Genomic DNA, 68,651 nt, shown 5'->3' with positions numbered 1-68,651 from the left:
TTTTAAGAATCCCTCAGAATGGGCGACAGCCCCGCCTGAACAATACCCAACTATTCTCTATTATTAAAACAATCTTTGTTCCTGTACTTGCAGAGATGGCTTTCATTTCATCATGCTCAATCAGAGCTTCGGGTATTAGTCAAAACTTTCCTAGTAATAAACTTTTAGTGACCCACTTATTAAACTATTGAAATTAAAGAAGAGACAGAAAATAAGTCTGATCCACCATCATGGAGAAGATTAACGTTAGAGAACGAACTTTTGCTTGGATTTAGAGAATGTCCATAACTCCAAATGTAGGACTTGCTAAATCCTGTTAATTGGTACACACCTACATTTTACTTCTAGCTTGGGGAAAAAAGAAAGAAGTTGGCCGGACTCATCATCTTCATTTTTTGGGAGTTGATACTGGCTCCTGCAATTTAAAACCCCTCAAGCCGCCCTGAAATGAGACTATGGAGTAATTTAGATTAAATAATCTTGTTTCCAAATTAAAGCCATGCCTCTCATGATAGAGCTCTACCAGGCTGAAATGTGGTTTCTTACAGCAGGAATATAAAAAAGGCTACTGGAATAAACCTCTAAACTTCAAGTGTTGGCAGCACAGTGAAGGCACCTCCAGGAGCAGCTTTTTACAAGAATAAGGGAAAAAATTCATGGAATAGAAGTCAGGGCACTATTACCAGCTCAAGGATGAAATCAACACTGCATCTTTGTAGCTGGGAGAAGGCTCTTTTCCCAGAAGAGGAGCCCATTCATTTAGGATGAGGTTTACAGGTAAGTTCCCAGGTGCCTCCAGCGACCACCTTCCCTAGCACTTAACAAGCTTCGGTCTGTTTTACTTTAATCATCCTTTAGGCGACAAGCCCCCCACCCCCCTTCTAGCTCCTTGAGAACACCGTCCGATTTTGTTCCTCTTCAAGTCAGCAGAGACAGACTTACGGTTGACAACAATGTTTCTGAAGTGACTAGGACGGACGATTGTATCCTGTGGTTTTGCTACTAAAAAACAAAAAACCCTCTTCCCAACAACACAAAAGGTTACAAGATAGCCTGCATCCTGGAAAACAGAAACAATGTAAAGTGTCTGACGGGTGCACAGTCCCGGAGCTGCGTGCGCCCACTCCTGATCGCAGGGTTGGCGAGTTCGAGCCCCACGCTGGATGCACAGGTTACTTAAAAATAAAATCTTTAAAGAATAATAATTAAAACCCCCACCGTGTTGGAAAAAGGGGTACTGAAACCTTATCTGGGCAAACCCAGGGACTTAACATCAACGTAAGCCCTGAACAGCCCGAAGAACCCGACGTGGTACCTACGGACCCAAAATCAGTTCCACCAGAGCTCAGTTTTTCGGTTTTCCAAGCAGGAATTACGCTCCTAAACAAGACCTCCCCTGCGGGCTGAGCTCCCGTCACGGAACCAAAACGTCCCAAAGCGACAGTCAAATCGGAACTGCATTTTCGGCTCGTCATGGAGCAGCCGGGCAGGGGGGCGTGCGGCCGCAGCGGCGAGCGGGGGAGGGCCCGGGCGCTCCGCCGCGCCGGACCGCGTCCCCGAGCCCGCGAGCCCGGGCTCCGTGTCGAGCCGGCACCAAGTTCGTCGCGCTCGTTCGCGTCCGTGTCCTCGGGCCCGGCGCGCGCGGGGCTTCCACCGCCGGAGGCTCGCCCAGCGGCCTCGCGCCCCGAGGGACCGGGCGACGACCACGGCGGGCCCGAGGCCGCGCGCCCGACCGACGCCCGCGGCGGCAGCAGGCGCGGGCCGCGCTGACAACTTCGGCCCCAACTCGAGACGGTTCGGAGCCGGGGGCGGGGGCTCGGGTCGCCGGCACAGCGGGCCGCCCGCGGAGCAGCCTCCGGCCGGAGAGGCCGCGCCGCCCGAGCGGAAGCCCGCCGCCCGCCCGCCCGCCCAGGCGCCCACGAGGCGGCGGCGCGCGGCTCCCGAGGCCGGAAGGGCCGCCGCGCCCCTCCCCCCGCCCGCCCGCCCGGGCCTCCCGCGGCCGCCCGACCCCGCCGCCGCGCCCGCGCGCGCCCCGCCCGCCTCCCCGGCCCGGGGCCCCGGCCGGCGGCCCTCACTCACTTGTCTTTCTCGGTGCCGAAAATGGAGGCCAAGTACTCCGCCATTTCCCACCCGCCGCCGCCGCCACTGCTGCCGACGCCGCCGACCCTGCCCGACGCCCGCGGGAGACGTCACCCGGACGCGACGACGCTCGCCCCGCCCCGACGGCGTGGCGGCGCTGGCCAATCGGACGAGGCGTTGCCTGCGCGCGGGCGGGGCTTGCCGCGCGCGGGAGGCACCGCCCCCTCGGCCGAGAGCCCGCGCGCCGCCCGCCGGCGCCCCCTGCCGGCGCCCGCGCTCCCCGCGCGGCCAGCACTGCGCCCCTCGGCCCGGGAGCCCGCGCTCTCCGCCGCCGCCGCCCTTCGCGGCCCGGACCCCGCGCCCCTCGCCCCTCGCGCAGAGGCGGTCTCGGAGAAGCAGCCGGGGCCCGGCGCCCGTCCGCGCGGAGCCCCTCCCCTCGCCGGAGACCCGCCCCCCCGCCGCCCCGGGCCTCCTGGACGCCGCGCGGGCTCGGGCTGGGGGTCTCTCCGGGGCGCCGGCTGCGGGCGGGGGGGGCGGCGCTGGCTCGCGCGGAGCTGGGGGCCGCGGCGGAGGCGGCCGGGAGCGCGGGAAGGCCGCCCGGGGCCCGACGTGCCGCGGTTTCCCGCTCCGGGGCCGCGGTGTGGGGGCCGCGGCGGCCGGCGGGCTCCGGGGAGGGACGCGGCCTGTGCCCCCGCCGGGCGGCCTCGGGGCCTCGGAGTCCCACCGACGCAGCAGCCCCGGGCGCGTCTGCGGCGAGGACCGCCCGAGGGAGTCGTCCCGGCCGCGGTGTTCGGCGTCTGGGGCTGCGCTGGGCTCGTGCGGCTCCGAGCGCGTCGACCTCGGGCGCGGGGGGCGGACGCTTCACCGCAGGCGCAGCCGCGAGGAGCCCCGGGCGGGTTCGCAGGCCCGGTTCGCGGCCCGGTTCGCGGCCCGGTTCGCAGGCCCGGTTCGCAGGCCCGGTTCGCAGGCCCGGTTGGCAGGCTTGGTTCGTGGCCCGGTGCGCAGGCCCGGTTCGCGGCCCGGTTCGCGGCCCGGTTCGCAGGCACGGTTGGCAGGCTTGGTTCGTGGCCCGGTGCGCAGGCCCGGTTCGCAGGCCGACTGAGAGCCGCTGCGCCTGCCGCCCAGGACTCCCGCGGGGGCAGTGAGCCTCCCTGCTCTCCAGATGACCGTGCGTCCGCCACCGGCGTCGCGCTGCGGCAGACTCTGGCTCCAGACGCGGTGGTCATCCCGCAGCTGTGTAGCCACCAAGCCTGCTGGCCTGGGCAGGGCTGGAGCGGTGGTCGGTCAGGTGGACTTTGTGGGCACAGCAGCGAAGCAAGGTTCAGGCACATTCCGGTGTGGGTGGGATTCAGGTCCTGCGGGCTCAGGGTGGGTTTCCTGCTTCCCGGCTGGCCGTAGGTCCGGTTCTGGGCGGTACTGGCTCTCTCTGCCTCACAGAGCTTTCTGGGACCACTGGGTTCAGTCCCGTGCTTTGGTCTCTCTGTCTCTAGCCAGAGACGGCTCCGCATGTAAGGGCTCCGGTTACTGCACCGGGCCCCGGTTCCTGGTTGAGCCAGGACACTCTCCCTGTGTTAAGGTCTTAATGACGTTGGCAGTTTCTTCACAGCCGTGCCTACCATAGTCCTTAGGGGAGGAGACTCCTGGGAGTGACCTTAGAGTCCTGCCTGCATTAGAGGGTGCTCAGACCAGGCAGGACAAGTGGCTAGAGGGCCAGTTCGGTCGGTGAGAAGCGAGGAGCCTGAATTGGGGCTGGGGTGGCAGACGTGGTCCGTGTCCTGGGCTGAGAGCTGCCCCGGCTGAAGGCCGGCTGCTGGGATAGGCGGTACCTTGTCCCTTGTCTCTTGGAAACTCTATGTTGAAGCTTTGACGTATGGATTTCCCTCAGAATGGGACTGTGCTTGCTGATGGGGCCTTTCCGGAGGTGATTAGGGTGAAGTGAAGCCGGCGGGCGGGCCCTGAGCAATCCGACTGGGGTCCTTACAAGAAGTTGGGACACACAGGCACCCAGAGGGGCAACTGCACGAGAACACGGGGCGAGGACTGTCTGTGATCCCGGGAGAGAGGCATCGGGGGAACCTTGGACCTCTAGGCTCCAGCACTGTGATAGAATAAATGTCATTTAAGCCCCATGGTCCTGTTGTCTAAAAGGGATTTTAAAAGGAAGTTGGGTAATTCATCAAATTACTGGGAGATGTGGGGAGTCCCAGTCTGCGATCTCCCCGCTGCGCTGGGCTGGGGAGGCGCCCGCTGCCTTGCTTTGGCCGTGCTACGGTCCCCTACATCCTCCCCTCGCCCCCCATTAACACGTGACACCGGAGCTCTGCGTTGCGGCACGCGTCTGCTGCCCAAGCTGGGGCCTGACGTCTTGCCTCGGTGTGTCCCTGGCCGGGTGGTTCGTCATCCACAGGCTCCTCGAGCGGTCAGAGGGAGAGTCGTGTCTACTGAGGCACAGAGTGGCTGAGGAGAAAAAGATCTGGGGGCAGTTCTGGCCTCTGGGAGGTTGGGTTATTAGTTTGCAGCTTTTCCTGCTTTTCCTGCCTGCCCACGGTGCCCCACAGGCGATCCACACTGTGACTCATCCCCTGCTAGGGGGGCCTGGTCCTGTACCTCGCTTTTGCCAGTAGAATGTGACCTGATGTAAGGAAGTTGCATCCAGAAGAGCTGGTCCCACGTGGCTGCTCCCTGCCGTTGGGGGCCTGCGTGAAAAGCACACAGAGCAGGGCTAACCAACCTGCAGCCCAGTCAGTGCCCTGGTGGCCCCACGGGCAAGGGAGCTGGGACACAGCCATTTCTGTAAGCCACTGAGATTTTAGGGTGCCGACACGGTGTATGGTTACCCATAGTACCACCGACTAGTCCAGCAGGAGAGGAGATGGCCTAGGGGGCATTCAGTTAGAAATGACCGGGCACTTCTCGACTACATCAGGAGACAGGTCTGTTAGAATGTCCTGTGATGAAGGAGATGCCGTCAGTGCTGCCCCGTGATGGGACTGCCACTGGCCGCCTGCGCCTATGAGCACGTGACATGTAGCTGGCAGGATGAGGTGCTGAATTTTACATTTTATTTAACTTTAATTAATTTAAATTTAAACTGAAGTAGCGATGTAGGCTGACCGGTTGCTGTATTGGGCGGTGCAGGTATGTCTATGTCTAAAGCTCAGGAGAGAGGGCGCCTGGGGGGTCCAGTCGGTAAAGCATCGGACTCTTGGTTGCAGCTCAGTTCTTGATCCCAGGGTCGTGAGTTCAGGCCCTGCATCGGGCTCCACGCTGGGCGTGGAACCTACTTTAAAAAGAAGGAAAGAAAAAAAGTAAGTTCTGCAGAGAGGCCCAGGTGGAGTAACATATTTGGGATTTATTCTTATATAGAAAATTAACGTATATAAATATACATGGAACCCTGGAACATATATACAGAATCCCAGTATTTGTGTGTGCTCTGGGGGCAAATAGTTGTGATTTTCTCAGATTCCTAAAGGGGTCTTTAGCCTCCAAAGTTAAGAGAAACTCTAGGCCCTGGGGGATGTTGTCTGGAGGTTAAGAACCCCAAGAATTGAGTAGATCAAGGGCCAGGGCTCCGAGGGACAGCAGCGCCTGGGTGGGGTTAGCAGCAGGACCCTTCAGAGGAGCAGTAACATTGGGAAGAAGAGAGCTAGAGTTGGGACACCAGTAGACCAGATGGTCTCAGAGGCAGCTGTCACTGCAGAGGGCAACATGATGTACTCCAGAAGTGGGCTGTACAGCAGGACCATGGGTGCTCTTGGCTGCAAGGGGGCTGCATGCTAATCACTAGTGTTCAGATGAATTCGCTTGTTCACTTGGCAACAGAACAAACATTCTGTACCTGGAGAAGAGCTGGATCAGCAAATCAGGAACCTCATAGGAAGAACAGGTGCTTAGAGGTAAGGCCAGATAAGCGACAAGATAGATGCCTGTTGAGCAGGCAGATCTGATCCAGAGGGTGCAGCTGTGGGGCGTGGTCCAGGAAGGATGACTCCTGAAGAGGTGGAAACTGGAAATGAGGTGTCCCTGTAGAGCCCCCAGGAGAAATGAAGAAGGCAGGATAAAGTCTGCTTATGGGAACTGAACTGAAATACAAGGCTCCATCACAAGGAGTTAATACGGCTACTGGAACCAGGGCCACCAACATCATTCCTCCATCTGTCCTTCATCTGTCCAACCATCCATTCATCCACCTATCCAATCCATCCAACTATCACTCATTGATCATCAAATCATCCACCCATTCATCCAGCACTCACCCATCTAATCATTAAACCATGCATCCACTCACTCGTCTATCTGTATCCCTGGTATTTGCAGGGCGTAGCTGGCACACCTGTACTGAGGCAGGAAACAAACACAGAGAGGGAGATTGCTACTCAGGAGTCGGCCAAGCCCTTGAGCTCAATGTGTTTCCATCTGATCTCATGTTCTCCTCCCAACTCCAGATTTGAGCCTGCTCTCGCCTTTAGTGGCTGTTAGTCCTCCATACCATAAGTCTGCGTGGGTGGTCCTTGGTTTTCTGTCTTCCTTACCCTCCCATCCAGTCTAATTCCTTGGTTTCTCTCAACTGTCCCTGCTGCTCTTGGCCAGGCCAAGGTACCACAACAGTACCTATACTAGTGTTTTTATCCACTCGGTCTGCCATAGCTGAAGACCAAAGAGGGGTGTCTGGATGACAGACAGGTATGTCTTCCACTTCTGGAAGCTGGATGTCCAAGATCTAGGCACCAGCAGATTTCACGTGTGGTGGTCAGGGGCGTGCTATGGAGGCGTGCACAACGGGAGTGTGTTTCCCAACACGGGCTTTATTTGGTCCTTAAGGTCAACGTGCTGATGAGGCAGGGTCAGGATTCCAAACTCAGCGACATCTCCCCACGTGTTGACCTTGGCTTCCTACAGGTCACACACAGCACAGCACGAGACGGGCCACATGGCACTTTAGGCAGGACAGGACGTAGAAGCGAACCACTCCCACGCGACGTCAGTCTGTGAGTGCGCCGTGAGACAAGGTCTCCGTCGGTCCGGGTCACCTCCTGGCGCTTACTGCTCTTATGTCCCAGCAGGGAGGGATCTCCGTTCCTCTCGGAGATCAGTCTGGCAGTGCCCCGGACTGCCCCGGGCAGCAGCTGCCGTTTGAAGAGGTCAGACACGCCGGGGTCAGGGTCTGAGAAGTCTGACGGTTTGCCGTGAAATCCTCCCTTTGTAAAGGGCTGGCATCAGTCCCGGGCCCTGCGGACCTCCTCTGCTTCTGCTGGTTGTCGGTTCTGGGGTATGGTCGGCCGGGGCTGGTCTGGGTGACCCCTCGTCTTCACTTGATGTGGTGGGCTGCTGTCACTGCCTGACATGAGTAACTCTGTCTTGCTCCCTACAGTGCTGAAAGCCCTCCTCATTCACCGATGTCATCTCCCTGTGTTCGCACAGCAGGAAAGGGGCAAGAGGGCTCCTGGGGGTCTCCTTCCTAAGGGCACTGACCCCAGTCATGAGGGCTTCCCCCACCTCCCAGAGGCCCCGCTGCCTACGGCCATCACCTTTGTGGGGGGCAGTTTCAGCCTACGAATGTCAGGGGAGCACCTTCAGACCCCAGCCTTCTCCTCCTGGCCCCTAGATGTCATGTCCTCGCAGGAGAAATACATTCGCTCTGTCCCAACAGCCCAAGTTTGAACTTGTTCTGGCATCAACTCCCAAGTCCGAGTCCAAAGTCTGATCTAAATCTCCTCTAAGTTGGGGGTTGGGGAGACCCTAGGGACGGTCATGCTGAGGCAGCACCTCTCCAGCTATGAAGCTGTCCTGAATGCAAGGGTGAGCAGAGGACAGACATGCCCATTGCGAAGGGGAGCACTGGAAGGAAGGATGGGGTGACCAGACCAAGCAAGTCCAAACTACTACAAGAAAAACTGCAAGAGTTTGAGGCTTCAGATGAATCCTCCCTGGATTCTCTGCCTTCCAGGACTACTGGGGCAGGATCCTGACCCAAGCTCTGCTAGGCAGGATGCTCTCACCCTGGTGCAACTCTTTCAGGGCCCTGCCCTCAGGTTGACTCTCTGCAGCTGGGGTCACGGAGTTACAGCTCTGGAGGCCCCATCCTTTGAAATCGAGGCGGAGGCAGCCATGCCTCCAGCACTCTGTGGAGGGGGTGGGGGCGTGGGGTAGGGGTTGAGAAAGCACCTGGAGCCACAGTGGGAGAATCCTCCCTCCAATGGTCTCCAAAGGTCTCAGGGTCCTTCCCTCTTGTCTTGGAGAATAATGTCCAATCTTTTTATCTATGGTCACTCAAACATCCTTCGTGTTGTCCATTTTTGCAATGTGGATAGGCGGGGAGTTTTCCAAATCTTAGAATTCTACCTCCTTTCTGATGAACAATTCCATCTTTAAGATATTTCCATTTCGGGATGCCTAGGTGGCTCAGTGAGTTAAGCCTCTGCCTTCAGCTCAGGTCATGATCTCAGGGTCCTGGGATTGAGCCCCTCATTGGGCTCTCTGTTCAGCGGGGAGCCTGCTTCCCCCCTCCTCTGCCTACTTGTGAGCTCTCTCTGTCAAAGAAATAAATAAAATATTTTTTTTAAAAAAGATATCTCCACTTCAAGACAAGCCGTCAGGAGAAGCCGTTTGCTTAGAGCTTCAGCCGAAGATCCAGTTCCATCGCTCAGGTCCCACCTTCCATGGAACACTAGAACACAGTCCAGCCCAGCGCTGCCACAGGATAGCATGGGTCACCTTTCCTCCAGTTTCTGGTAACGTGGTCCCCATTTCCATCTGGGACAGCACGCACGCTTCCAGCAGCATTGCATTCCAGATCACCTGGGCACTCTCCAGGAACACGGGGGCTCTCCCGCCGGCTCGCCTCCCCTCCTGAGTTCTCATCAGAATCGCCTGCAGTGGTCTTCATGGTGGTGGAGGCTTTTTCCAGCATCGACCTCAAAACTCGCCCAGCCTCGGGGCACCTGGCTGGTTCAGTCAGTGAAGCGGCTGCCTTTGGCTTGGGTGGCAGGATTCAGTCCTCCATCGGGCTCCCTGCTTAGCGGGGAGCCTGCTTCTCCCTCTCCCTCTGCCTGTAGCACCCCATTCCTGGAACCGATGTCCAGTCTTAGGCTGCTGAAACAAAAGGACCATGGCCTGAGTGGTTTATAAACAGTAGAAATCTATTTCCCACAGTCCTGGAGCCGGAAGTCTAAGCTCAAGGTGCCGGCAGATCGGTGTCTGGGGAGAGCCCTGTAGTAGCTCAAGGATGGCTGCCTTCTCCCTGTGTCCTCACTGCAGAAGGGCCAAGGGAGCCAAGCCCAACAGGGGGGCTCCACCTTCAAGACCTAATCACCTCCCAAAGACCTCATCTCCACATACCACCATCGCATCAGGGGTTAGAATGGAACAGATGAGTCTGTGGGAAGGTAACCGTTCAGATGTGAAGTTCTCTGACTCTGTCTCCACGTGAGAATGAAGACAGGCACACCCACGCGGAGAGTGGCGCAGAGCTGGGCCCTTACCCAGCAGAGCTTCCGCCGGGAGCTGCTCACAGCCCTGGACGGTGCTCTCTGGGCTACTGTGGGCGCTGGGAAGACCCTGTTCTACCTCCCCCTTGATTCCATTGTGTAAGAGACCACAGTCTTGGTTGTGATTTTGAAATACTAAAAGCTCTGAAGACAGAAAGTTGTGGGGTTGATTTTTGTTGTTGTTGTTTGTTTTTTCCTTGTTTTTGTTTTTGAGAAGTTTGGTGCCAAAATTCAACTTGCTGCAAAACCTGACCTCATCTGCGTGGGCTGACGCCCCCTCCCCCCTTTTGTGAGCTGGGTTTCAATTGCGCTATGAGTGAGTTAAAAAGAGTGAAAGAAACTGTGTCGCGTGTGCTGGGAGGGACGTGTCAAACGCTGTCCTTGTCAACAGCAGGAGTTGTTAGAGGCCGCTTTTGGGCGACACGCTTGAGCGATGGAAATCGGGGGAAGGTAGGAGGGCCTGATGTAGTTTTTGTTTTGTTTTTTTAAAGATTTTATTTATTTACTGGACAGACAGAGATCACAAGTAGGCAGAGAGGCAGGCAGAGAGAGAGGAGGAAGCAGGCTCCCTGCTGAGCAGAGCCTGATGCGGGACCCTGGGATCCTGGGACCCTGGGATCATGACCTGAGTTGAAGGCAGCGGCTTAACCCACTGAGCCACCCAGGCACCCCTGATGTAGTTTTTGAATATAGTTGAGGTTTGGTGAGGTCCAGAGCCGACGGCCAAGGAAGAATTCTTGAGACGTCTTTGGTGCAAAAAGATGGTTTTGCTGAAGGACGGGGACAGGACCCGCAGGCTGGAAGAGCGGCTGCCCTGCGATCCCGAGGAGGGACCCGTCGTGTACTTCGGGGTTCGGGGAAAGACAAAGAAGGGAAGTTCCAAAAGGACTTTCATACGCCAAAGAAGATGCAGGGGAGGGCGCCTGGGGGGCTCAGTGTGGTAAGCCGCTGCCTTCGGCTCAGGTCATGATCTCAGGGTCCTGGGATCGAGCCCCGCATCCGGCTCTCTGCTCGGCGGGGAGCCTCCTTCCCCCTCTCTCTCTGCCTGCCTCTCTGCCTACTTGTGATCTCTGTCTGTCAAATAAATAAATAAAATCTTAAAAAAAAAAAAAAGACAGTTGGGAGTTTCCGGGAGGAGGGTTCCACTCTGCCTGCCTCAAGTATGTGTCAGTGGGCTGCTGGCTATAAGGACGTTTAATTTTATCTCCATTCCTTCAACCTTTGATTCAAGAGGACTTAGGAAATCAAAGGATGAGCAGCTGAAGTTTCACAGCACCTGTGACGACCCAGTATACCAGTACCCGTGACGACCCAGTACCACAGCACCCATGACGACCCAGTACACCAGTACCCGTGACGACCAAGTACCACAGCACCCCTGACGACCCAGTACCACAGCACCTGTGATGATCCAGTACCACAGCACCCCTGACAACCCAGTACCACAGCACCCCTGATGACCCAGTACCACAGCACCCATGATGACCCAGTACCACAGCACCTGTGACGACCCAGTACCATAGAAATGTGGAAAACACCGCCTGGTGGGAGAGAGAAGGCGCTGCTCAGGGGGAGCATGAGTGTGGTTGGCAAGGACAAAGCCCTTGGACAAAGAGGGCTGTTTGCTGGCCATGGAGGTGGCTGGGATCTCACAGGAAGACCTGATCTTTACAGGAGAGCGTGATATTGAGAAGCCTGGCTGTGGGAACTGAAGAAGTGTTGTGACAGAAAACAGCCTGCATATCAGTTGGAGGGAAAACTTCTGGTCAGGAAGCATCTGAAAATCACTGATGGGCTTGCTCTGATCGTGGGAGATGAAAACCTTTATCCAAATGAGTCTTGGTGCAGACAAGGCAGCTGGCATTTCCAGAAAGGCATTAGAATGGCTGAGGGAGGGGCTGGCTAGGGTTTCAGAACGCAGGGCACAGGCTGGCTCGGGATAAAGCCGGGCATGATTGGGAAAAGCCACAGGTTCTCGGTGGCGTGTGCTGTGTCCCTCAGTCCTACTGTGCAGACAAACACACCCAAGACATGTTTTTTGCCTGGTCTGATAACCCCTTTCTATCAGCAGCACGATTCGCTCGCTCCCCACACTCCCTTCCTGAATGTCTTTGGAAAAGTAACGTATCTAACTTCTGCTTTTCCCCAGTTTGTGAGTTTCTGTCCCATGAAGAGTAAATGGGAGTGATTTCTGCAGGCGGGGTAAGTGCACGCTCCCGCGGTTGTCCGGGCAGAGCCTCCTGAGACCGTCGGTCGATCAAGCTAGCAACAGGTGGCAGGATCCGGACGGGCACTTATGACGTCGCTGGTGCCTGGCCGGTCTGGGGAGCTCCCATAACATGTGCTCGGCACAGCTTTGATCTGAAACGAAGCTGGAGCCCGAACCTAGAGAAGAAGTCAGCCCACCAGAGGATATGATGAGAGCAAACCTCATTGTTTTACCAAAACTCCAAAACTCCAAAAACTCCAAAGTTTTAGCAAGCAGTTTAAGTGGAAAAGTGACACGCTGAACACATCGTGCGCCTTCCTTGGGTGATGGGGAAACTGCCTCATGGGTTAGATGCACACAAGACTAAGGAGGGATGAGGGAGACGAGGAACTGTGGGCCCTGGGGCCATCGCCATGGACTGTGTGGAGATTAGCGTGGGACCTGCTAAGTGCTGGCTTCAAGGACACTGATCATTGAGCAGGCCATCACCGAGCTCGAGGGAATGCTTTGCTTTGAGCCTGGTGACTTGGGAAGATGTGCAGAGAAACGCTGTCCTCGAGGGGTTGCCTGGTGACCGAGACGCCGGTCCTCCCATATGTCCACCTCCGACCCCAGGACCCCAGCCATGCAGCATGGCCGTGCCCTCTTCCTGAGCCCCAGCTTCCCAGGCAGCAGCTCCAGGGACGGGTCCCTCTGTGTGAGGATGAACCTTTGCTTCTCTCGAGCCGCCGTGTGTTTGAAACTGCACTGAACATTGTCCTTGGGAAGAAGTACTGGGAACTTAGTGCTGGTAGCCAGCGCGCTAGGTCACGCACCGCTTCGTGACTGTAAACCAGCCGGAAGCGCCCGCAGTCGTGTCTGTGGGATGTTAATTCCTCTTAGCGGGAGAATCTGACTGCGGCGATGTTAGCGTGTCTGCTCTGGGGCTCCTGCGCGGACCCCCGAGGGAGGCCACGCAATATAGGGTGCATGTTCGTGCTGCTCTCTGTTTGTTTGGGATGCTTTCAGGGCCAAAGTGTAGCCGGCCCCGCAGGACTCAGACCTGGTGCTCAGGAGGAGGACCCCAGGACGGGTTCAGGACTGAAGGATGGGCAGTGACGGGGACCACAGCACGGCGTGGCTGACACTGTGCAGAAGAAGTCGGGGCCCCGGCCGCTCCTTAGGGCCAGGAGTGCCGGGAGCAGGGAGTAAGCCCGGAATCGACCAGTCCTGGCCCTGATGGTTGCTCTTGCGGACAGAGGAGAGAGATGCGGACTCTGGACTCGCTGTGTCTGTCAAACTCTGTCCCCAAGAGCCATGCTGGGCTCAGGGTACCCAGGAAAATACAGGATGCTCGACTAAATTTGGATTTCAGGTAAACAGTCCGAGTATGTTCCAAATGCCACAAGGATTCATATGAAAAAGGCGTCCGCCGTTTATCTGAGATTTTGGCCTTTGCTTTTATGTCCTAAGTCCGGCAGCTCTCGCTGGGGTCTCAGACACCTTTGTCCCTGGTGCCCTAGTTCCGGCCCTGCACCTGGAGACGCTCACGGTGTCCGAGGGACGGCGGGACCTAGGGAGGGACTTGGGCTGGGTGGGGCTTGTGTCCGCTCTCAGCTTCTTGCCTCTGAGCTTCGAATCCACCCTTTGGCTGCTCCGGCTAATGGAAGTGGCTCTGCCCAGGGCTCTCCTCTGCCAGCTGGGGTGCTGGTGAGCCCCATCAGTACTTGGCACAGTGGAGGGGAAGCTTTTCTCTTCCCAGTTCTGGTGCAGTGCACAACACCAGCAACATGCTGTGGCCAGCATCTCCCCTTGGCATCTCTTCCAGCATCCAGAGTGGAGTGATGGGATACGGTGCCTCCTGTGCACTGCTTCTCCTGGCATCCTTTTGGGGGTCTTGGCAGAGGACCCTGACAGACAGCACGTCCTGTGGCACCTGCCCAGCACCCCAGAGGCCAGACCTCTGGCTGTGCCATTGGTGATGCCGTCAGTGAGTCCAGCATGCAGCCAGCCACCCTGGGGCCACTCTGGGCCTGCTCCTATGAGGCCTGGGTGGGGAGGGGGTCTTTCCTGGCAGCCCGAGGGCTGCTCCCCACATCTGATTGTTTTGTACCCCAGTGATCTCTGAAACTATTGCTCCCAACTGTCACTCCAGGGCCCTGTGGATAATTCTTCCAAACGAACTTTCCCTTTTCATACGACTGTGTGTTTTCTGTCTCCTGCTGTGGGACCCTGATGGCTCAGGCACGAAGCGTCTCTGTGGTTCTGTTTTCATTCTGAAGCAAGCCTGGTTTTCTCCCTCAGACCAGCGCCTGATAGTTGCTGGGTTCATTCAGTATGACCGCAGACACGGAGGGCGGCCCAGAGACTCTGCCCGCACCGGCCTCCCAGGGGTCCCTGAGACCACTATCTGCCACCTTGGAAGAGGCAGTCACCGGGGAGCTTTGCTCCCACCGACTGGCCCCTGGCTGGAGGCCACGGGGGACCCAGGCAGGTCTGGGTTCTGGAGGGGAAGCTGGCTCAGCCTGGGGGTGGGCGTGGGAGGTAAAGCGACGTAGAGAAATTGACACAAGGCTTTTCCTGAGCAGGAGGATTGGGAGCCTCGAGTGAGCTGAGGCTGGTCCCGCGAGAGCACGGTGTCCCTCCCCGGGGCCCCAGGGGGACACTCTTATCAGAGACCGCAGAAGTTCCGTTTGAGGCAGGAGACCAACGCTGAGTGCTGTGACTAGACCAGGGGGTGGGATCCTCTGAGCGACCTTCATCTTCTAAGAACTTCGCAACCTGTCGCCAGTCAGTGTCACCCCACAGATCTCCAACAGGAGACCGGGGCCCGATGTCTCCTGCATGCGTGCCCCGTCAGCCAGAAGGTCCTGGAACGAGGCCTGGTCTGGTCAGTAAAGCAATCCTGGGCCCTCTCGGGGCTTCTGAGGCCCAGGGCTCCAGGCTTATCTCAGTGAGGGAGGTGGGGGGATTTGGGGGCCCGCGGCAACCCTGGGGGGGCTCCCACCATCCTTCAGTGCCGGTCCTGTCCGCGCTGGGGACTCTGGATCTGTATTTTCAGTCGGGCTCTCCTTGGGGCTGTAGCCCCCGCAGCCGGGCCTGGACTTACGGGGGCCGTCACCTCATGCCCGGCTCGAAGCTTCTTCGGGTGGTTTGTTCTCTGGTTTTACTAGGGTCGTCCTCGTCAAGCGACAGGATCGTAATTTGGTCTTACTGCGTTTCATTTTAGAGACTCTGACACCGCCCCCCACCCTGTTCCTAAGGTGGCTGCCGAAGTCACATGATTCTGACCCCCCAAGTAGATAAAAGGCCGCCACTTTGTAGGGACTCCCGTGGATGGCGACTGTGTCAGGCCCACAAAGGAAAGCCCTGTGCCACCCACCCAGGGAGGCGGGCCTGGCTCCCTGCGGAGGCCTGTGCACCCCCACGCCCTGAAAAGCCTCCTTTCCCCTCAGCACCCAGAGGCACTTGGGTATAAAAGCCTGCATGTGGAAACAGGCCAACAATTCCTTTCTCTTTCTTTCTTTTTTTTTTTTTAAGATTTTATTTATTTATTTGACAGAGAGCTATCACAAGTAGGCAGAGAGGCAGGCAGAGAGAGGGGGGAAGCAGGCTCCCCGCTGATCAGAGAGCCCGATGCAGGGCTCGATCCCAGGACCCTGAGACCATGACCTGAGCCGAAGGCAGAGGCTTAACCCACTGAGCCACCCAGGCGCCCCTAATTCCTTTTTCTTTTAAAGATTTTATTTTTTTATTTGACAGAGAGAGATCACAAGCAGGGGAGCGGCAGGCAGAGGGGGAAGGAGGACCCCGCTGAGCAGAGAGCCCGATACGGAGCTCGATCCCAGGACCCCGGGATCATGACCTGAGCTGGAGGCAGCTGCTTTACCAACAGCCACCTGGGCGTCCCAGGAAAACAATTCTTACATTTAGGAAAAAGTTAGCCTAACCAGAGTGAGATACATTTCTCAAGCAGATTTCGGAGCCGGAGAAGGTGGGCTCATGGCGGGGGGGGGGGGCGGGTCTCACCACTGGTGGGGGGGCAGGGGGAGAAAATCATGGTGAATGTAAAGTGCTTATGGTTATTGGAATCCAAAAACATTTTTTAATTTTAATTTAAAAAAATTTTTTAAAAAAGATTTTACTTACTTATTTGACAGATCACAAGCAGGCAGAGAGGCAGGCAGAGAGAGAGGAGGAAGCAGGCTCCCAGCTGAGCAGAGAGCCCGATGCGGGTCTCGATCCCAGGACCCTGAGGTCATGACCTGAGCTGAAGGCAGAGGCTTACCCCACCGAGCCACCCAGGTGCTCCTGGTTATTGGTGAATTAAAAAAAAAAAAAAAAATATATATATATAATATATATAAATATATTAAAAATATATATAAAATATATTTATAAATAAATAAATAAATAGATTTTATTTCAGAGAAGGAGCACAGCGTTGGGGGCACAGAGAGGGAGTTAAACTGACCCCCCACTCAGCAGGGAGCCTGATGTGGGGTTCGATCCCACAACCCTGAGCTGAAGGCAGACACTTAAACCAGGCATCCTGCTTATTGGCGAATTTCAACCTCGTTTGGGTCATGAGGCCCTTTCCAGGTCTAAGTAAAGGTTTTTGTGTGAACACACCATTCTGTGCAGCGTTGCTGAGGGTTCACGACCACGCGGCCCGTCTGGGGGCTGTGGGTTTGGGTTAAGAACCCTCGGCCAGGTCCATGGCCTTCTGTATGCGATCGGGGACCCCTCCCATCAGATCGGGCTCGCCCCTGCTCAGGACACAGCTGCCCGGGCTCACCCCCCTGAGCCAGAAGCAGGGGAGAGGGATTCGCAGGGTGGAGGCTCTGGGCTGCTCCAGAGGCACCGACACACGAGTCCTGCGGGAGGTTGTTCGCAGACTTGCCTATTGTGTGGCCCTTGGACACGACACGCGGCGGCAACTCTCTCTGAGTTAGGGACGTCCAGGGCAGCGGGCAGAATGGTGGTGCTGCTGGGAGCCGAGGGCCCGGGGGCCCTGCACTGTTGCTGCCTGGGACGCGGTCACCCTGCGGCGGCCACCCTGCGGTGGCCACCTGCTGCACCCTGGAGCCTGCGGCGCCACGCCGGCCCGTGCAGAGTGCAGACCCCCCCAGGATCCGGGTTCTATTACTAACGTTGGCTTTGCCTCGGCTGCTTCTGCGGCTCAGAGTGGCTGTTCCTCCCCAAACCAGCACGGCGTGTCTCTTCACTGTCACTTACTTAGTTTCGAGGAGAAGAGAGATGCGGGTGAGCGCGCGTCGCAGCACGCTCGCCCTACAGCGTCTGGTCTCCCAGACCTGAGGAAGGACTGACCTCCCTCCAGGACGGATGGACAGATGTGCTCCGACGATGCAGGAGAAAACCCCCCAGAAGTCAGAATCACCAGCCCCCGCACCAGCAAACGCCCACCGGGACGCACCACACAGGGCGCCACCTCGACAGCCAGGCCCACACTCTAGGGAAAGCCGCTCTGCGGGGCGGGATGCTGGGCGCTTCCAGCACCCCATTCTCCGTTCCTTCACTCATGGCGTGCTTACCGAGCACCTCCGAAGGAGCAGGCTTTGGGGGAGGCACCCGGGGTCCCAGGGTGAGTGAGAGCCGGTCCCTGTCCTCAGGGAGCTCACATCCTGGGCAAGAGAAAAGAACAAGAAAAAGTGCGAGGTAATGTCAGACCCGGCTCAGTGCTGCCCAGAGGAGGAACAGGCACTTGGGGGCGTGGTGGGCACAGGAGGGGGACCCTGGCAGCCAAGACAGGTGGGCGGGGGAGGCCACCCAAGGTCATGATACGGGAGCTGAGGTTCCCAGACCTGAAGAGCTGGGCAGGGACAGGGCAGGGACAGGGCAGCGGGCAGGCCCGGAGCCGGGGGCAGGGGGAGGCTGGCGGCCGCAGAGGCTGCCCCCCGTGTGTCAGGAGGTCTGGGACACCCAGGTTGGACACTGTCCAAAAATCAGTAGCTGCCCCAGAAAGTGTGCATGAGAAGAGAGTTGAGACCCCGTCTCCGCGGTTAAGTCTCAGAAGTGGAGTGTGTTACCGGGACCTGCTGATGTCACAACGGCCTCCGATCTCACACAAGCTTGTGCACGGACTCTCGCGTCCGTCCCAATGGCCAGAAAGCAACCCACAGAGGCAGAAGCTTGGATCAGTGGTTGTTGGGGGCTGGGCGGGGGCGGGAGTGTCACGGGTGTGGGGTTTCTTTTTGGGGTGACAACAATGTACTGGGTTTGACTGGTCATTTGTGCCATCTGGGAGTTGTCTGAAAGTTACCTAAGTGTACACTCTAGAAGGATGTACTCTATGGTATGTGCATTATGTCTCAATAAAGCTGATTTTTAAAAAAGATTTTTATTTATTTAAACATAAATAGGGAGAGGGAAAGACAGCGCAAACTCGGGCAGAGAGGCAGGCAGAGGCAGAGGGAGAAGCAGGCTCCTCACTGGGCAGAGAGCCCGATGCGGGACTCGATCTCAGGACCCTGGGATCATGACCTGAGCCGAAGGCAGCAGCTTACCCGACTGAGCCACCCAGGTGCCCCTAAAGCTGATTAAAAAAAAAAAAAAAAAAAGCAGAGGTTGTTGTGTTGAGGACGAGGCAGCCGTGGGGAGATGGCTGGGGAGCAGGTCCCGGGAGGGTGAGCGTCGGCTAGACTGGGGGTTCAGGAGGGGTTGGACAGGAGGAGGAGCGGGCCCTGGCCCTCGGCTGGGCCATGGAGGCGAGGGTTTGGCAGGAAGAGGTTTGGCGGGAGAAGCAGGTTGAAGGGTTGGGGGCCCTGGGGTGACCGTCCCTCACTCAGTATCCGGCCGGGAGTCAGCATGGCCTTGTCTGCACACCCCCTCCTGCCCCACACTCCAGGGCTTCGTGCCGGCTCCAACCTACGAGAACCGGGAGGCCTTGGCCAGACGCGTGATTCTCAAGGGAGTGTCCCCATTGGTGAAATGGGAACCCGACGTGTACCCGCCCGGGCACCGTTGGGATTCGCTGCGATGCGTCGGGGCCGTGCTGGGCGCGGGCCGGTCCACGTGTGAGCGCCGCGCGGGGGGCCGTCCCGGCCGCAAAGCTCCGTAAAGTTCCTTCCTCCGTGTGGGCCTCGGTTTGCTGATCTGTAAAATGGAGCTGGACGCGTTGGTTCCCGACATCCCTTCTCAAACCCTCATTCTGTGGCTCCGTGCGGTGGAACACACAACCGTGCCAGGGTCCGCGGAGACCGGGGGCGCCTCACGCCCCAGGGACGTTCAAGGGGAAGGCAGAGTCCGTGCCCCAGGCGGCCCCGACACGCAGCCTCAGAGGGCGGGAAGGGGAGGGAGGGACAGGAAGGTCCTGCCCGCGCTCGTCCCGGCCACGCTGCCCTGCCGGGGCGACCTCCCTGTGCGCTCGCAAGGGGGTCTGCTCACCTTGTCGCCACCAAAGAGACCGCATGTGTGTGTGTTCTTTCAAGCCTGTGTGATCCGTCAGACCGCGTAGTTAAACCTCAGCTTCAGGTTTGCGTGCGGGCCCCTGGGACCCCTTATTTCTGGCAGAGTCAAGGTGGTCCACACCCACACTCACACACACACATGACCTTCCCTAGCAGGCTCCACATCTTTTTTTTAAATTTAATTTTTTATCTGAATTCAATCAATTAACACATAATTTATTGGTTGCAGAGGTAGAGGTCAGGGATTCATCAGTCTTATGTAACGCCAGTGCTGCTCACACCACGAGCCCTCTTGAATGCCCGTCCCCCGGGGCCCCCGTCCCCCACCCCCTCCCTGCCGGCAGCCCTCGGTTTGTCTCCTCGCGTTACGAGTCTCTCATGGTTTGTCTCCCTCTCTGGTTTCTTCTTATCTTATTTTTCCTCCCTTCCCCTATGGTCATCTGTTTTGTTTCTTAAATTCCACATATAAGTGACATCATGTGATAATTGTCTTTCTCTGATTGACTTACTTCGCTCAGCATGATACCCTCTAGTTCCAGCCACATCGTCGCAAATGGCAAGATTTCGTTTCTTTTGACGGCTGCATAGTATTCCAGAGTGTGCATACACCACATCTTCTTCATCCACTGATCTGTGGACGGACACCAGGCTCTCTCCACAGTCTGGCTATCGTGGACGTTGCTGCTGTTAACATTCGGGTGCACGTGCCCCTTTGGATCACGACATTTGTATCTTTAGGGTAAATACCCAGTAGTGTGATTGCTGGGTCTCAACTTTCTGTGGACCTTCCACGCTGTTCTCCAGAGTGGCTGGGCTCCACGTCTTTGTTCTTTGCATTTTGGTTTCAGTTCATGACTTCACATGTGGGTAAACTCATTCCCATGGTCCAGAATTCACCGTGAGGAGCCCTGCTGGCTCTCGCCTGCCCCCGCGGCCTCGCTCCTGGGGCTTATCTGTGTGGTTATGAGCCACCGCATGTGTGTCTGCTCTGTTTTGATGTTAAAGTGCACAATACGGGGGCGCCTGGGTGGCTCAGTGGGTTAAGCCTCTGCCTTCGGCTCCGGTTATGATCTCAGGGTCCTGGGATCGAGCCCCGCATCAGGGTCTCTGCTCGCCAGGGAGCCTGCTTCCCCCCCCTCTCTGCCTGTCTCTCTGCGTGCTGGTGATCTCCGTCTGTCAAATAAATAAAATCTTAAAATAAAAAGAATGCCCTTCGCCCTTTGTCTTGAAGGCTGAGTACTATTCCATTGTGTAGGTGATTCTTGTCTCTGACCCGTTCACCTGCTGGCGGGTTTGGGTCGCCCACCCTTCGGCTTTGGGAACGGTGCTGCCGTGAACACGGGTGTGCTTCTGTGTTTAGAACACGGTAGAACATTCCAGCAGCCAAGCCCGGCGTGCCGGCCCTCTACTGACGCACCGTTCTCTGACGTCTGTCCCGTGCTGTCACAGGCACAGCCACACCAGGAACGCAGTGCAGAGCCCCAGGTATCCGTGGGGTATGTCTGGGCGGATGGATCCCACCCAAGGTGCTTTTGAGACTTGTGACTTTAAGTCACTTTTGTCTGGCCGCTGTTGGAAGCTGGTTTGGACGCGTCAACCTTGCGGGTGACGGTGTGAGGACTGCGGGTCCAGGCGAAAGTCAGAGACAGGGTTTGCAGATTCCCACTTCTGCCACTTTAGGGGCTGCGCTCCCACAGAGGACGCTGCGAGGCCCGCGGGCTGCGGCGGCGGACACTAGGGGGCGCGGTGCCCCCGCTCGCAGCCCCGAGAAGGCCGGGCTGGGGAGGACCCTCTCCGGGGATGTGGGGACGGTCGGGGACGATTGGTGTTTCCTAAAGAGAGGCCGCGCGGAATTTGTTTATTAGGTTTTGGGTGGACAGCGACGTGGGGGCTCGGGCTCCGGTCTGGCCCCCAGCGTGCTGGTCGGCCTCCCGCTCTCTGTGCCCGCGGGCTCGCACGTTCTTTCACACCGACCGGGGCGTGTCTCTTCATCTGTCGAAGTTCAGGGCTCGCGGCTCGGCTCCTTGCACGCCACCCTGCCATCCCCCTGCCCACCCGTGGACTGGGACTGACACTCCGCCCGCCTTGCCGTGGTGGTGGTGGCTTCCAGCCGGCGTCGAGTGGGGACGTGCCTCCTGGTGGGGATGTCGTCTGGGGGCCGCAGCCCTGCAGGGAGGCTGCGGTGGGGACGGGGTGGAGGTGGGGGTGGGGGTGGGAGGCTCTGGTTCTTCCTCCCCAGCTGGCTCTGGGGGTCGGTGCAGGCTCTCTCCCCGCCACCTGCCAACACAAGGGCCGCGGCCACATCCCAACCCAGGGGTCCAGGGCTCATAGATTTGGGGGTGTTTGGAGGAGCCCAGAGGGGGCCGAGGGCCTGACGCACAGCTGTGCCGCCTCCTGGGGCAGGCTGGATGGCGGTGGAAGGGCAAGGAGGCAGGGGTGGGACGGGGGTCCGCAGTGAGGACCACAGGACTCCCTCCTGGCAGCGTCCTGGGTACCCGGCGGCTGTGTGCACGCACCCCTCACCAGCCCCCTGCAGCCCCCCCTGCGCCATTCTGGGGGAGCCTCCCCAGGTGCTCCGGGGCCGGGGTCTGTGCTGTGTTGCCAGGGCAGGGCCGTGAAACACAGGTCCTTCTGCCTGACCTGTGTTGTGACATGGGGGGGTCCCTGGGAAGGACGCGCCCCTGTGTCCCACCAGGGAGGGAGGAAGAGCACTGCTGTGCTCAGAGCTGCGGGACCCCTCCGAACCGGGACCCCGGGATGAAGGGCCTTCAGCTCACCGTCTAACCCTGTTTCATGGAGAGAACGCAGAGACCCAGAGATGGAGACGGAGACAGAGCTGTGCTCTCACGCGCAGTGGCTCCCGGAGGCAGAGCTGTGTTCCCACGCGCAGTGGCTCCCGGAGGCAGAGCTGTGCTCCCACGCGCAGTGGCTCCCGGAGGCAGAGCTGTGCTCCCACGCGCAGTGGCTCCCGGAGGCAGAGCTGTGCTCTCACGCGCTTGACCCACCTCTCGGGGCAGTGGCTCCCGGAGCAGAGGTGCTCGGGTGAGCGTCGGGGAGCCCAGTGGAGCGCCCCAGACGAGGGACTTCAAACTACAGACATGGACGGTCTCACAAGCTTCTTCCCTGCGTCCAGACCTCTCTGCACGGACACCAGTGTCCGGTCCACGGGCCACCCTCACCCAGCACGACGTCGTCTTAACACATCACCTGTTTCCAAATGAGCTCACATCGCGAGTTCTGGAGGTGAGCACGCCTTTTTGGGGACCCAATTCAACTCCACACAGGGCCTCTGTGAACCGCCAGCTGTGAGTGAGCAGGCAGTGTAGACGGTGGCTCCCGGGAGCCGTCACACCCGCGGACCCAGGAATGGTAGCCTTCCGGAAGCTTCAGGGAGACCAGTGCTCTGGGGTGTCTGTGTGGGTTGGAGAGGCTGGAGCGGCTGGGGAGCCTGTGGGCGTCTGTGCAGTTGCGCGTGGGGAGGGGGTAGCGTGCCTTCGCCGCTAACACACCGGGCCCGGGTTACCATGGGAACTGGTGGGCTTCGAAGTTAGGAAGAAGGTTCCTCGCCCAGAAGGTACTGGTGGCTCTGGCCAGACCCCCCGAGGCGGAGCCTCCAGAAGACGTGGGGCACGAGGGTGAACACGGGAGTGACATTCCCAAACTGCTGACCAAGGAGGGACCGGCTGCTGGTGCGTCCGACAGAACGTGCTCTCCCTCACTGTCCGGGCTCTGTGGGAAGGCAGTGGTGAGCGTAGACCCCGGAGGGAACGAAAATCCTTCATTCATCCACCACAAGTGGATTGCAGAACACCTAGCGGGCATGGGGCCTTGGGGGTGGGAATGGGAGCAAGCCAGGCTTCAACGAGCTTCTCTGCCCAAACTCCCTGGTGCGGGAGCCCCTGCTCTCTGGGGCGCCGGGAGCCCAGAAGACCTGGGTCACATCTTGGTTCTGAGAGGGAGAAAGTGACTTTCTTCTTCACAAAGCCCCAAAACCATGTCCTAGGGAGGGCCAAAGACGAGGGCCGGTCACCCCCTACCAGCCCGGATCTGGGTGCGGGTAGTGCTGGAGCAGAAGGCAGGGGCCGGCTTGGCGGGGCCGCCCACCCAGGGCTTCTCCTGGAGTTCCTGCTAACAGGGGGAGCGTCTTGGAAAACCCCACGAAAGCCATTATGGAACATCTCTATTTCACCACAGGACGGACTCTCGGTGCCGAGCTAACCGGATTTAGGGAGAGCCACACTTGTGCAGTTTCCTCTAGGGGAACACGAGGCGACAAACACGATACCCGCTCTCTTTGCATCTGCTTTTCTGAATTTATAGAGAGGGTTGGGAAGGAGCTGGAGCGCTCGTCTTGGCTGAAGTGTGGTTATTTGACCCAGCGACGTCCCATCCGGGAATTTCCTTACAGAAAAGCTCTCACAGGGAGGTGTGTGCGCGGGCCGTTCCGGGGACGTTATTTATAATGAGCCCCATGGGAAGCACCCTGAGTGTGGCTCCCGAGGCCGGGCGTGGTCCTGTCCCTGGGCGCGCACTAAGTGGGGTCTCAGGCGGCTCTTGGAAGCACAGGGCACCCCCAGGAAAGAAGCAAGGTGTGGGCAGGGCCAGGTTCCTCCTCCGTGAGACCAGAGGTCGCTCCCACGGAGGCAAACGTGCGCGGGGCCCCGGCAGCCTCACGCCACTCCGTGCTCAGCAAGAGGTCCCTGGTCCCTTCATCTGGCCCATTTCCCGGCTCCCCTCACCCCTGTGCTGGAGCCCAAATCCGGGCATCGAGTCTTCTCACTCCGCACACGTTGTGGTCTTCTTCTTCTTTAAGATTTTATTTACTTGACAGACAGAGATCACAAGCAGGCAGAGAGGCAGGCAGAGAGAGAGAGGAGGAAGCAGGCTCCCCGCTGAGCAGAGAGCCGGATGCGGGGCTCGATCCCAGGACCCTGAGATCATGACCTGAGCCGAAGGCAGAAGCTTAACCCACTGAGCCCCCCAGATGCCCCTGCACATGTCTTCTTAATGACATAATGGTCCGTGTTCAAATTTCCCCAGTTGTCTCAAAAATGTCTTATTACAGGGAATTTAATTAAGTCAGGATCCTCACCAAGGACCTGGTTGTCCCCGACCCCAGGCAACGTCACGGCTGTGTCGCTCTCCGGCGGCTGCCGTGACCAGTTACCGGGGGCGTCATGGCTTACGTTGTCATAAACTGATGGTCTCTTAGGGGAGGTCACAGGCCTAGAATGGGTGTCCCTGGGCCCAGGTCACAGTGTGTAGGGACATGTGGGGGAGCTCGAGGGGACCAGCCTCACCTCCCGCTTCCAGAGGGGCCCCCGGTCCTAACTCACGGTGCTCATCACACTGACCTCTGTTCTCGGACCCTCCCGCCTCCCGCTTTCCCGTGACAACACCGGGTACCTCTGGGCCATTTCCCCACTCGAGTTGTTTAACTTAATCCCCTGCACCTCACTCTGCTCCCCACAGCACCTAATTAAAACACCAGAGGGGGAGCCCCAAATGGTCCTGGGGCGGTTCTTCTAGCTTTGCGGCTGGAGGGGCAGCTGCGGGCAGGTCCGGGCTGGGGAGCCGGGGTGCTGCCCCCGTCACCCTGAGCTCAGAGCTGCGGGTCTGCCCCAACACAGCTCCCCAGGGCTGTGAACCCCATGTTGCTAAGGCACCCTCCTCTGGCCACTGCCCTCCCTGTCAGCGGGGTGATGTCTGGGCCCCCGGGTGACATTGGTTACACTTCCTGGGTGGTCTCCCAGCAGGGGCACTCAGGTGGATGGGCGCCTGTGATGGTTAGGGCTCTGCGTGCGTGCGTGAGTCCGTGTGCGCGCGTGGGTTTGCGTGTGCGAGTGGGTGTGCCTGTGCAAGTGGGTGTGTGTGCTCTTAAATACGCATCCGTTGACTTCGAAGGAGATGGATCTAGATCGTACGAATGGGGCTTGTTCGTCGAAAGGCCTCAGAACAAAACTGGAGGTTTTCAGGGGAGGAGGAAGTTCCGCCCAAAGCTCACAGCCGCCCCTCGGCCCCAGCGCCTAGTGACTCTCCAACCCGGCCCCCTCCCCCGCTCTGCTGTTGGCTCCCACCCAGAAGGTGGAGCAAAGGCCGGTGCACGTGGGGGCAAAGCTCTCTTTCTCCGTCAGAAGGCCCTCTCCCCTCCCGGGAGTCCTAGCCCCTGTGACCACAGCAGATGCCCCGACTGGCGTCCCAGCCGCTGCCTCCAGTCGGTGTGGGCTCAGGGCAATGATACACACCCACAGGAACGTCCTGTGGAGCCTCGGGGTCCAACCACAGGCTCGTCCGTGCAGCTCCGATCCGTGCTCTTGTGCGCCGTGTGGCGAGCCAGGCCTGGGGGAGGCTCCCACCGCGGGCTCCCTCCGTCCACAGCCTGCTCCCACCGAACCCCGCGAGCTCCCACAGCCCAGCACTCTCCATGCTTACGCGAGATCGCACAGCTTAGAAACCACATAAGATAACAAAGTAAAACAAAAGTTAAATAAATAAGATAAAATAAAATAAAGTAAAATGATGAGTAGTAGAATTAATCCAGAGAACACGGAAGGGAGAACGTAGTAGGACGAGCAGAAATGAACGGAACAGAAAACAATACCCCTTAGAGAGGCCCCACTGAGCGGCGCAGAGGGCTGAGCGCTCCGACAAGGCCGACGGCCCGCGGCCCGCGTGAGGCAAACATCGACGGCCGGAGGGGAACAGCAGGTGCACGGCCCCGGGGCTGCGCAGAGACCTGAGCCGGCAGGTGCCGTGGCCGCAGGGTGTCTCCACACCGGGCTCGGGCCACGGTGTGCTCAAGGACAGGGAGGACCGAAGCCTGCGGTCGGCTCAGGCACAGCGCGGAGACCGGGGGTCCTGGCACCACTACGAAAACGGAATCAGTGGGAAAAACGTCCCCAAATAGAAAACATCAGACCTCGATGTTCGCTGGTGTTTCCCTAACACTTCGGCCACGGCTCCTGTTTCGTAGAAACTCTTCCAGAGGAGAGAAAAGTGGAAAACACGCCTCCGCCGTCCCATTGTGCGAGGCAGCCACAGCTCCGACATCAACCCCGGGTGCAGAAGCTGCAGAAGGAGACGCTATGGGCGGGCCTGCTGTATCTGGGACATAGACCCGGGGTCCTAAATGACTCGGAGACATCAGCTCACAGGGCCAGAGGCGGGGGGGCGCGGTGGGGCCCCCCACATGGTGGGGAGCAGCTCTCTGGCTGCCCTGCCTGACCCCTGGCAGCTCTGCTTCTCCCAGGGCTGCTCGGGGAGCTGGTGGGGGGAGGCTGGGTAAGGCGGGTCCACGGTGTGGGGGCGCTCGTGGAAAAGACCCCGCGGTTACACCGCTGCTCCGAGATGCACCCGCTGGGGCCGTGGCCAGAGGCTGAAGGCGTCCGGCCACATCCCGTGGGTCTGGCACACGCGATTCTTCACGTCGTGTTCTCTGTATGTCCTTAGGGTGCCTCACTCTTGCCTCCCTGGGCTCGCAGCCCCTCGCAGGGCGTTGAGCCGGGGCTGCTTTCGGAGAAGCCGGGGCGAGACGTAGCCTGGTGGACACCGGCTGGTGCATGTGGGGTGCTCACTGGGTCATTCTCTCCACTTGTGAGGACTTGTGAAAAATTTTGTCGTAGGAACAAGGTCGGCGAGTTAGCCCTTTACCCCCAGGTGGTGATGATCGAAGGGCCATGCGCCAGTGAGCGGACGTGGCATCGCTGTCCCCGGCCTCACACGGCCCGCGGAGCCAGGACGGGGTCTCGGTCCCCGGCACACTGTGTTCGGGGGGTTTCCAATGTGCGTCCCTCCTTGCCTACGGCCGCAGAGGACTCGGGGGCCAACCTGGGGGGAGTCGGCTGAGGGCTTCGCCGGTGCCTTCCCGCTGACGCAGGGCCACGCCCGCGGGCCCGCACTGTGTGGATTTGCCGGTGAGCCCCGCCGGTCCCTGGAGTGGAAAATCGGGGTGCCGGGGCTTTGTGAGCGCGCCGGCAAAGTGCTGGCGTGATGGGAATCCTGTAGATAAGCAAATACCGGGCTTTGTGTGAGAGCGGCCGGCCTTCAGCTCCAGTGCAGCCCAATGCCCATTGCTGAAGGCAGGCTTAGCCGGGCTCCGGAACAATGCCGGGGGCACGGCGCCCCCGGGAGGGCTCCCCCCACACGCCGCACACTTCCTGCCGACCGGCCGGCTGCACGGGGTCTGACAAAATGCTCCCGACAGCTCCTGACGCATTCAGATGGCAGAGAGAGATGACCTTGGGGACCGTGGCTCCTGCTCCCCCAGACCCTGCTTGCAGACACACAGACACACACTGACACACAGAGACCACACTAGCGTAAGCACTGACACACACACACACTCATACGGACACACATGCAGACAGACAATACAGGCAGACACACACACTAATACACACAAAGACACACACGCACAGACACAGACACGGGCAAACCTCCCAGGGGCTGGCCCTGACGTCCATGGCCCCCTCCCCCGGCCGGCTGGCCCTTCTGCCCTGCGCCCTCTCTGCACCCAGAGCCCCGGCGAGAGCGCACACTGGGGCCCGTCCGCCCTCGGAGCCCCTCCCGTGCTGCCTCTGCTCTCAGCGCCTGTCCAGCCCCATCCCCGCGGGTCCCAGTCTCCGCGTGGACAGTCTCTGTGCCCCGCGTGGGCAGGGCAGGACCTCAGCAGACATCTGGAGACTGTCTCCCGGTTCCCTTCCTTTCCCTGGCTTTAGCAGAGACATCCTTTCTCTTTCTTTGATTTTTTAGACATTTCCTTTTCCTCTTCGACCTGCAGTGTGGGTCCGGCCGAGGGGACAGAGCAGGGTGGGCTGGGGTCCCGGGCAGGGCCGGCCTGGGTCTCTGGGCCCCCGTCCTGTCCCTGACAGGTGGCTGTTTCAGGACACGCCGAGGACCGCACAGCTGGGCCTGGCTGAGCCCCACGTGGTGTCTTGTGGTCACCTTCCGTGTCAGCTGGCTGCCCGCCTCCGCCCCTGGCTTCTAGACTCCTCCCCCACCCCACGGCAACCTTACCTGCCTCTCAGGCCAAGGTCAGCCCCGGTCGGTGGGCAGGGGACAGCCTCGGGCTGGTCAGCACTGTCCCCAGAGTCGAGGTCCGGGACACAGAGGGAAGGTGACGGCGACCCTCCCGGACTGGGGCTGGGGAGCCGGGGGAGAGCTGAAAGACGGCCGGGGGAGAAAGGCCACGATCGGCCCACGTTCGCCGGCTCGCACAGGCCCCGGGGAGGAAAGCGTGGCTCAGGGGCGTGGCGTGCCAGCCTGGGGCCACCCGTGAGGGAGCTCTGGTCCTCCTCACTCGCTCCCCTGCTCCCCCGGGGAGCAGCCCCTGCCCTGCACACAACCGGCCCAGGAGTCAGAGCCACATACCTGTGCGTCTCCTCGGCTTTTCTCTGACCTGGGGGACCTCACAGGTGCCATGGCTGAACACATGTCCTCGGGGTCTCCAGGACAGGCCAGAGGGGCAGACACGTCAGAGCACAGCCTGTCCGGTGAGTAGGATCGCACGATGCCGGAGACAGGCCTGGTGGCTGGGCACGCCCGGGGATGGTGTCCTGGACTCACGGCCCAGCGCGACCGCAGGACTCTCTGCCACGCTCTGGGGCGTCTTCGTCGCAGGGAGGACAGGTGGCTGTGCCTGATCTCCGGCCCGCAGGACCCGGACTCCCGAGATCCCCAGCCTGGCCCACCCTGTACGCGTCTTGAGAAGCTGTTGGCATTTCACGGCTCATCTTCCTTTGCGAAGGCCTTCTGGCTGCTTCCGGCCCCCGAGCCCCGGCTCACTGAGCCAGACGGGAAAGCCGTGCCTTTCCTCTCTGCCAGGACTCCGGGGTTGCTAGGACGATGGGCACGTCCCCCACTGTTGGATTTATTTGTCGGTCCAAATTCTGAACAATGGCAGTGCCTCGCTTCTCTAGTAAGAATGTTATTTGAAACAAACAAACAAACAAATCCAAGTCGAGTGCTCCCATCAGTGTCTTTGGAGGGACACCGGGAAGGCTCAGGTGTTTGGGCATCGGCCTTTGGCTTAGGTCATGATCCCAGGGTCCCGGGATGGAGCCCCGCATCAGACGCCCTGCTGGGCAGGGAGCCTGCTTCTCCCTCTCCCTCTGCTGCCCACCCTGCGTATACTCTCTCTCTCTGACAAATAAATAAATAAATCTTTTTTAAAAAATCCTCTTTTGAAAGCTGGATTGATAAAGACCTTTTCAAAAAAGTGTCTCATCGCAAAAGGTCTGCTTTTGGGTCTGAGGATGATGGACAGAACAACGTGGGGGCACTCTTGGGCTGTGCGCTCTGTGCCCATGCCAGGGCCCTGCCCTAGGCTGGCTTACACCTCTGGCCCCATCCCCATGAGGCACTAGAGGATGGGCTCCGAGCCCTCGCGGGGTCCTGGAGCGGGTCCTGGCCTTGTGCACGATCTCTGGCGGTTGTAGCCTGGCGGCTCACAAGACGGGGCTGAGGTCTGGGCCCGAGGGCTCTGTTGGATGAACCCCCAGCTCTGGGGTATTGGGGCGAACTTCAGGTCTGCCCTGGACAGTGATGGGCTCCAATTCCCTCCTGTAAACCTGCGGGAACTTGCCGCACGGACCATCGCTGCCCTAATTTGGCCTTCATTGCCTGACATCTGGGGAACTGCAGAGCAGAGGTGGCCCTTCCAGATTTTCCAGGGCCCTTTGCCACCAGGTGGGTGCTGTGTGCGAAGCGGGTGGGAGACGGTGGGGGGTCTGGTCCAGAGCGCGTGTGCGGGACGCTCTGGGGCTCCCACTGCTCGCGCTCTTCCGGGACCAGCCGGGGCCGGGGCGCGAGGGCGCGAGGGGAGCATGTGACGATGCTCGGGCGCTTGGAGGGCGCGTTCCCTCCGCCAGCACCCGCGGACGCTGCTAGGAGCTGCGCTGGGACCCAGGCCCCGAGGACAAAGAAGCTTCTGGCGCCAGACTGTGCAGTGAGGGGTAGGTCCGGGGGGCTGGGGGTGGGCACCCCACCCCGCCGTGGGTGCGTGTCACTGCAGGGACGCGCTCCCCGGAGGCCAGGCTGCTGAGGAATATACTGGGTGGCCGGTCCCCTCTGGGTAGCCGCCGGCCAGAGCCACAGCGGGAGGAGCCACACGGTCCCAGGGCCTCATGAGCAATAGTGGACGCTGGCCATGGGGCTGGCCGGCCAAAGCCTGGTGAGAGGTCACACGGGGGGGCGATGTCCAGGCCGAGTCCGTGACACAATCTCTCCACCCTTGCCGGACCCAGCCCGCCTCCCTGTCCGGACGCACAGACCCCACGTCAGCCTCGCCCCCGTTTTCAGTTTCTTCCTGGTGTTTTCTGTCTTCCTCGAGGTTATGACTCTGTGTCCATTTTGTCATCAGAAGGAAGTGACAGACGGAATGCTGTTCTGAAAAATGATATCCTGGTGGCCCTGGGGGGCTCCATTGGTGAAACGTCTGCCTTCGGCTCAGGTCGTGATCCTGGGGTTCTGGGATCGAGTCCCAGGTCGGGCTCCCTGCTCAGCGGGAAGCCTGCTTCTCCCTCTCCCTCTGTTGCTCCCCTGCTTGTGAGCTCTCTTTCTCTCAAATAAATAAATAAAATCTTAAAAAAAAAAAAAAAGAGAGGGTGCCTGGGTGGCTCAGTGGGTTAAGCCACTGCCTTCGGCTCAGGTCATGATCCCAGGGTCCTAGGATCGAGCCCCGCATCGGGCTTTCTGCTCAGCAGGGAGCCTGCTTCCTCCTCTCTCTCTGCCTGCCTCTCTGCCTGCTTGTGATCTCTGTCTGTGTGTCAAATAATTAAATAAAATCTTAAAAAAAAAAAAAAAGAAGGAAAGAAAAGAGAAACGGTATCCCGTCCCCCGGAGCTGTGTGGTTTGGGGATCTGGGTGTTGTCGCTGAGCCCAGTCCTCATCTGTGAAGTGGCCCCTAAGCAGGGGCTCCCCATGCCGTCGCGGGGATGAAAGTCTCCACCGCCCCCCGGGTGAGCGCGGGGGCAGAGCTGTAGGGAGAGGCGCCTCGGGGACATTGTCCTGCTGGGGTCCTGGGCTCCGTGCTGGTCAGCGTCGCACGCCCGGGGCCGGGAGAGGCGGGCACTCAGCCCGAGCCACATTTCTGCTGACCGGGCAGCCTTCTCCCTGAGCTCACGCTTTCCAGACAAATCCCCCTAATGCTTCCATTCTGTCGTGGGCATATATACGGAGGACGGTCCCCGGGGCTCTGCACCGCACTGCCCAGAGGCCCCCGCCCGACTCCCCGCCGGCCCCGGGTCCTGCGCCGCCGACGCCCAGCATGGACATCGCCATCCAGCAGCCCTGGTTCAAGCGCGCGCTGGGCCCCTTCTACCCCAGCCGGCTGTTCGACCAGTTCTTCGGTGAGGGTCTCTTCGAGTACGACCTGCTGCCCTTCCTGTCCTCAACCATCAGCCCCTACTACCGCCAGTCCCTCTTCCGCACCGTGCTGGACTCCGGCGTCTCCGAGGTAAGACCGCCGGCCGGCTGGCTTCTCCTGCCGGTCGGGGGAGCACGCGGCCGTGGCTGGAGGGGAAGAGGGCTTCCCGGGGGCCGGCCCTGAGCCGAGGCAGCCCCGTGTCCCACGTCTGGGGTCTTCTGGTCGGGTGGAGGCACTCTCCCCCCAAATCCCTGACGGCTCCCTGTGACCTGCAGCGAGGAGCCTCCCAGGGCTCTGAGAAAGGGTCTGGAGGGAGCCCGAGCCCACGCAGGGTCCCTCCCTCCCAGCAGTGCATGGCCCATGGCGGTTTGTGATGTACGCCACGCGGTGCCAGCCCCGGAGCAACCCCGGACAGGCGGGTGTGGGGGTCCCCGCTCTCCACCTGTTCCTTCCCCAGGAAGCCTGGTGGGTGGGCCGCGTGCACAGGGCCCGGCCCAAAGGGGAGCCACCAGACCGCTGGCCGCCCCTCCTTGAGCCCCACCGCGGACCCCAGGGTCCAAAGGTCTGGAGCAGCCAGGTCTCCCCCACCGCCCCAGAGCAGAGGCCGGCCGGGAGCAGAGGCAGTGCCAATCACCTCCTTCGGCCGACACTCGCGGAGCAGAGGGCTGTGACCTTATTCAGAGCGCTAGGTCCAGCCTGCCCGCCAGCCGACCTGGAACGGGTCTCCTGACCCATACCCAGCTGACCCTACCCAGCCACAGTCCATCCCCAACGAGGCCGTTGGCGGCGGGTCCCTGGGGCCTGGGACGCTGGCCCCTGCACACGGGCCGCTCTGGCCGGCCCCGCCAGAACCTCGGCCCTGGCGGACCCACATGACCGGCGTGCGGGTTCCAGGTCCGATCTGACCGAGACAAGTTCGTCATCTTCCTGGACGTGAAGCACTTCTCTCCGGAGGACCTCGCCGTGAAGGTGCTGGAGGGCTTTGTGGAGATCCACGGCAAACACAACGAGAGGCAGGTGAGTCCGGCGCCTCGCACCGGCCCCCCGGGGCCCGGCCCCCGCCCGCCGGCCGCCCCGGCTCCTTCCACATCGCACGGGTGAGGGGTGCGAGTAGGGCGCCTCCCGAGAGACGCCGGGTGCCGGCAGGGCGAGCTTGGAGCCCATGCGGATGTGCACGGAAGCCCACGCGTGACGGCTGAGCCGGGAGTGCAAGGCGTGGCCCGAGGCCCAGACGCCGCATCTGTTCTCTGCCTGCTGGACCCGCAGGTGGCAGAGACCTCAGGGAGGTCGCGGCCTGCCCGGCCCCATAGCTTCTCGGCGGGCAGAGGCCGGGCTTTCTGGTCATGGTTGGGCAAGCTACGTGGGGAGGCCGGGGGGCGGGAGGCCCTGCCTCCGTGTCTCCCGCCCCTCCCTTCCTGGGCCATGCGTGGTGCTGGGGTCCACACCACTCCGAGCCCGGAGGATGAGGTCTGGCCCCGGGGCCGAGGCTCTGACCCGGGGGGCCGGGTGTGGGTCACGGGTAAACGCCAATCCGACCCCAGTTTGAGGTGGGTCAGAGCCGCTCATGCAAGTCTGGCCCCGGGCTGGCCTGGACCTGCAGCCCGGAGGCCGGGGCCCTCCACGGAGCATTCTGGGCCTCCCACCCCTCCGCGTGGGAGCGTCCTGGGCTGGACCCCGTGGTGCCTTCACCATGGAAGGTCGGCGGCCCCCGGCGGTGCTGCCTCTGACTGTGCCCCTCCCCACGCCCGGCCCAGGACGACCACGGCTACATCTCCCGCGAGTTCCACCGCCGCTACCGTCTGCCGTCCGACGTGGACCAGTCGGCACTCTCCTGCTCCCTGTCCGCGGACGGCATGCTGACCTTCTCCGGCCCCAAGGTCCCGTCCGGTGTGGACGCTGGCCACAGCGAGAGAGCCATCCCCGTGTCGCGGGAGGAGAAGCCCAGCTCTGCGCCCTCGTCCTAAGCTCAGCCTTGGCCTCGGCTGCCCCGCGCCTGCCCCACGGCCCATCCGCCGGGGGAGCCGCGGAAAATGGGGTGTCGCCTCCCGTTGCTTTCCCTGTGCTCATTTCCTTCTCCTCTTCTCTGGGGGACGAGGCTTCGAGAGGGTTGACCGGAGGGCTCGGGGCCTCGGCCTGGGGTGCTGTGGCCTCAGGGTGACCCCGACCCCCCGCTCCGGCCAGCTGGTGGAAGCCATCGCCGCGCCGGCGGCTCGAGACAACGGCCCCGCGCTCCCCGAGGATGCAGGCTCCGGGTCGCCTCTGGGTCTCCGGGGCTGGCCGGGGGCACCTTGGCCCTTGCTGGTGGGCGCCCGCCGTCAGGACCCGGCCGCGAGTCCTGCCCACGTCTCCCGGGTGCCCTGAGGTCCATGTGGCGGAGGCTCCCGTGTGCCTGGGCTCTCGGCCACCCGTCCTCTCCGACCGCCTTCCCCCCGCCCTTCCCCTCTGTCCTTCCGCTCCCGGGACCCCAGGGCGCCCCCCACGATGCAGCCCGAGGCAGTCAATAAAGAGCAGGTGACACAAGCAACTGCTGACTGGTGGCCGTCCTCTTCCCTCGGGGCGCGGGGGGCCGTGGGACCGCAGCGGGGATGCGGGGGGCATGCGGGGGCACGGAGGCGGGGTCTGCCGGGTCCTGCCTCCCCGTGCCCGGCTCACGCCCCCCTTCCTCCACGTGCCTCCCTGCACCCCTGCTCGGTAGGAAGGAGAGGGTTTCGGTGGAGACCGGGGGGGGGATCAGGGCTCCCTTCTCCAGCCTCTGGGAACAGGTGCCGGCGGGGCCTCCCCTCCTCTGGGCGGCTTCGGTCCTGGCTCCCTTGGGGGTGCCCTGAAGGGTCCTGGGTCCATGGCTCCCCAAGGGATGAGGAGGGGTAGTCAAGCGTGGTCAGAACATGTCCCCTCCCTGCGTGGGAGGCGCCTCGGCTCACGCACCTGGGAACAGACACCCCCTGGGGGGCTTCGGGTGACCAGGGCTGAGTGTCCTGCCCTGCCTCCCTCACCCGGGGGGACGACCTTCTCCGGGTCTGCTCAGCCTCCGGGCAGCCAGAGGGGACTAGGCCCAGCGGCCCACAGCTTCCACGGGGGAGCGGCTCGGCCAGGGGCCCCGCACTTGCACAGTGACCGTGGGAGGGGGAGGAGGCCGCCACGTGCATCTCTGGGCGCAGAAGGTGGGCAGACGGCGGGGCCCGCCAGCCACTGCTGCTGGTGGGCTGTGTCGGGGACCCTCTCCCGGGGAGTGGAGGTCAGGGAAACAGGGGACCCTACCACCCTGTTGAGTGGAAGGTGGCTTGTGTAGGCGTGCACATGGGTGTGCAAGCATGCACACACGCTCTTACACACACACACACACACACACACAGTCTATCACCCTGGGCTTGAGTCCACCTCAAGAGGGGCCCTGAAGGCCCTGGGAGGCCCCCAGAGTGCCTCCCCACCGCCCACTGGCCCCGTTCCTTCCAACAAGAAGCACCCCTTATGCTGTTGTCATTAAAAATTTATTTTTTAAAGATTTTGTTTATTTATTTGACACAGAGAGAGATCACGAGTAGGCAGAGAGGCAGGCAGAGGGGGGAGGGGGGAAGCAGGCTTCCTGCTGAGCAGAGAGCCCGATGCGGGGCTCGATCCCAGGACCCTGGGATCGTGACCTGAGCTGAAGGCAGAGGCCTTAACCCACTCAGCCACCCAGGCACCTCTATCTTGTCATTTAATCCACATTTGTCAGAAACGTGGGCTGCTCTGTGGTGGGGGGCAAAACTGGCCCCTCCATGAGGGGCCAGGGGCTGGATATTTGGGAAAATCAGAGCCTCTGAAGCTCTCTCCTCCTCCTGCTTCTGCCCCAGACTGGCTGTCCCCCGAAGATGACGAACTTCTGCCCAGCGTGGCAGGTGGCTGCGTGGCTGGCAGATCGTGTTCCCGGCCGGCCGCAGCCAGAACTGGGCTGTCGGGTGCTGGTGGCCTTGCGTTCACGGCGGTTCTTGCATGGGGCTCGGAATGGACTCAGCTGTGTCCCTCAAATTCCTGTGTCGAAGGCTCAGCCCCAGAGCTCAGAGCGTCACTGTAGTCAGAGATCAGGACATCAATGTGGTGACTGAGGCACCCAAGGTCACTAGCATGGGCCCTGGTCCCAAATGATCAGTGTCCCCAGGAGAGGAGGAGATGAGGCCAGACAAGCGCACTAGGACAAGCACATGAGGACACGGGGAGAGGGTGGCGGTCTTCAAGCCAGGAGAGAGGCCTCGGGACAAACCAGTGCTGCCCACACCTGGACCACGGCCGCCGGGCCTCCAGGACCGGGAGGGAGTCTGCGCGTCTTGTTCCTGCCGCCCAGTTGCTGGCTGTTGCTACGACAAGCAGAGTAGACGAATACAGGCCTGCGAAGACAGCCTGCGACCAGGCCTCGGGGACGCAGGCTCCCAGGATCTCAGCACACGCTCTTTGGGGATAAGAAGGGCCTCCCAGAGCCCAGTCCAGGCAGGGGAGCCAAGAGAAGTGCGGGAGAGCTCCCCCCCTGCACGGCAGCTCTAGCCCACCCCCACCTCCTGTTCTGGGGCACCAAGGGCTCAGGGAGGCCCCCAGTGGCCTCGTCCTGCTTGGCAGGGCACAGTGGTCACTCCGTTCGCAGCTGTCCGTATGCCCTCTGTCTGAACTGCGGGTGCTGAAGCTGCTGGGTGCTCTTGGAGCTTGCCCTGGGGTCCTGGGGTCGAGCAGACGTGCCCGAGGCCATTCACAGAAGGCCCGGGGCCTGGCCACTCCCGGGCCCCCAGCCGGCCCCTCGCATCTGATGCTGGCTGCGTCAGCAGGGGTCCTGAGTCTCCTGGTCCAGGGGCCTGTTCTGGCCTCTGCATGGGCTGTCGTGACGACTCCACTGCCCCTGTCGGTCAGGGAGCCTGTGCTGGCTGTCAGCCGCCTTGGGTGGGACCTCTGGAGCCGGCCTCACTGCGGCCTCCCGCTGGGCCGGCCTCCGGCAGGCTGGGCCACGACTCCACGGAGGACGGCGGTCCGCAGGGCGCCTGCTGGGCGTCTGCCGGTGCTGGCCGACGTGGCCGTGGCGGAGACCCTCCAGCACTCCCTCCCCTGTTCTCAGGGAGCCCCTGCACAGAGGGAATCCCAGTGCCGCCCCGACCCGTCAGGCCAGAGGCACTGAGGAAGTCAGGCTGGTCATGCTCTGTGGGCTGGCCTGCTGTGTGGCTCTGGGCAGCGCATCAAGCCCTCTTGAGTATTGGACACTGGCCCCATGGCTGCCTGCAATTCCAAGACGCACCACCAGAGGGCAGCAGAGGCTTGGCCGTGGCCACCGGCCGGTGCATCCCAGAGGTCACCTTCAGGCTTCCAGCCGGGGCCAGCAGCCGCAGACGGCTCTGCAGAGGGCCTGGGCCGGGAGACGGGGAGCTCTGGGAGCCCCCATCCCGACCCCAGGTCCCTGATGTCCCGCGTGGGAGACAAAACAAGCCGCACACCGATGGGGGGTTTTGGTTTCCTGGGCTCGTTTGAAAAAGGCACAGTCCTGGCCGACTGGCAGGTCCGCGCTGGGCCACGGGTTCCCTGAGGCTCTGGCCTCCCCCACGGAATGACACAAGGCCTCAGCCCTCCCGGCCTCCACCTCCTGGGCTCCGGCGGCCGCTCCTAGAATGCCCTCCGTGGGGGGAGGGCCCTGGTGGGCAGCCTGAGCCTGACACGGGGGCCCGGGTCAAGGGGTCACTGACCCTGGACACGGGGGACCAGGCCACGGGGTCTCAGATCTCGCTGGCCAGATGCTGCCTGTGCCTGCCCAGGAGTGCAAGGAGGCACGAGCACACTGGGGGAGCCCAGCCGCAGAGGGAGCCGAGGGGCCAGGTTGGGCCCCGCTTCCTCTGGGCAGCGGCCCCTTCTCCACAGCTCCCCTGTGGCACCCGGCAGGGCCAGCTCCCAGTGGCAGGACCGGGACGATGGGGCTGGAGACCCAAGCGCCCCCCCCCAGGGGCTGGGCTCCCACACTCACGTGCAGGCTGCGGCGGTGACAACGGACAGATGCGCAGCAACACCCTCGCACGCGCCCGCACACACACAGGCGCGCACACACACGCACAGCAGCGCCACACGCACAGGTGTGCACATATGCGTACGAGGCCCACGTGCCCGCGTCCACACACGCGTGCACACACGCCTGCCGCAGCCACCGGCAACTCCCGCCTCTGTTCCCGCCTCTCCTCTCACCGGCTTCCTTCTGCCTCTGGTTTGCACTTGAGCTTGAAAGACGAGACACTTCCTACCCGCGTCTCCGCCTCGAGGAAAGGCCTCCCCGGTCGGCCGGTCGGCAGAGCCTTTTCTGTCAAGGAGGTTTCGGACCTGACGTTCTTTGTGCTGCCGGAAACACCTGCTCGCCTTCGAGTGCCGGAGATTGGCAGAAGAGAGAGAGGCTGGGGCGGGTGCTCAAGGGCACCCCAAGGTCACCAGGAAGGAGGGGCTGTGAGGAGCAGGGGCAGCTCGCTCTTCTCTGGAGCTGTCAGCTCCCCGGTGTCTGGGATCGCTGTGCCTTTCCCCCCTCCGGGAGCGAGAAATCAGTAAAAGAAAGAATCTGGCTCAAAGCACAGTGTTCCGCGGGCAGCCCGGGCCTCCCCAGAGCCTGGTCCACACTGAAGGGCGGGTTTGCTGGTCCCTAACTGCTGGGGTGCACCGGGCACCCTCGAGGGGAGACCGATCAGAGCTGGAGGACCAAGGCGGGCGACAGGTCACCCCCACTGCCGTCCAGGCTCTGGGAGAACGTGGAGACCCCCACACCGGCCGCAGCGGCTTTTGGATGCTGGGCCAGGAGTGCCGCCCCTGGGGGCTGATTCTGTTCTGGTGCTGAGAATGGGGAGCTGCGGGGGTCTCTGCTGGTCTGCGCCGGGTGCGCGCCTGCCTCCCTCGTGGGGACCTACCGGGGGCTGCTGTTCTTGGACCTCTGCCATGCAAACCCGAGCTCAGAGAGCCGTCTGAGGACACGCGGCCTCGGGGGGAGGCCGGCATGGGAACCCCAGCGGTCTCCTCTGGAGTCTGGTCCTCGCTCGCTCTTTTCCCCATGCCACGGCCACGGTCGAACGTGTGTCCTGGGACTGGCTGCCATGTCTAGTGGCCACGGCTGCCTGGGGCTTCCACGGCCGAAGACCGCAGTGTATTCAGGAGACCCCGGTGCGGGCAGGCTGTGCCCCTCTGAAGGCTCCAGGGGGTGCTGCTTCTGCTTCCGCAGCTCCCGTGCAGCCCTTGCCGGGGAGTGGCAGGGCCCCACTGTCCCTGCCACCACTGTCACACGGCCGTCTCTCCCCACGTGTCTCTTCCCGTAGGGACGCCAGCCGCCAAGAGGGTCCAGGATGATGTCAGCTTAACCCTCACCTGGATTACGTCTGCAAAGACTCTTCTTCCAAATAAGGCCACATCTGCAGGGCCCGGGGTTTGGAATTTGGACGTATCTCTTGGGGCCCGTTGGAGGCCGGGGTTACCCGCTTCTGGCGCGCCCAGGGCCAAGCCCGCATTCTAACGCTTGCAGCCTGTGTTTCTGTTTTGGACGTTGCTGTGGTAACCCATGCCGGCCCGCCCACGGATGGCCCGATGTCTGGTGTCTGTCAGTGATTCACCTGGTCCAGCCCCCGCCACCAGGCGCTCCCGAGTCTCCTGTTTCTGTCCAGGCCACTCGGCCGCGGGTTCCAGCCCCAGCCCTGCCCCCAGCAAGGTTCTTGCTCAGGGCAACTGGACCCTCAGGCTGGGCCCAGGGAACTGGGGGCGGGGAAGTGTGGGGAGGCCAGGGCAGGCCAAGGGGCCTCTGGGTCCCCACTAACTCTGGGGCGGGCACACCCAGCCAGCTTCCGGAAACATCTTCACCCGCGGCCCTTGTCAGCCCAGAGAGGACACCGGAGCCGGGATGTGGGTCATGGGGGTCTTTGGGAGACCACAGAGGGGAAGGAATTAGGGTGGTAGGTGGTTTCCGTGTGTCCATATGTGTCTGTGGGGTCTGCAGTTCGGGGAGGCGGGGAAGGGTTACAGAAGCCGGCACCTGCCTGCTTCCCAGACACATCTTCCTCCCTGAGTTGTGAGGACTTGGGTGTCACAGGGGGGTGGGCGGGGGGGCGAGGGACGTGTTGTGGGTGTGGATCTGTGGACGGAGCCGGCTGACGGCGCAGGACATGCGGCAGGACAGCAGGGAACCCTCTCTCCCGGCCCCAGGCCCCCGCCCCGCTGTGTGGTCCAACAGGGGAGAGGCTGAGCCTGCCACTGGCCTGGGCCCCTGCAGCCTGGTTCCTGGAACCCAACCCTGGGCGTGGCTATGATGCTGGGGGGCCCTGGAGGGCAGCAGGGCTAGCTCTGCCTTCAGAGTGCGAAGCTTGGGAAATGGGGTACCCACAGCCCCTCTTTGGGCCAGGGGTTGCTCCTGCCCGGCCCCACCTGCCAGGGCACCTCTCTCTCCTTCTCTCCTGGCTGCGCCCTGCCTGGTGCAGTGGTCTGTGTGGTGGGGTGGGACCCGGGGGCAGGGGGAGGCGCACCCCAGTGGGTCTCCATGTGGCTGGGGTGGCGTCTCTCCCGCCCGCTGAATGTGGGGGACCTGGGGACGCCGAGCCACAGTACCAGCGGCCTAAGGGCCTTCCTGTCGAGTGCCCCATGGGGCATGGAGGGCTCCTCTTCCCCAGCTCACCTGCCCCCCGCCACCACGCCAGGCCCCCTCATGCCCCTTTCTCCCTGCTCACTAACCAATGTGACTTAGGGCAAACCTGTAAACTCATCCCCTGCAGGAGTCGGTGGCCCCTGGGCAGGAGGACTTCCAGCTTGGGTACCGAGGAGCCGCTGGTCCGTGCCAGAGCTGGGCCGTCTGTGTGGCTGACGGTCCGCGGAGAGCTGGTCCAGTGGCTTTTGGAGACACCGTCCACCGGCATGTCAGCGGGGACGGGACGGGGATCGATGCGTGGGTGCGAGTGGACGGGCAGCCTCGTGGCCACCGTGTCCACGTGACCCGCAGCTACTTCCTGTTTCCTGTCTCGGGGTCCCCCCGGCCACAGGGGTGGGGATCTGCCCTCCCCCTGCCCCATCCCGGGGCCGCTCCCACGGAAGCCGGGGTGCAGAGCCCATGGGCCTGCAGGTGGCCGTCGCGGTGTGCCACCAGGCGGTTTGCTGTGCGTGGGCCCGGCGCTCTCAGCCTCTGCGGCCGGATGGCGTCCTCGCCTTCGCTGCCCTGAGCGTGCAGTCCTGGGCCTGAGCGGCTCCGTCCCCTGCCCGGGCAGCTTCTGGCCAGCGGTGCTGCAGGAGAACCGTCCGTCCATGCAGGTTCTGACTCGGCAGGCGGCGGCGGCGACCCACCCACCCGACCAGCAACCAGGGACATGGTGCTGCTGGGCGGGAAGGGGCCCTCCGGCCCCTCCGGCCCCCAAACACTCCGTGCTTCTGCCTTCTCAGACCACACCGTGGGGGTGAGGAGGAGGGGGCTGTGGAGCAGCGGGGGAGGGGGAGCTCATGCACGCCCCGCTGTGGGGCCCGGTGACCCCCGCCTTGCCACCAGGAGGATCCTTGCAGAAGGTGGGGCGGGGCCGGGAGCGCGGGGCGCCGAGGCCGGGGGGGTGGGGTGGGGGGGGTGGGGGGGTGGGGGGGGTGGGGGGGTGGGGGGGGTGGGGGGGGTGGGGGGGGTGGGGTTTCCGGGCCGGCAGCTCTTCCAGTCCGAGCCCGGGTGGGTCCTCTCACCAGCCCGACCCTGCAGACCCTGGTTGGGTTGGGAGAGGCTGGGGAACCTTCTAGGCGGCGCCTGGCTGCTGAGACCCAGTGTGCGTGTGTGCGTGTGCGCATGTGTGTACACGTGTGCGCGTGAGTGCGTGTGTGCGTGTGTGCCCGTGTGCAGCCTGGAGGGGAGCTCTTGCTGCCCCCGCCAAGCTCCTGGGGCCCCTTCCGCTGGGTCTTTCCCCCTCAGAACCGGGGATGCCGGATGGCCCAGCCCTGGAGAGACGCTCCCCAAGGCCCCTGGCCGTGGGGGCGGCAGGTGGGGGCTCGGAGAGCCCCGGGGAAGGAAGGGCCTCGGGGCTGGGGCCGTCACGCGGCACTCGGTCCCCGGGGGATTCCGGGCAGAGGGAAGGCTCACGGCAGGATCAGCTCTGGCGGCCCAGGAGGGCAGAGGTCACCCTGCGGCTCTAGTTCCTGCCTGGACTTCCCCTCCCCCCCTGCCCTCCTGGGAGGAGGCCGCAGGGCTGAGCTGTGGGCCTGGTGGGGGGAGTATGGGGAGGGAGTCAGCCCCACCCCCACCCTCCCGGAGATCTCACGGGGCTCCTCCTCTGGGGCCTGTCAGCCAGGGGACCGGGGCGGTTTGCAGCTGGGTCAGTCTGTGCTGTTGGCCCTTTGGGGACGAGAGGTGGGGGCTGTGGGCAGGGCCTGGGGCCCTGTAGTGAGGACGCGGGGGGAGCGGGAAAGCAGGAAAGCTGGGGCCTTGCTTTCGGGGCCCAGTCCCAGCTTGGCGCTTCGGGCTTCTTGCCTAAATCTCCAAATCTGTCAAACGGGCACAGACACTGGCCTCTTGGGGCCTCTTCACCGGGGCCTCCCGTTGCCCGTGCCCAGCCAGCAGCTGGAGCGGCCCAGAAGGGTCCCTCACGGTCCACGCCGGACACGTGCTGCGGACACCTGAGCCGTCACGTCAGGCCGGGAGGGAACGCCTGCTCTCCGGACTCGTCCTCCGCCATCTCGCTGTCAGAACACTGGCCAGGACAGATCCAACAGAGGGGCCTGAAGGTGTTTCCAGAACACGGCCAGCACCGTCAGTGTGTTCAAGGAACCACCCAGTCCTGCTCAACGTGGGAGGGCCCAGCATCCTCCGACGCCCGCCTGATTCCAAGGAGAAAGAAAGCTGGTTCTCAGGCCTACAAGCCCCTGCACGTCTCCCCGGCCCAGAGCTCAGATCATTCCCACTCTGCCCCAGGACCCTTGTACATGCTCTTCCCTTGGCTGCAGTGTTCGTGAGCACAGCTCACTCCCTCCTGCCCTTCCTAGCTTGTTTGAGGGGCCTTCCTAGCTCCCTCCCAAGTGCTTTCTCAGGACACAATGGCTGCCTATCAGGCCTTCCCATACCATGAGGCCCATGAGGGCAGGGGTTGGGTCTGTCTCGTCTACCACTGTCTCCTTCAGGGCCTCAGACAGAGCCTGGCCTGAGGATGTGCTTTACAAAGTCTCTTGTGGAGACGGCGTGGTCGTCCACATGTGACGTTCAGCAAGCCGTGGGCATTACCACAGAGAGAACTGCTCCCCGCCTGCCCCTGAGCCTCCACAGGCATATTGTAAAAACCCTCAGGAGATTCTAATGTGCGGGCAGGCCCACGTGTTTGGCTTTATTTCGATTCTCTACCAATTGGAGGGCGTATAGGTTGTCCAGTTCTGGCCGGCCCCATCAACCATTCACTCTTGAGTATGAATTAGAAAGGAAGGCCGCTGATTTTTCCTAACGCTTTGCTGGGTGAGATGGGTCTGAGGGAGTGGAACATTTCCTGGATGAAGAGAGAAAAGACAAAGGTGGTTTGGGGACAGAAAGTCCTTGAGGGGTGTGTGCGATTTGGGGAGGATGACCTGAGGACTTGGGGGTGAGCAGGAAGGATGGCCGCATGTAGGAGGTGTAAGGGAGGGCGTTCCTCCTTCTGGATGTTTCTCAAGGCCAGACAAAGGATCCTCCCTCCTCCTTCAAGGGTGAGCTGAACTTTCCTGCCCAGCATGAGCGACCCGAGGTGCCCGGGGCCGAGGCTGATGACCCTTCCCTGCCGTCGGGTTGGCGTCCCTGACCGCTTGAGGCCCACGGGGGTCCCCTGGCTCTGGCTGGTCTCTGTCGGCCGCGCCCTCCTCCCCTGTCATTTGACCTTGCCAATGACCTAGGGCTGTTTCTCAGAGCGGATCCGTGTATGAGCCGTTCCTGGCTCTGGGGCCAGACTCCTGAAACTGCTGGGCAGGCTCGGGCGGCTCCTGTGCCCACTGGTCTCCGGTCTCCGGCCCAGAAATGGGCGTGACAGCCCCTGTTGACACTTGACCCGCGCCCACGCGGGGAGCAGCCGAAGATGCGGAAGCGGAGTCCGCAATGACCCCTCAGAAGCAGAGTTGGAGGGGTCCCACCGTTTTCAGATCCCAGCAGATGTCCTTTAATGCATGTGCTCTTTATCTCGGTGTGAGCGGACGGTGGCCGTGGGCACCAGTGGCCCGCGGGCAGGACTTCTCGGGCTGTGGGGTGGGTGGGCCTGGGTGGAGGCGTTGGGCCCGGAGGCCTGCCCTCTGGGGAGAAGGCAGCGTGGCCGGGCGGTGCCTGGGCTGGAAGGGGAAAGAGCCTCTGCCCGGCAGGACCCCTGCTACCAGCTCCCTCCAGGCCTGGCCGGAGCTGAGTGCTTTGCTATGGGCAGAGTGGGGACCCTGCTGCTTCCACAGGTGGGCACGGGGGCCATGGTCTCTGCAGCCTGTCTGGAGGTCAAGGTGCCCAGGCCAGAGCAGGTGAAGGCAGGCCTGGGCCCGGGGTGCCTGGATGTGGCAGGTGCAGACTTGGGAGTCCGAGAGGGCGGGCCACCAGGCCTCCGGACGTCTGAGCTGTGCTCCTGCCTGGGGCAGGCTGGGGGCCAGGACGGGAGAAGGGCCGAGGCCACAGAACAGCAGCAGGTGAGTAACGCGTGAGCCCAGAGCTTGGAAGCTGGAGTCCAATGACGCACACCTCCGAGAGGCTCGTCTGGTGCAGCCGTTGCACAGAGCTGGGACATGGAGGCACCACGGTCAGGGGAGAGCTGGGAGGGGGGGGCCCGGAATGCAGGGCCCCCAGACCCACTTTTCCCGCAGCCCTGGAGGTGGGGAGGGATGGGCCCGGGCGGGTGGGGTGCCCTTCCCCAGCGGGCTGCCTGGGCTGCGGGAGTCAGCTGCGCTCCGTTCACGCGCGTCTGTCCCGGGGCTGTGGCCAGCTGGGGCGACTCTGGAGCACCCCAGCAGCGGGGCAGGTGGGGAGGGCGGTCCCTCCGGCCAGCTGTCCCACCATGCGCTCTGGTGCCGGCCGGCCAGGGTCCGCCTCCAGCCCCGTCCGGGGTCCCCCTCCCCCACACTCCCAGCGCCCCCCACACGGGCGGATTTCCCGCATCTCGTCACTACTCCTGCAGGCCGGTTCTGCACCCCCCATGCCGCCGCCTCCCTGTCTACCTGGGTGCCCCGAGCCCGGGTGAAGTCACAACCCTGCCCGGAAGAGGGGCCTCTCCCGCCCCACGGCGCAGGGACTCTGGCACATGCTGGGGAATGTCACTGCGACTCTGACCCTCCTGGGTGGGCGTCCCTGAAACCCACCGACTGGGTGCCCGTGACGGACTCTGGGGGCTGCTTCAGAGACAACCTCTTCATCCGACCCCTGGGAAGCCCGAGGCTGAGTCGCAGCACTGCTGGGGGACCAGACAGAGCTCCACCGGTCACTGGTGATGGAGTTGGAGGGGGCTTTCTCCAGGCCAGGGGTGGGGGCGCACACCATGGTGGGAGGTCCGGGGCTGGGCTTGGTCATCCTGGGCTCACCTGGGCTGGGCCCTCACCTGCCACGGAGGTGCCGTTGGTCTGACTTCTATGACCTTCCTGGGTTTTCTCTGGTCCTAGGGCCCCCGTAGGCATGTAGGCACGTAGAACCCACAGCCTGGAGACGGTGTCGTGGGCGGGACAGCATTCCTGGGGTTCTGCACTCAGCTCCAGCAGCCTCGCCCAGACAAGTTCTGCCGGTCCCGGAGATGCAGGCCTGCGCTGTGTGTTGAAAACCAGGAGGGAGGCCTGTCTGCAGGAGAGGAAGCCCCCCCACCCCCCACAGCCTCCTGAGCCCCAGCTCGCCCAGGTTCGAGCCGAGCACCGCTCAGCGAAGCGGCCACAGGTCCGCGTCTGGAGCAACAGAGCAGGGGCCGAGGCAAGGACACTCACGGGCCACCAGCATGTGCAGCAGCTGCAGGAAGGGCCTTCCCGTCCCGGGGGCACCATCCGTGGGGCCCGGGGTCCCCGTGTGTGCACGCGCCCACGGAGGCTTGTGCGTGCCACCTCTCTGCACGTGTGTGTGTGGTCGCATGTGGTGATGCGTGTGTGAGCCCCTGTGTGTCTACACGCATGCACATACATGTGCATGTGTACACGTGTGTGCCTTTCTCCCTGGGTGGGAAGTAACACTCAGGACAGCGTCCGCCCCTCCTCCTCCGGAGCTCGGTGCCGCGAGTGGCTGCAGCCCGGCTTTCCCAGGGAGCGGCCCTGCCCTGTGGGTCCCCCGGCGCCGAGCCCAGGCTTCTGCGTGTGCCCGGAGCCTGTGTGCACGAGGCTGTGTGTGCTCAGCATATGCTGCGCTCGGCCCGCCAGGGGACGTGTGCGTTGGTCACTGTGAACGGTGTGGTCGGCCCGAAGCAGCCTGGAGGCTGTGTTCACGGCTTGACCCGTTCATTCATTCATTCATCCTGGATCCGTGGAGCACTTGCCGCATTCCGGGCTGGCCTGGCTTTGGGGGGGCAGAGCCTCGTCTTTGGGAAATGTCCTGCCGGGGAAGGGGAGGAGGGAAGGTGGGCGAGACGCGGGGGTCCTGTGGGAAGACACAGCCGGCATCGCGGCTGCTGATGCTTCCGGAAGACCTGGGGTGCAGGGGGACAGGCTTCCCAGCATCCCCCGTGCAGCCAGCAGGATGGACTGGCTTGTGCGGCACAGCTGACGTGTCCCCCATCTCGGCGGCGTGGGACGCGGGGCTGAGGGCCTTCCTTCTGCCTGGGGCTGTCGGACCTCACTGTGAGGCTCCGTGTGGCTCCATGTGGCTGCCCCTTCCTGAGGGGCTGTATCCTCTGGGAGGCGTGGTCGGTCAGGCCAGTGAGTGACAAGGACAAACGTGTCACCTGCGGAGCCCCTGCCCCAGCGTGCGGTTGTGTGGGGCACGGGGATGTGCTGTCTCCACGCCATGGGGGGACTGTCGTGGTGGCTGTGATTCGGGCGGAGAACCGGGCCAGCCATTCTGGTCTCCCCCGCAGACGTCCGTTCCCCGGCAGTTACGGGGTTCCGCTGCAGTCCCACACACATCAGGGCCCGGGGAACGGCAGCTCTGGTTACAGCGAGTCAGGGTCGCCGAGGGCTTGAGAAGTGTGTGGTTCAAGGTTGCACGCCTCCCTCGAGGCAAGCACGTGCGTGTGTATCCCGGCCCTCCTGCTGGGGGTTCGGACAGCACAGCTCGGGCTCCGGATGTTTCCTTATGTCCTCTTTCCGGATCAGCTTCCACAGGTCCCAGACGGATCCCCAGGGAACCGGTCATGGCAGTTTGCTGCTGCTGCGTGACAAGCTGGACGAGACCGAACCAGAGCAGCCCAGGCAGTCGGCGGAGTTTCTGTCCCTGGACTCACCCGGGCCCGGGTCCCTTTAGGTCAGCGAGGCCAGTGTCTCCGTGTCCAGTCCCTGGGGTCTCTCTTCCCCTGCCACCGGTGCAGCAATGTTCCTGTAGTCCGGGTGAGGACCAGGAGAGGGTGACGGGCTTGGGGGTCTGTGCAGTCTCGGCGTAAGGATGACCCCAGCACTCTGGCGTCTTCTATCGTCCACGGGAAGGTGCAGGCTGAGCAGGGGCTCCCGAGGACGGAGGCGGGGCCCCATTCTCCACCGAGGAGCTGCCGAGAGTAAGGGTCCAGGGAGGCCTCGGCCATGGGGACCCCAGCCGACCCACCACCGAGTCCCTCCTGATGCCACGCAGAGCAGGGGGCCCTTGGGCCCGCCTTCCTCAGCTCCCACAGCTCAGCCGGTGGCCGGCCTGGCCTGCCGTGTCCCGCTGCCTCTGGGGCTCTGCGGTTCTGTTTTGGGACGTCTGTGTTGGGGGCTTTCCAGACACTCACCCCCAGCCCTCGATCAGGTGTGTGTCCCACTAACACAAGAGGTGTGTGTTTGGGGAATTTGGGTGGATTTTCCTTCTCGGGTCATCCATGTAAGGGGCCTGGGTGGCTCGGGGACTCTTGATCGGGCCTCAGGTCACGATCTCGAAGTTGTGAGATCGAGCCCCGCGTTGGGCTCCATGCAGAGCACAGTGTCTGCTTGAGATTCTCCGTCTCCCTCTGTCCCTGCCCCTCCCCACTCACTCGCTCTCCAATATACTCACCCTCAACGTGAGTGCAGCAGCGGGGGGGGGGGCGCTTGTCTTGGCCCCAGGGGCCGCTCTGGGGCCAGGCAGGCTCCGAACCAGCCGCTGGGGAAGGGGCAGTCTCTTGGGGGTGGGGATCTCGCTAGTTTCTTTGCTTTTTGAACTGGGTTCTGGGGGTGGAAGGAGGCTGTGCGGGGGTGCTCCATTCTGCGGGTCACGCCGTCACCCCTTCACACCGACCCCCGTCACCCCAACCCCTCTCAGCGGCAGCCTGCACTCCCTGCGGGACCCTTCCCCATGTCTGACCAGCGGGACCCCCTTCATGGGGTCGCAGGTACAGTGGGGCGTGGGGAGGGCGTGGCGGGAGAGCGAGCGCCGGGCTGTGCTCCCGGACTCCCACACCGCCGGGCTTCGTGAAGGGTGGGGCTGCTGGACCCCAGAGCCCTGGAGCCTTCCCCGTCCTCTTCAGAGACACCGGACAGACGGGGACACGGAAAGGGGAGGAGAGAGCCGGCCCGAGGTGTGGGAGGAGGTGAGAGCCGCTGCGCCCCACTGGGCGGCTCGGAGCACCACGGCTCCCTCCCAGGGGGCTGACGGCAGGACGTGGGTCGCGGAGCAGCAGCCTCTGAAAGCCGAGCGGGCGTTGCTTAGGGGCACAAGCGTGCGGCTGGCAGACACGCGGGTCCCGGAGATCTGACGCACCACGCGGCGACCGTCGTCAACCCTGATCAGAAGCTTCAAAGTTGCTAAGAGACCAGATCTTCATTGTTCTCCCCGCAGGAGCATAGGGACGACGTGCCGTGGTGCGGGGTTAGCTGACACCCCGGGGGGAATCACAGCGCATCCCGTGAACCTGTCACGTCAGCCTCCGCCCATGCCGAATTCGCACAGCGTTACAGGACGAGCGCACCTCAGTTCAAGGAAAAAGGAGCCGAGCACAGCCGGAATGGGGACGGGGCGGGGTCTCTGGATAGAACAGTCCCATGGGGTTGACGGACGAAGGCCAGGGGACCCGCAGGATGGGGTTTCCTCACATGGAAGTCCGGACGGCGGGGGCCGCGGGAGGGCCCCGCCCGAGGGCCGCCTCGCAGCCGTCCCGTTTCCTAGGCGCGCGCTATGGGGCTGTTCCTCGCAATCCTCGGGGCTGCGTCCTGGCCTCTTTCCATGCAGCCGGGCAGGGGCACTGGTATGCGCACGGGCTTTGGGGCAGATGAGCCTCGGTCCTGTTGCTAGTTCTGGGACTTTGCAGGTGGCTGAAGTTCTGTCTTGATTTTCTCTTCCGTAAAATGGGTCTAATAATACCTACCTTATCATTGTTTTAAAGATTAAAAGAAGGGGCTCCTGGGTGGCTCAGTGGGTTAAGCCTCTGCCGTCAGCTCAGGTCATGGACTTAGGGTCCTGGGACGGAGCCCCACGTCGGGTTCCCAGCTCTGCAGAGATCCTGCTTCTCCCTCTGCCACTCCCCTGCTTGTGCGTGCTCTCTCTCTGAAATAAATAAATAAAATATCAAAAAAATGAAGATTAAAAGAAGGGGGACGCCTGGATGGCACAGTTGGTTAAGCATCTGCGCTCAGCTCAGGTCACGATCTCAGGATCCTAGGATCAATCCCCACATCAGGCTCCCTGCTCAGCAGGAAGTGTGCTTCTCCTTCTTCCTCTGCTGCCCCCCTGCTCATGCTCACTCTCCGTCTCTCTCAAATAAATAAATCAATCAAATCTTCAAGGAAAAAGATTAAAAGAAGACACTTAGCATATTTGCTATTTGGCCCAGGGTAAGTTCTCAGTAAATTGTAACATCTTCACCACCGTCACCATCATCATTGCCATCATCATCAACACCACCATCAACATCATCATCACCATCATCACCATCACCATCATCATCACCATCATCATCATCACCACCATCATCACCATCATCACCATCATCATCACCATCATCATCATCATCATCATCACCATCATCACCACCATCACCAAAACCAACACCATCATGGCTGAGTTGTTAGATCACCTGGATGTTTCATAATCCTTTGATGGTCTAGTTCAGGGTAATGATAAAGCAAAAGAGCGGGGAGAACCAAAGGCCGCCTTCTACAAAATCTGACCCCAGATTGATCACGGGGTGTGGTGTGGGATGAGTGGAGATGAAGAAGGAGGAGGTGGTGCTAGGGTGACAGGCTCTAGGGTGGATTCTGAATTCCATCAACTAGCAGGGATCCATGGTGGCTCTTTCAAGGTTAGGTGATACCACATCCTGGATAGGCCCATCCGAATCATGGTTTCTTGAGCTGGAACACAGTGAGTCAGAAGCACCAAGTGGGACTGGGCCGCCCATGGGTGTTGGAGATGGGAAATAGAACTTCTAGGTCATCCTGGTTCTTCTTTGGTGCTGACTTGGGGGCCCCCCTGGGCTCTGGTGGGATGTGGGGCTGGCCGGCAGCTGCTTCCAAGGCCTTAATGGTGACTGCTCTGGTGCAAAGTCAGGGCTGTGACCCCAGGGCCCCTGGATGGTCCAGTGCATGTGTGCCTTGGCTTTGTGGCTAGCTGTGGAATCCAGGGACTCTGGCTCTGAGCTCATGCAGGGAAGAAGCTATTCCCCTGGTACACTCGCAGTCCCTCAGGGGTCCTGGGTGTTCAGTGCCTGCTAAGCAAAGGTGACTGACAGGGCCAACCACAGTGGGTACATGTCCTTGTGCCTCACTCTTGTGTGTGTGTGGGGGGCTTGCAGCATGATTTGTGCCAACTGCCAACAGACGAAGGCCCTCTAAGTGAATTCCTGTGCACCCCATGGTGGGACCTGGCTGATGGTTAGGTCGCCTGCTGGAGTTGCACCTGTACTAAATTGTGATCAGGAGAAATTAGATGGAAAAACATGCAAATACAGTTGGAGCTTTTTGGCAAATTAGCATGTGAGTGGGCGGAGGTGATGGTGGCTTGGAAGGAGGCATGCTGGCACCGCCTGACTCATCGCTGGGGCGGCCAGACCTAGACGGCGGGCGCCCCGGGCACGTGGCTTTTAAATGGGGAATTATTTCAGCTACATTTCCTAGATTTCTGAGGTTGCCTGAAAAAGCCAAGAAAAGATTCCTCCCCGCTGTTTTCTCCTATCACGTTGAAAGGGTAAAAGTTAAAGAGCCTTTCCATACTAATGGTCTGTGGAGACCCGCCTTGGTCAGCCCTTGGTCGAGCGCAGAGCACGCAAGGCCAGTGTGCAGCAGACTGAGGTTGGGGGCGGGTCATTTGGGCTAAACTGGCTGAAGACGGAGCAGTCAAGGCCCCAGACCCATGGTCATCCGCGTTTGGGAAGCAGTGGTCAAGCTCCGTTCGCAGGAGGGCCAGGCTGAAGGATGTCTCACAGGCACCCAATTGCACCCAGGCGATGCTTTTGGAGTTAGCTGAGACTCCATGAGAGGATTCATGTGGGGACAGGTGGTAATAAGGATCCGGTGGACCAGGACAATGGGCCTCACACGGGACAGGGCCACGTGCGTCCAGTTCCTTCCCTGGGCATGAGGGCTTGGATCTTGGTCAAGGCCAAAGGCATGTCTGGAATGCCCACTGGGCACCACAGATATGGCAGCTGTCATTTGCAGCAGAGCGAGGAACCTGCACACGTTATCCCCAGCCTCTGTGACCCCGTCCTTCCTCAGGCTGTCTGGGGCACACCATTCCCATCACCATGTAGCCCTCCGCACCCCTCCCAAGTCTTTACAGCTTGTAGAGTATTTTTCTAAACTTCCCCATGGGAGTACTTGGTCTTATGCCTCCCTGTGATTGGACTTTCCTTCTCTCCTCTTCCCTCAAGGTCACTGCACACAGCTGTGTTGAAGGGATGACCTTGCCCTCATGTGGTCCAGGGTAGTTTCCCAGGTGAGGCATCTGTTGTTCTCTGAACTGCTGAGATGGCTGAGAGTTGTAGCAAGGCGTCCTTGGTGCCCGCCTGTGGTGGAAGACATAGGGACCGGACACCCGGCTGATCCGTGGTCAGTCTCCCTGTGATGGCACCACTATGTGTCTGTCTTCTGACCTCAGAACTCAACCGATCTCCTCTGGCTCCAACTGGTCTCAACAGCAGCCATGCCCCGAGTCCCTGAGGAGGCACACACCTGTGGTGGAGGGGTTGCTATGGCAGGTGTCTGTGTGCTGACCTCCCTTTGGCTTGACCTGTCCCTGTGTGCATTTGCTGTAAGCAGGGCTGTGGGAGTCAGTGGTGTTCACCATCTTGCTGGTGGAGGTGGGCTGAAAACAAGAAGCTTTTTAAAAAAAAATTCTCTGGGATGGAATTTGGAGGTGGAAGAATCACCTACAAATTAATGTAGCCAGTGAACAAGTCTCTGTTGACCAGTTCCCCCCATTTCCTATGTCTGTCATCCTGCAGCAGGTTGGTAGGGGTTCCAGCAGCAACCACGGCAACAGTGACAACACACAGCATGGACCCTTCTGGTACATTGTCCTGTCTTCAAGAGCTTGACATTTTAGCTTGTCTTCCAAGGTCATTGCCATGGTTGGAGAGATGCGTTATATCAACTCCACAGCTGACCTAGACAACTAGAAACCTGAGGCCCAGGGGGCGCTGGAAACAAGACATCTCCAGTCCTTGATGAGGGGAGGTGAGACACCAGCATCCCGAAGATGCCTGCGGGGTCTTCTGCGCAGCACAGACTCGTGCTTGCATTTGGAGATGATACATCCCTTGCTCTGGGTCCCCCTGTGAATCTGTAACTGGGCACTGTGTTTTGTTCTTAGGAGGTCTGGAAGCTTTCAGCAGCATACACTGGGGAGATGTTTTCGGATCTGTGTCTCTGAAGGTTTTGCTTCCTTTACATACAACATGTCTTCCCTGAGTCCTCATCTCCTGGGGGACATGCTGGTCCTTTCCCAGCACTGGGCACCGAGAGGAGAACAACAAGGCGCAGGAAGGAAAGGCCAGGGGAGTCTCTGGGTCGATCCCGAAGCTGTGTTGTTCCGGGCACTGCCCTGATATTGCATCATGCACCCCAGCACTGATGAAGTCCCACCTGGCCCCACTTCAGGTTAAATAAACTTGGCCAAGGACTCTCCATTTCCAGAGAAGTTTTGTTTCACTAGTCTTCCTGCTGCTGCTGAACTACGGACAAAAGAGAAACAATTATTATTTGAAGGCATCAGGAAGCCACATAAAACAGAGGAGAAAACCCTCGAGGGGTATGAACTTTGAAAGGAGTTTGAAAGAAAGCTTTTTCCCAGACCCCACGGGGACGGGCTCCAGCAGAAGGTGGCTGTATTGGGCGGAGAGGTCAGAGGCTAGAATTTGGCATTGCCAGAATGTCTGGAAACATAGGAAGAAATCTCAGAAAGGCCACATAGGGGGAGACTCCTTAACCTGGCATAATCTCTGTCCTGGTTTTCCTCGGCTCCCAGAAGCACGGATGTGGAGGGCAAGACTGGAAAGCTCGAGAAGGAGCAGCGGGTGGATAGGGGCAGAGCTAACAGAGTCCGGCATCTGGCAAGTGCTGGGAAGACCAGGTTTGGAGGTCATGTCTCCCCAGGTGAGAGGAACTTGTGTGTGCTGAAATAAAATGATTGAGGCATGCAGTCAGAAGACAGAACAATACCCTATTTGAACTGCTTGAGAAAACTCTTAACCTAGAACTTTATACCCAGCTAAAGTGTCTTTCAAGAGCGGTGGCAAAATAAAGACATTTCAGATACACACAAACCAAGAGATTACTAACAGCAGAGTCTCTGGAAGAATTCCATTGGGTGGTTTTATAGATAGTGGTCAGAAGGGATCAAAGTGGACTGGGGTTTTGTGTTGGTCCAAAGCAGGGGAGACGGGCACACGCTAAAATTAAAAAAGATAACTCAAAATGGGTGGAACAAAAAGATTTTACAAAACTTTTAATTGACCCCAAATGACATAGCAGAAGAGAATAAAGGCAGAGAATAAGAGGACAAATAAATAAATGAGACCTTGGGAAATGTGTTGGCTTTCAATGGTTGAGCTCTGCAGTCCCCTGGGGGCCCACAGCAAAGACTACCCTCTCCAGTGGGGAGGATGAGGTCTCCCAAACAGTCACTGATTTTGCCCAAACAATGGTCCCCTGAGAGGGAATGAAGGTCTGGAAGGCATGTCTTGCTGTAGCAAGGGGGAGCCTGGGCTTGGGGAAGGGACGTGCTTGCGGTGTTCTCGCCAGCACAGTTGGACGATCGCCCTGTTGGAAGGCAGACGCAGCTCACATCAGTTTCCCTCCCAGTGCCCAATGCTTCAGCGAGAGCCTGTTGAAGGTTCTAGGTTCCTCCAGATATTCCCATCCCTGAGGGGAACCCAGGGAAGGACTCGTGCCCTCAGGCAGCAGAGTAGTGCAGAAGAGAGGAGGGGCTGATAAGTGACTTGCCCAAGTCGACAGCAACGTCCTGGGGTACGCAGGCCAAGGGGCCCCTCCCCAAGGGCCCAGACACCCTTGGGGCCACTCTCGGTTGGGGAGTAGAATTTCCTAGGGGCCGCGAGGGCATCTGTAAACAGGTAGGCTCATGGTTTGGGGATTTGGACGTTAGAGGGAAGACGGCCTTGCAGGCAGCCTAGTGATCTCTAGGACCTTTGGGTCCAGGAACGTGGGAAGCCATCATTTGGTCTGTGTCCTGTGTCCTGACGTGACCCTGTGTTCCCGGCACTCCCGATCTCACCATTTACCCCACAGAGAGGGGTCTCATGTGGGTTTGGAATCCCAGTCCCTGCGCTCGGTTATGAGTTCAGAGCTGGGCAGCCTAAACCAGCACCTGGTGTTTCCCTGAGTGCTGGAGGGGGCGGGGCGGGGGTGAAGCCACGAATGGGCCAAGTGGGTGTGACTACCGCCATTCCACGCCCCCAGAAAAGGGCTCCCAGAGGCTAAGGCCACTGGCCCAGAGCTAGCGTTCAGGATTCAGATTCTGCTGCGGAGAGCAAGCAGGTCTTTGGGTCAGGGCAGCTCTCTGGGGTCCGTGGGTCAGTAATCAGCCCCTCCCGTGAGCAGGTGCTTGGGTTCAGGTAACCAGAGCTGTCCCTGTGAAGACCCGTTGAAATATTCATGCTCATGGCCTTGGGGGTTCTGGACCTGGGGGCCTCCAATGATGCACATGCACCCCCCCACACGCATTGTAACGGTTGCAGTCCTGTCTGCACACGCCCCGTCTGCTTTGTTTCTTGGTTCAGTCCTTTGACTCATCATTCTGCAGCTCCAGCTCCTCCCCCACCCCCAGAGCACCCAGGTTGGGAGCTGTGGGTCCTTTGCAGCGCTCACAGCTGCTGGGTGAGGGCTGAGTTACATGGAGAGTGCTGGGCCCCAGGCCAGCTTCTCAGCACTTTCATGAGATCCTGGCCTCCTGGTAAGGTCATCCTCGGCCCCACGGCGGACTGGAGCTGCTGCTGTAGGTGCTGCCCAGGGCCCCGGGGACCGAGTAGGTCTGCCTGCCCTTCTGGTCACATCGGATGACCATGGACTCACCGGGCGTCTCAGAAAGGACGGGGCTCAGCCTTGGGCTGGAGTCAGGAGGTGGGGCTTCTGCCCCAGCACGGGCTGGAGTCACTGTGGACCTTGGTTTCTTCGTCTGTGCTGGAGGGACGAGGGTGGGTTCAGAGGAAACGTCCCTGAAGCGTACGCACTCGTTTTCAGGGAAACTGCACATGCACACACATCATACGCACACGTGCATGCACACATGCACGCACACAGGAACACCCGCTCGCACATGCGCACACTCACTTGCAAACACAACACGCACACACCCATGCACGTGCGCACACACCCATGCACGTGCGCACACACACACACACACCACACCACATCACACACCCCAGGGGGCTCACGGGCTCCCAGGTTAGAAACTCTCAGAAAAGACCATGTTCTTTGGAAAGAACCTAGATGTCCGTCAACAGATGAATGGATCAAGAAGAGGTGGTATATATACACAATGGAATACTATGCAGCCATCAAAAGAAATGAAATCTTGCCATTTGCGACAACATGGATGGAACTAGAGCGTATCATGCTTAGCGAAGTAAGTCAAGCAGAGAAAGACAACTGTCATATGATCTCCCTGATATGAGGAAGTGGTGATGCAACATGGGGGCTTAAGTGGGTAGGAGAAGAATCAATGAAGCAAGATGGGATTGGGAGGGAGACAAACCATAAGTGACTCTTAATCTCACAAAACAAACTGAGGGTTGCTGGGGAGAGGGGGCTTGGGAGAAGGGGGTGGGATTATGGACATTGGGAGGGTATGTGCTTTGGTGAGTGCTGTGAAGTGTGTAAACCTGGTGATCCACAGACCTGTACCCCTGGGGATAAAAATATATGTTTATAAAAAATAAAAAATTAAAAAAAAAAAGACCATGTTCTTCGAGTTGTGGTCACGTGCTCCTAGCGGGTTGTGGAGCCCGCGCGGTGGGTCAGCACCGGCATCTCCGGAGGAGTGGAGTGCAGAGGTGGAAAGTGGCAGGAGTCGTGGCCTTGATGAGGGTCCTGCGCACGCAGTGTGCTCTGGATGGCCACGGAAAACGCTCCTCCCTGTGCGTCGTGGTCTCGGGGTTCTGCAAACACGAGGCAGGCCACCTGCCAGATTCGTGGGTCCCCAGGACGCAGGGGCCGGCAGGGCAGAGTGCGCCTCCCGGAGGGCCGAGCAGCCTGAGGCAGAAAGCCCGACTCCCTTCTCGGGTGGGGAGGGCACAGGCATTCCTGTTCCTTTCTATCTGCCTTTTGCAGGGCAGTCTCTGTTGGCTGTCTGCTGGGGTCCCTGCTCCACCCGTCTGCTGAAACGTTAGGCAGGGGGACCCCCCAACCTCTCCGGTGATCGCACGGAGGAGCGGACGTACTTCCTTCCCCAGCTGAGCGGAAGCAGGACCCTCGCTCTTCCCTGCCAGGTGTGCGGGGGACCCCGACTCTCGCTGAGGGCGCGACTGCCGACCGCCCTCTATCCGCCCATGGGGAGATTTTCTGTTTTCAGAAAAAGTGGAACAAAATCCAGCTCTGTTCCTTGAGCTCTTCTGAGACTCAGAAAAGAAAAAAGTAATGATTCCATTATTTTTTCCCTGAACTCTCTGGCCTCATTTTGCTCCGATACACACTTTTGTCTGTGTCTGCGCTAAAACCGTCTCGTACCCCGCGTCTGCAGTGCCCTGAACGGCGTCGCTCTCACTGCGGTTTTTCCTAATGTTTTTGTGACTTAAAACAATTTTATTTTATTTTATTATTATTATGATTAGAGATCTCTATTTGAGAGAGAGAGCACAAGCAGGGGGAGAGGCAGAGGGAGAGGGAGAACCTGATGTGGAGCTCGATCCCGGGACCCCGAGATCACAACCTGAGCCGAAGGCAGACGCTCTGCGCATGGAGCCCCCGGGCGCCCGGAAACTATTGTATATTTTCACTGTGTGGTACACGTACGTACAGAGGCTGTACTCACACGTACGGTTTGAAGCCTGCAGCCTCTTCCCAGACTAAGCGCTTGAACATTTGGCAGAACCGTAGGAGCAGCTGCGCGTCCCCCGTGGTCACGTGTCACCCCTTCTTTGAGTCCCTGCTGTGTGCCGGGCCCTGTTCTGGGTGTTGGGGACCCACAGTGAACGGAGTGTTGCCCCCACCCCGGGGCCATGATGCTTCTCCTGTGGGCACGTGACCCTCACTGCCTGGCTGGGCGTGTGCCCCCCAACCTCACGGTGCGTGTGTCCTGGTTTGGGGGCGTCACGCCAGCCAGATGCCATGTGTGGTTTGAAGGTCTTGTTTCCCAGGGCCACCGGGGCTGTGCTTGTCGGTGGGTGGGGCTATCACTTGCTGGTGCGCATGCCTGCGTCGTGTTCCGGGCTGTGACCGGAAGCCAGTCCCCACACTCTGGGGCTGCTGGCCGGCCACCTGAGTGGTTTCTGACTCACGGCTCTCAAGAAAAGACAATGTTGCTGTGAGCGTGGCCGTCCGTGTCCCCATGGCCTGAACTGTGACAGAGGCATGACAGGTCTGGGTTACGGTACCCCCAGGGGGATTGAGTGCTGCCCCCTGGTTCCTGGGGAGCCGACCCCCCTTCTCCTGGGCTCAGGGTTCTGCACTTGTTCCCTTTGAAGTCTTGGTCCACCTCCGTGTTCTGGCCTTGTTCTCTGACTTCTAGCCTTCTCCGTGCTGGCAGTCCTCCACGGGGGCAATGGTGGCCCCCGGGGGACACTGGGCAGGGAGGTTCCAATGTTGGGGTGCTCGTCCCAACGCCCCTGGGCTCCCAGGGTTGCAGCCGTTCTTGGGAATGCTCCCACATCCAGACGCCATCCCCAAGTGTGACTCCAGCCAGCCCTTCCCTGTGGGCATCCAGGCCAGGGGACTGGCCCCAGGCCACTGGCGCTCAGGCTTCCTCTTCCTTGTGGCTCCCTTGGGCCGAGTTCTTACCCTTGACGGCAGAGGAAGGGGCCGGGTCACTGCCCATGCCGGTGAGCTCCCCCTTTTTGGTCCTGCACAGGGTCTGGGGGAAGGCCTGATGCCAGGCCACTTGTCATCTCGTCCCTTCATCCATTGGGGCAGGAGGACCTGCCCAGGTGTCTCTGCTCTTGCACAGGGTTGACCCCACCGCCGCCTGCCATGCCTGCCCTCCGGAGGATAGCTGGCAGTTTCTCGGGCTGGAGAGTTCTGTCTGGCTTCCTGGAATGCTTGCCCGCTGCGATTTACCTGTGGATCGGGGACTGTGGTCCAGATCACACCGTAGTATGCAGCAGTGCCCGGAACCCTCGGCGGGGCAGCGTGGGGCTTTGATTAGAGATGTTGTGCAGGGGGCCTGGGGGAGAGCTGCCGCCAGACGCACTCCCGTCACTCAGACTGTCTGTGGAGTAAGACGTGGAGCTCACCACCGCGGCCGCGTTCTCTGAAGCACGGATTTCCTGAGGTCCCTTTGTGGACGGTAGAGCTTACTTGATAGCGATCAGGGAGCGTGGAGGGGGTGGGGAGGGGCAGGGTCGTCCGTATCAGGTCCAAGGTGTGTAAGGGGCAGGGGCGACAGGAGGAAGGGAAGGGCAGGTGGGACCCCAGCGGGCAGCGGAGGTCAGCACGGGGACTCCTGCGAGCCTGTGCGGGGGAGGGTGTCTGTGCCCCAGGAGGGGGATACCCGTGTGCTTCCCGGGCATCGGGGTGGGGGGCAGGTGTCCTAGCCTCTAGTACAGCAAACATCTGGGACCCCTACCTCCAGGGCTGCCCCACGGCTGCAAGCCCTGGAGGGAAGCCGGCAGGGGCAGAGGCAAACGGTGGGTTTGTAACACGATGATCGTGCCATGAAGGTTTTCTTTTATGCTTTCCGATCATTAGCCCTAAATTTCCTCCCGACCATCATTAGTTCTACGTTAATGCAAGGAGCGCTCATTTTTGTGCCGCATAAAACTGCTACCCAGTTAGGTTTTGTGCAAAAGAGGAATTAGAGACAGCAGGACTGAGCACTCATTCTTTGTTTTCGGAATGATTCCTGCCTCCGGCTTTCCAGACCCTCCCCAGCCGTCATCCTGTCTTCCGGCCCTGCGGGGCCCTGCGGGGCGCTGCGGCGACCCAGGGAGCCCAGGCAGCTCTGTCTCCCGGGAATCACCCCCAGCGTCTGGGCGCTAACAGCTGCTGAGCCCAGCTGTGGACCCGAGATCATCGGCACCTTCCTGCCAAGGCCAAGGTCACCTCTCACTCTGGGGCTTCTCTGGGAACAGCGGTGATGGTGAGGGGTGCGGGGAGCTCCAGGGATCTGAGAGCCACCATGGCTGGGGACCCTCCTGCCTAGCCCCCTCCCTGCTGTCTTGGTCTGCTCAGGCTGCTGCAAGGATGCCCAGCCTGGCCACGGTTCTGGAGATGAAGGTGCCCACTGTCCTGGGGTCTGGTGAGGACCCGCTTCCTGGCAGGCCGTGTCCTCACTGTGTCCTTGTCTCTCCCTCTCCTCCTAAGGGCTAGGGCTCAGTCCGCAGCACTCTCCCTGCAAGAGAGGGGTCTCTGGGGCCTCTCACTCCATCCCCACGGGGCCGCTTTTGGATCTGGTTTATGAGACCCCAGCTCTGCTCCTTGAGAGGCCACGGTCCCTCCGGCTCCCCACGCTTTGCTAGTCTCTCCTGGCAGCACCTCCCAGAAGGATGTGGCCCCGGGAAACCTCCACGGGCACAGGCCCAGACTAAGGGAAACCCAACCCCCCACCACTCAGCGGCCCCAGGCCCCCCCCCCGCCCCCCCCCGCTGGGCCCCTCCCCCACCCCCTTGTGCCCCGCCTCCTTTGGTCTGCCCTTTCTGAGGACGCTTGCAGGTTCTGCGGGGGAGGGGTCTCCCTGCCACCACAGCCCCCCAACCCCCGCGGGTGTCCCCCATGAGGTCTGTCCTTCCTGAGTCTGCATATGGTTTCTGTGTGATGCTTGTCCAAGGGCTTCTCCTGTCCCTGAGTCCCGCGCCCCAGGGGGCGCGAGCTGGCTCTTTCCAGCTCACCGGGCTGCCTGAAGAGAGCCAGGAGCAGACAGACAGACAGACGTGTCCTTGGGCACTCAGAGACAAGGAGGCGGGGCAGGCCCACTGTCCCTAGGGAGGGCTCTCAAGCGGGCGTGGGGGGTGGCGGGGCTCCCCACAGCAGTGGGGGGAGGAGGACAGGACAAGCAAGAGGAGCCCGAGGGAATGCTGCGACCTTGCTGCGACCTTGCTGCGACCTTGCGTCCGGTCTCCTGCCCCCCCCCCCCCGCCCAGACCCCCCCCTGCTTCTCAGGCTCCATCCTCCAGCTCCAGTGGGGTGTTGGGGACCGACCCGCTACACAGTCACCCTGCATGTGACCATGAAGGGACGTTCAGCTCTCAGTGGCGACCTGAGACTGAAGGGCCACGGGGAGATCTCAGGGTCAGCTCTGCTGTGGAGAGGAGGACCCCGTCCAGGTGCCTGAGGCCCGGGGGGGCTCCTTGGCAAACAGCCACGGACTTGGGCCACGTCGGGGACAGGCCCGGGCTCAGCCCCCCTTCAGCAGCTGTCACCACGCCTGGCACATGGGTACAGGGCTCAGACCTCCTCGGTCAGGGTGCCTGGCAGTCAGGCCTCTGGGAGTCAGCTCGAGCGGTCCCTGCTCTGGGCCTGCATGCTCTGGGCCTCACTGCAGCCCTCCGGTGTGAAGGACACTGTGGTCACGCGCAGGGAGGGGCGCCCGGTCTCTGAAGCGGGGCTCCTCTGAGAAATCGCAGAGCCAGGAGAGGGGTCACAGGGGCGGCCAGGGGCAGGGAGCCCAGAAGAGCAGAGGCCCCGTGCACGGATCCAGGAGGACGCACACGCAGACCGCGGCGAGGACAGATGTTGCTGGAAAGGGCGCGCGGTGGGGCGGGGCCAGGAAGCACCTGCGAGGCCAGGCCTCCCTTTTGTAAGGAAGTGTACGCGGGGCTGGCGAAGAGCCAGGCTGGGACCAGGGTCAAGAGAGGGCGACGGGGTCAGTCGAGAGAGCTGCTACGCGGAGGCCAGCCGGTCTCGGGCTCCAGCTGAGGGCAGGGAAGGGGGTTGGAAGCTCCACCAAGTCCGGTCAAGGGCAATTTCGATCAGTGGGGCCCACGGATCAGTGATCTGTTATGAGGCCAAGAGTGGGACCTTGGTGGGACTTCAGCGGTCTGTGCCTGGCCTTGTCCTAAGTGACCAGGGGAGCACTGGTGGGTCCTGGGATAGGGGTTCCTCACAGGGAGCCACTCCCGGAGCGCTGAGTGTGTGTGGGGTTGCTTTCCGATGGCTGTTTCCCAGGGTGCCCTGGCTGCCATGAAGCTGGAACTCACCCCAGGGGACCTGTGTCCCCGCCACAGAATAACGGGAGAGGCCCAGCTCAGCCGGGCCTGGAGAGGCCGGTGACTGTCAAGGTCCCATGCAAGCCGGAGGCAGTTGGTGTGGGAGCCCAAGGTGCCTGGCTCCCAGCTCGGGTCTCTCTGTAAGATCAGCCGGAGGATGTCCCCCGGGGCGGAGAGTGGGATCCCCGGGGGTGTGCGTCAGGTGCCCACGTGGGGATCCTCCGTGAGTGGTGGGGACCCAGCCCTGTCTAAAGGGGACACTGCCTCTCAGCTCCTGTGACCGCGATCTGGGGGGGCTCAAGCTCAGGCTCGTGGCATCTTCTGGTTTCTCAAGGGGAGCAAGACATCAGGATTTACTAGTTTATATTTTAAAATGACTGTGTAAATTAAAAAAACACGCCTGTGATTTGCATACAGCTCTTCAGCCACTGGTCTGAGGCTTCTTCCAGAGCTTTCCTGGCCCTGCCCGACAAGGGGTCGACGATTCACTCATGCTTGCTAGCCCCCTTGTCGGGTCTCTGCAGCCCAGGGAGCGACGGGGATCCCTCAGTCACGCGTTAGAGATGTCTGGATGCAAAGTAGCTCAGCCAGAAATCTCTGACCCTGCCAAGAGCAGTCTGACAGCTGTGGAACTAGAAGGGGCCAGCTAGCTCCCCTCGCTCCAGCCACCCTAGACTCCACGTGGCCTCAACTCCTGGGGGACGACACCCTGGGCTGTCTCCCTTGTCCCCTGTCTCGGGGACTCTTGCTCAAACCAGTCAGTCCTCTCATGGTCTGGTGCTAGCCCGTGCTTCGTACCTCTCTGTTGTGGTCCCTTAAATTGCCTGTTTGAATCTCAAGTTCAATTTCTAAGGGGTCTTTCGGAATTTCTGTAGCTGGCCACGATGGAGAACTTGGTATAGAAGCTGTGCTAGGTCTTTTCTTTTTGCCAGAAAGACCTAGAAACCTGGACAAGTACACGGAGCATGGGGATTTGGACACTGGGACGAGAGGTTGTGCAGGAGAAAGGGCTTGGATGCAGTGAGTGGTCCGATCAACGCACTTTTCCTCCTGGAGGTGGTGTCCCTGCTCCAGCAGGGAGGACACTGCTGGCAGCCTGGGGGCCCGTGGGTTGCGGAGGCAGAGGTTGAGCTGTGGGGAGGCCACAGGACAGAGTGCCGGAGAGGGCAGAGACGTCAGAAGAAGGTCTCGTTGAGCTTGTGCTGAGGTGGGCAGGGGATGGCGAGCCGGAGCCTCGAAGCTCCTGGAACCCAGGCCACGGGAGGAGGTGTGCAACGGATCTCAAGGAACCCTGGGGCCATCGATAGAGATGGGAAGGCTTCTGCCTTCATAGGAGGGATAAACTAGCCCTAGAAGAAAGTGTCCTTGGATGCATCTCAGGAAAATATAACGACAGAGCTGGAAAGGATGAAGTCAAGAGCACCTCACTTGATATAAATGGAACCCTTTCATGTTGCAATTCTAGGAAATACTGTGCCTGGAGGTCTTTAAACGTCTTGTTCAATGGTTTGATGCACAGAGAGCTAAGGAAGCATGTCATTAGCCTTGAAGGAGAACCAGCGCCAAAGCTGCTGGTCCTCAGACCGCATGGAAGCTGGCCTCTGCTGAGCACACCTGCTACCCCCCCTTCCCCCGGAGTGAATAAGGTGATAAGAAGCAAATGCAGCTTGGTTTCTTCAATACCAAATGTGCGTAGGAACTAGACAGCAAGCTGGCATTTTCCTGGGAGGACCCTTTCTAAAATACATTTTATTATTTCTACATGCCTCCATGAATCTTGGAGAGCTGATCTTTCCAGAAGGCTCTTGGGGGGCCACTTGTTTTTATCTGCTTTCCCCTTAATTCTGGCCAGTGCCTGCGTTTCCCACCTCCTGCTACTAATTCTGGGGATTGTTGCCGGTCAGAGCCCCTGCCATGCCCAAAGCATGGACATCTGGTCAGAGGCTGGCCCAGTCACAGTGTCCCCATGTCCCCATGCCAGCAGCCACGGAGGCTGGTCCAGGGATGGGGTCCCGAGTCCTTCCCTTACTCTGTGGGCCACAAAAAATCATCTAGAGATGTGTTTTCTAGAGCCCTCTACTTTCTCCAGTCTTCCCACCTGCGGGGGAGGGAGAAGTTAGAGCTACGGGCTGCTGTATTGGTCAGGGTTCTGCAGAGAAACAGAACCGATAGGACATCCGTATGAGGAGATTTATTACAGAATTGGCGCACCAGCAAGTCCACGATCTGCCATCTGCAAGTTAAAAACCAGGGCAGCCATTGGTGTACTTCAATCTGAATCCAAAAACCTGAGAACCTGACACCCTCTGGTGTCGGAGGGCAGGAGAAGGTGGATGTCTCGGCTCAAGCAGAGGGAGAGGAGCGGCCCTTCCTCCAGCTTTTCATTGTATTTGGGCCCTCGGCAAATGGGAGGACCCCCACCGGCGTCGGGGCAGCCCGCCCCTCCTCAGTCTGCTGACTCAGATGTGAATTTCTTCTGGAAACACCCCATGGACACACCCAGAAATGAAGTTTTACCAGCTGTCTGGGCCTCCTGGTCAGGTTGACACATGAAGTTCACCTTCACCTACACCGTAGAAGCTCCCACTTCACCCCCGTTTCCAGGATCCTCTCCTGACCTCTGTACCTGACGTTCCTGGGTCTGGAGACTTAATGCTTTAATACTTCAGAAAACGAAACTCCAGATTCTTGTGGGGAAATGTCTGTTATAGGGGCTGGAGGGAGACTTCCGCACTTTCCCCCAAATCCCCAGCTGTATCTCTCCGCCTCACCCCACCTTCCATGCGTCTGCTACATTGTGTCCCTGAGCCTTTCTGGGGCTCTGCGGTACAGCCGGCAGCAGTTCTTACACTGGGTTCCAGTGAACAGCAAATGCACCTAGTTTCTTTCCTGAAATGACTTCCGTTTATCTTTACTCTGGAGGATAGTTTAGTTGGGTATAGAAATTCCAGGTTGAACACGACTTTTCTTCAGCACATTGGGCAATCACTTCACATTTTTAAAAAATAGATTTTATTTATTTATTAGAGAGAGAGAGAGAGAATGAGAGAGAGAGAGAGAGAGAGAGAGAGAACGTGCACAAGCAGGGGGAGCAGCAGAGGGAGAGGGAGAAGCCGAAGCAGGTTCCATCCCAGGACCCCAGAGTCCTGACCTGAGCCAAAGGCAGACCCTGAACCAGGCAGGTGTCCCTGGCATATCTTGATCTTGTTGAGAAATTCACTGGCAGCTTAACCGTTTCTCTATGTAGGAAATCTATATTTCTTCCCCATAGCTTTTAAGATTTTTGTTTGTTTGTATTTATCCTGTCTGGTGCGTGGCGTGCCCTGTTTGTCTGAGAATTCAAGGATTCAATTCTGAAGATCCCGAGTCGCTTACTCATTGTTTACCCTGGAATCGCAGTGCCTGAGCTGATTTCCTCTGTTTTCTACTATTGGAATTCCTAGTAGGTGTGTGCCAGCTTTTTTTTTTATCTGGCTTCCGTGTCCCTCAACTTTTCCTTTGTATTTCCCTTCTTTTGACATCTCTAAATTATTTTCTTGATATCTCTGCATTATTTTCTTGGCCAGTTCTTCACTGGTACTTTCCAGTTCACAAATTATTCCTTCTAGGTAGCATTTATTCTCCTCCCTGAGGTTTTAAAAAAATGTTCATGGCCATTGTTCTCATTTCTAGCATTTTTAATGGGTTTTCCCCTATCTCTTCCTGTTTTGCGTTGATTATCTCCTTGGTTTGTTTACCGATGTCTGGGGGTTTCAAACACATCTAAGTTTATAATGTCTCCTTGGATGGCTGTATTATTTCAGCTTCTCCCAGTTGATGACTTTTTGGGCTGGGTTTCATGGCATTCATTTTACTAATGTGTTTTCAGGCTTTAGTTCTTCAGTTCGTTTGAGTGGATGTTTTCTGTTCACCTTTACTCCCTGCCCCACCCCCCAGCCTCGTTGTCCGTTGTGTGGGCACTTCTGCAGCTGCCTCCTTTGGGTTCAGAACAAGGTCACGCTCCAGCAGACAGCAGTTGCCCCCACCCCGTGGGGATTGCGGCTGACGTGGCTATCTGTCCCCTGCAGGTTAGAGCTTCTTTTCAGCCTTCATCTACAGGCAGAGAAGCTCCCCGCCAGCCCAGTGCCTGCCTCTGCAGGCTCCCTGGTCCATGCAGCAGCCGGCTCATCCATCCCGTCTTGCTGCGGGGCCTTCGATGTCCAGAACCCTGGCCGGGGAAGGGCATATCTCCTGGCTGCTCTGCCTTGTCCAGACTTGAGTCTGAGAATTCTTGCTGAGAATCTTGTTCCCTTTCAGGACCCCCCAAATGCTTGGCTCGCTTTAGGGCTCAGCTTTGTCTTCTTAAACATAAAAACCTCACCACTGACGGGGGTTGGGGTGGGACGACCCTGCGTGAACTGGGCAGGCAGTTCCCTGATGTCACTCCTCAGGCGCCACTCCAGCGTGTCTGCTCTCAGTCCCTTTCATGCAGCCTCTGCCACCACCTCTGTCTGCCTCCAGGCTGGGCCCTGCCAGTCCTCTCTTCACACTGTCAAGAGGTCCTGCCTTCATCTGGAAACTCAGAAGCATGGCAAGGCTCAGTAGTCCTCAGGACGAAGCCCTGATCCTTCTCCAGGCCTAGTGCCTCCCTGTTACGGTGTCCCAGTCCCACTGCCTCTCACACCCAGTGCTTTCTCCGCTCTGGACTCCTGCCCCCGCGACTCCCCTACTCCTTCTGGCCTCACGGGTGAGATGAGTGCGGGCAGGCCCCCTCCTGATGTCTGGGCCCCACGTCTCCCACCCCAGGCCGTGCTGCAGGGACCGGCAAGCCCCATTCCGCAGAGAGCACTCAGGGGCCAGGTGTCCATTCTCTAGTCCCTGGGGCTTGGCGAGGGGAGGTGCTCAGCAGTGTTGATTCAATTAACGGAAGGAGGATTAGTGTTCTGGCCGCCCTGCCCTCACACATGTGGTTTGTCAGCCCCACCACTAAGTTAATCTGCCTCTGGCAGGGGCAGGGGTGGGAATGGGCCACGGATCAAAGTCTTAACCGGCACCTGCCACTAGCCAAGGGAAAAAACAGCTCTTCTCTGAAAGGGAAAAAAAGATCAAAAGAACCAAATGTATTGACGGAAAAGCCATCTCTGTGAGAAGGCAGAGGCCGAGTTCTTAGCAGTTATCTTAAGAAGAAAATGAAAGTCAATACCCACCCGGAGAAAGTCAAATCTTATGCAGCCTCCTGTGATTTCCCAATCAATGCAAACCTTTTTCCTGTTAATATTTCTCCCAGTGAAGAGCTTTCACTCCTCAGATCCTTACTCACAGACCCATTTGTCTGGGCACGCCGCGTTCCCTATTGTTCATAAAATGCACGTGCATTCAGAAGGAGGAAAATCCAGTGTTCGTTCAGTGTGCTCTGGGGTCCCTGAATTACAAGAAAAACAATTTCCACTACAAAACAAGGATATTACGCTACACAGGGATGCCGACTGCACCCAAGAGAATTTCCAAGGGGGTGCGGTGTCTTTCCTTGTTCAGATGAAATCACGCCACTGACAAACAGAAGGCTTTTGATCAGACCATGTGGGCGAGGAGACAGTTGCATGATGAAGGCCACACATCGGCCACCGTAGGGGGTTTCACCCTGGCTGCTCTGTGGCCCCCTCACGGGCAGGGGTGGGACTGGCCAGGGTGGGAAGCACGTCAGAGCTCTTACCCAGCGTGCTTCTCTTCTGTGGTCTGGGGGCCGCCCAGGGCAGACAAGGGGGTTTGAGGTGGATTGTGCGTACACCCAGTAGACCGGCACCCACAGTCACACTGGAGGCCTGGTCTGCCGGGCTCGGCTGGCCCCTGCCCCGGAGACCCCTCCCAGGGCGCCGGAGCTCATTGTCACATGGCGGCTGCTTTCCACGTGTGGCCCTCACACTCGACATTGGGCTTGCCACGCACAAGTGTTTTCATGTGTCCCCTGGAGGGAGCTTGCTGGGACATCAGAGGCCCTTGCCCCCACTTTGTGTCATGCCCACAGGGGTGGAGCGGGCAGGGAGAGGCTAACAGGCCTTTTGTGGGTTGGTGGCAGAACACAGCGCCCAGCACCCCCATCGTGTGGCATCAAGGTAAAGGGAACCTCCAGGGCAGTGCCAGGGGCTCTGTGCCCTCGGTGGGGTGGGCGTGGTCACCGGGGCCAAGAAGCCTGCTGGTGAGAAGATTTAGGAACACACAGTTCCAGGGGACAGAGGGGAAGAAATCAGGCGCCTGTTTTGGAAAGCTGGGCGGTGTTCCTCCTCTCCTGCCTCTTGTGCGATTGCTCACACTCCCCACTGGGCCCCACGGCCCTGCCTCTCCTGCTGAGACCTGCTGTGTCACCTCCAAGTGGGGAGCGCGCTCGCGACCGGGCCAGCTGTCAGGATGACTGAGCTCATGCCCCAGAGCCCAGCTCCGAGCAGGTGGTCAGCCCACTGGTCACCTTAGTGCCGCCTTCTGGGGCAGGACCCACTTTCTGTCCCCGGCGGCTCTGCTGCCCCACGACGGAGTGTGATAGGGAAGGGCGCGGCTGACAAGGACGCCGGGTGGGCCAGGATCCCCGCATCCAGAACCCAACTCCTGCTCCTTCGGCCAACTGCTCCCCCTCCTGCTGACCAGGGCGGTTCTCCGGTCTCCCTACATGAGGAAGGCATCTCCCTGGACCTCTAGGGCTAGGGCTACTTTGGTTGACTTTGGAAGGTTCTGGAAGCTTTGTCCCTGCTCCGGGTGTGTTACTTGTCATGGCCTCATCGTTTCCCTGCAGACGGGACCAGTAACTCTGCTTAGATGAGACAGGCCCATGGGCTTAATGTGGGGAGAAGTGCTGTTGGGGGGCTGCTTGGGAGACTGAGCTATTGCCATTGGTTCTGGGGACAAACGAGCTGTCCTACAAGGTGGGCACCTGGACAGTCCCCCTGGGAGGCCCAGTTATAGCTCTGGGCTCCCGCCTCCTCCCAGGGTGCTCCGACTTGCTTCTCGGTGGCCATCGAGACCACGGTGCCCCCTCCCCGTTTCTGGCATCCAAGGCCCACCCCTGACAGGAAGCCCGGGACCCCTGTGATGGGCGGAGATTCTGGGGCGGCTCCTCTGGCCATCTGCAGATGACCCATGTGCTGCAGCGAAGGGCCACGTGGGGTTTTCACGCGGTGACTGGCAGTTAGGCCCCTTGTCGGGGGCCGTGGGCCTCTCACTGTCTGTAGGCGCCCCACTCCGCAGAGGGCTTGAGTCTGGTGGTTCCCGGATGCCCTGCCCACCCCCTTCTCAGCCGCCTTCTGCACATGCAACGTGCCATTGGGGGCCTGTGGTGGTGTGTGG

At 60.4% G+C, this 68,651-nt stretch overlaps 2 protein-coding genes and 3 long non-coding RNA genes across 11 annotated transcripts in view; 3 read left to right on the top strand and 2 right to left on the bottom strand.

Moving 5' to 3' along the window:
• U2AF1 (U2 small nuclear RNA auxiliary factor 1) overlaps positions 1–2,222 on the bottom strand; it is a 12,892-nt gene extending 10,670 nt beyond the window's left edge. For 2 of the 7 annotated variants that reach the window (XM_082721222.1, XM_082721221.1), the window contains exon 1: positions 2,080–2,222. In XM_082721222.1, coding sequence (XP_082577348.1) covers positions 2,080–2,123 — 44 coding nt within the window. In that variant the 5' untranslated portion in view covers positions 2,124–2,222. Of the gene's footprint in view, positions 1–1,376; positions 1,544–2,079 lie in introns of those variants that run through there. The other 5 variants (XM_082721225.1, XM_082721226.1, XM_082721224.1 and 2 more) reach the window with 4 other exon arrangements.
• A 2,379-nt stretch (positions 2,223–4,601) lies between these two features.
• LOC309860064 lies at positions 4,602–13,953 on the top strand. Its single transcript, XR_014309135.1, has 2 exons — positions 4,602–10,019; positions 10,801–13,953. It is a non-coding gene; the product is annotated as an uncharacterized lncRNA (long non-coding RNA).
• Positions 13,954–31,173: 17,220 nt separating this feature from the next.
• CRYAA (crystallin alpha A) lies at positions 31,174–33,515 on the top strand (the record flags this gene model as incomplete). Its single annotated transcript, XM_082721341.1, has 3 exons — positions 31,174–31,641; positions 32,446–32,568; positions 33,306–33,515. The coding sequence occupies exons 1-3, from the start codon at positions 31,453–31,455 to the stop codon at positions 33,513–33,515; spliced, it is 522 nt and encodes a 173-aa protein (XP_082577467.1). The 5' UTR covers positions 31,174–31,452.
• A 1,509-nt stretch (positions 33,516–35,024) lies between these two features.
• LOC309860022 lies at positions 35,025–38,987 on the bottom strand. Its single transcript, XR_014309095.1, has 2 exons — positions 37,738–38,987; positions 35,025–35,599 (listed from the first exon to the last, which is right to left on the bottom strand). It is a non-coding gene; the product is annotated as an uncharacterized lncRNA (long non-coding RNA).
• A 104-nt stretch (positions 38,988–39,091) lies between these two features.
• LOC309860047 lies at positions 39,092–49,232 on the top strand. The gene is made up of 5 exons (XR_014309117.1): positions 39,092–39,470; positions 40,284–40,812; positions 46,738–46,968; positions 47,065–47,362; positions 48,368–49,232. It is a non-coding gene; the product is annotated as an uncharacterized lncRNA (long non-coding RNA).
• Positions 49,233–68,651: the final 19,419 nt, after the last annotated feature.

This window comes from Mustela nivalis, assembly GCF_964662115.1.
Source record: "Mustela nivalis genome assembly, chromosome: 1".
NCBI lineage: Eukaryota > Metazoa > Chordata > Mammalia > Carnivora > Mustelidae > Mustela > Mustela nivalis.
This window is presented reverse-complemented; position numbering and strand designations above follow the sequence as displayed.